General features: G+C 47.9%; 1 protein-coding gene across 1 annotated transcript; it reads left to right on the forward strand.

Moving 5' to 3' along the window:
* The first annotated feature begins 44,014 nt into the window (after positions 1-44,014).
* Positions 44,015-56,945, forward strand: LOC131490767 (uncharacterized). Its single transcript, XM_058693232.1, is given in 9 exon segments — positions 44,015-44,078; positions 51,720-52,256; positions 52,314-52,339; positions 52,848-52,962; positions 52,965-54,281; positions 54,284-54,621; positions 54,623-55,161; positions 55,230-56,326; positions 56,359-56,945. Coding segments are annotated over 9 exon segments (4,104 nt in total). The 3' UTR covers positions 56,430-56,945.
* The last annotated feature ends 15,144 nt before the right edge of the window (positions 56,946-72,089 follow it).

The raw sequence follows: 72,089 nt of genomic DNA on the forward strand, positions 1-72,089 counted from the left end.
CGCAGAGTTGAGCGTATGTGGCCCTTTCCACCCTTTCTGCCCTGCCTCGTGTTTCAAGCCCTTCTGGGTTCGTGGCATCACAGACTAGTGACACGCTGGTGTCACCACCCTGGTGTGGTCGCAGACTGGAGTAGATGGCGCTTCCCTCCGAGTTCCTCGCACACCTTCACAAACGGGACCAACTTGGTGAAACGAGAAGTTTAGTGGAAACCATGGATTCCGCACCGTGTTGCTTGAGAGAGTTGAGTACGTGGCACTTTCCCCATCGGCCCCGCGTCCGTTTTCAATCGCCTGTACCATCGTGAAACCAGATTTCAGTCAAAAGAGAGTTTCTCCACGATATTTGTTTCTCCACACGGTCGCGCGAATTATGTCCCTTTCCCCACAGTTTTCCGCAGGAGTTTCCACACACTTGTAACGTAGTGAAACCTGATGTTCCTTGAAGGATGGCTTCAACACCCTGTTGTTCCACAGAGTTCGGGCACAGGCCACTTTCCGTGTAGGCCCTGCGTAGGTTTCAGGCCACGTCTAGCTTTGGGAAACGAGATATTAGGGGAAAGGTGCTCTCCACGAAGTGGTTCATGCAGTTGGCACAGAGGAACTCTCGTTGTGGGCCCTACCTTTGTCTTCCAACTAGTCTCACTTAGGGAAAAGAGATGCAGTCCCCTGAGAGATGTTTTCCCCACAGTGTTGTACCACAGAGTTGAGTGATCCGTGCCACTTCCTCACCCCTACCCCCACCCCCATAGGCCCTGGGCGTTTTCGAACACTTTTATTTTAATTTAGCGAAAGCACAGGGTCGTTGGAAGAGGGCTTCACCGCCATGTGGTTTCAGAGAATCGAGGTATAGCCCTTCCCACACACGTCCCCGCATGGTTGAGGTTTTCAGACGCTCCTCACCTCGTGATACAAGCTGTTCTTGGAAAAGTGGCTTCCGCCAAGTGCAGTTTGACAAAGGGTACGGCACTACCGGCACAGGCCCTGCATAGTGTTGCCAACACTTGCGATTTACCCCACACGACGTGTCTGCGGAATGATGGGTTCCCCGCAGTGTCGCACCACAGAATGGAGTCTATGGCGCTCAGCGTGTAAGCCCCGCATAGGGTTTCCAAATTGTCTCACTTAGCGAGATCAGACGCTCCTGGAAAGAATTTTCTCACGACCGTGTGGTTTCAGAGAGTTGAGTTGATGGCACTTGCCTCATCTCCTTCTCCTAGGTTTTCTAACCCTTGTAACAGCGAAAGCAGAATGTGCGTTGAAAGAGGGCTCCACCACAGTGCAAGCAGGTGTTGTTTCCCAGCTTTGAGGATTGGACACTGTCCACAGAGGCCCCGCCTAGCTTTTCCAACATTTCCCACTTCGTGATACGAGACGGTAGTTGAAAAGGGGTTTGTTTCTGCAAAGTGCAGTTCGACAGAGCCTATGGCCCTATCGGCACAGGCCCTCCAGAGTTTTGCACAGAGTCTCACTTAGTGAGATGACAGGTTTGTTGGAGGATGGTTTCCCCACAGGGTTCTTTCCCAGGCCGGAGTATGTGGCACTATGTGCCTAGGCGCCGCATTTGTATTCAAACCCTTCGAAGTTAGCGAACCGTGACGCTGGTTGCGAGATGCTCTCTCCCGCGTGTTCTCTCACTGGGTCGAGCACGTGTCACTTTCCAGATGGTTCCTGCCTAGGTGTGCATACCATGCGAGATGGGGGCGGAAAGGTGGTTTCTGCGGAGTGCAGTTGGACAGAGTCTATTATGTATGGCACGGTCAACATTGGACCCATAGCGATTTTTCAAAGCCTTCTAACGCAATGAAATGAGGCGAGTCTCGAAAGATGGTTCCCCGCTGTGGTTTCGCAGAGGGGAGCATTCGGCACTTACCGTGTAGGCCCTGCCCACGTTTGAAAACATTTCGCAGCGAAACTTTGCTAGACTTAGTTGGGAAGACTGTGAGACCCCAGTGCTGTTTCCAGAGGCGAGGGTATGGCACTTGCCGCATAAGCCCGCCATCCGTTTTCGACACAGCAGTCTCAGTGAGACAAGATGCTAGTGGAAAGATGGCTTGCCCAGGGCGTTTGGTGCGGTGGAGTGCATGGCACCTTGGGTGTAGGTCGGCACGGGTTTTCCAACTTGTGGCTTACCGCAACTCGGTGTTAGTTCCTAAGCTGATTCCTGCACACTTTCGTTTCTCGGGGTTGAGTGCATGGCCGTGGCGTCGTGGGCCCCGCATGGGTTTTCAAACGCTACGTAATCTTACTGACACGAGGTGCCCGTTGAAAGATGGTTTCGCCGTCTTGTTCTTTGCCAAGAGGTGAGCGTACGGCACTTTGGGAGGGGGCATAGTCCTCGCACGGCTGTTCCAACACCTCTCACCTGGGGGAACCAGACGTTAGCCGGGAAGATGGTTTCTCCACAGTGATCTCTCAGAGTCGGGTATGTGCCACTTTGTCCCCAGGGTTGCCGGCATTGGGTTTCAGACGCTTCAAAGTGAGTGAAACAAGACGTTACTCGAAAGACGGTGATCCCACCGTGTTGTTCCTCGGAGGTGAGTATAGGGCACCTTCTGCTTAGGCCCCGCAAGGATGTTCCAGCCCTCCTAAATTAGTGGAAACTCAGGGTAGTTGAACGACGGTTTCACCACTCTGCCGTTTCGCAGAGTTGAGTAGCTGGCCCGCTCCGCACATACACCCTGCAGATTAGAGTCTTCAAACGTATTCGGCAGAACGAAACCAGACGGTACTTGAACCAGACGGCCTCCCCACAGTGCTGTGTCACAGACTTCATTATGGGGCATGTTTCCCTCTAGGCCTCGCCATAGGTTTTCAGACACTTTTAACTTACACGACGTGACTGTGGAAAGACGGCTTCCCGACCGCGTCCGTTGTGTTGGGTACATGGCGCTTTCCATGTAGACCCTGCATTTCCTTTCCAGCATTTCTGACTCCCGGAAACAATGTCTGAGATGAAAGAGGGTCCCTCTCCCCCTTCCTCCTCCACCCTCTCCCCCGTCCCCCCTCCCATACACACACACAGTGTCGTCTCACAGTGTTGATTGGCTGACTCTACGGCACTTTCCTCAGGGGCCCCCGCGTGGGTTTCAGACACGTGGCAGCCAAACCAGCTGTGAGTCGAAGGATGTGTAAGCAACCGTGTTGTTTCCAAGAGTTGAGTACATGGCCCTTTCCGTGCAGCTGCCCCCACAGGTGCTCAAACACTTGTAACTGTGAAATGAGATGTTAGATGAAAGACCGTCGCACTCCAAGGGTTGTCTCGCAGAGCTGAGTCCAAGGCCCTTTCGGCATAGGGCCCGCATTCGTTTGCAGACACTTCTAACCTAATGAAGCAAGTCGGTCGTTGAAAGGTAGTTCCCCGTGTCTCACAGAGTTGAGTATACGGCCCTTGCCGTGGAGCACCCGCAGGCACCTCAAACACTCGTAACTTAGTGAACCAAGGTGCGAGTGGAAGAAGGATGGTCACCCCGCAGCATCGATCCGCAGAGTTGAGCGTATGTGGCCCTTTCCACCCTTTCTGCCCTGCCTCGTGTTTCAAGCCCTTCTGGGTTCGTGGCATCACAGACTAGTGACACGCTGGTGTCACCACCCTGGTGTGGTCGCAGACTGGAGTAGATGGCGCTTCCCTCCGAGTTCCTCGCACACCTTCACAAACGGGACCAACTTGGTGAAACGAGAAGTTTAGTGGAAACCATGGATTCCGCACCGTGTTGCTTGAGAGAGTTGAGTACGTGGCACTTTCCCCATCGGCCCCGCGTCCGTTTTCAATCGCCTGTACCATCGTGAAACCATATTTCAGTCAAAAGAGAGTTTCTCCACGATATTTGTTTCTCCACACGGTCGCGCGAATTATGTCCCTTTCCCCACAGTTTTCCGCAGGAGTTTCCACACACTTGTAACGTAGTGAAACCTGATGTTCCTTGAAGGATGGCTTCAACACCCTGTTGTTCCACAGAGTTCGGGCACAGGCCACTTTCCGTGTAGGCCCTGCGTAGGTTTCAGGCCACGTCTAGCTTTGGGAAACGAGATATTAGGGGAAAGGTGCTCTCCACGAAGTGGTTCATGCAGTTGGCACAGAGGAACTCTCGTTGTGGGCCCTACCTTTGTCTTCCAACTAGTCTCACTTAGGGAAAAGAGATGCAGTCCCCTGAGAGATGTTTTCCCCACAGTGTTGTACCACAGAGTTGAGTGATCCGTGCCACTTCCTCACCCCTACCCCCACCCACATAGGCCCTGGGCGTTTTCGAACACTTTTAATTTAATTTAGCGAAAGCACAGGGTCGTTGGAAGAGGGCTTCACCGCCATGTGGTTTCAGAGAATCGAGGTATAGCCCTTCCCACACACGTCCCCGCATGGTTGAGGTTTTCAGACGCTCCTCACCTCGTGATACAAGCTGTTCTTGGAAAAGTGGCTTCCGCCAAGTGCAGTTTGACAAAGGGTACGGCACTACCGGCACAGGCCCTGCATAGTGTTGCCAACACTTGCGACTTACCCCACACGACGTGTCTGCGGAATGATGGGTTCCCCGCAGTGTCGCACCACAGAATGGAGTCTATGGCGCTCAGCGTGTAAGCCCCGCATAGGGATTCCAAATTGTCTCACTTAGGGAGACCAGACGCTCCTGGAAAGAATTTTCTCATGACCGTGTGGTTTCAGAGAGTTGAGTTGATGGCACTTGCCTCATCTCCTTCTCCTAGGTTTTCTAACCCTTGTAACAGCGAAAGCAGAATGTGCGTTGAAAGAGGGCTCCACCACAGTGCAAGCAGGTGTTGTTTCCCAGCTTTGAGGATTGGACACTGTCCACAGAGGCCCCGCCTAGCTTTTCCAACATTTCCCACTTCGTGATACGAGACGGTAGTTGAAAAGGGGTTTGTTTCTGCAAAGTGCAGTTCGACAGAGCCTATGGCCCTATCGGCACAGGCCCTCCAGAGTTTTGCACAGAGTCTCACTTAGTGAGATGACAGGTTTGTTGGAGGATGGTTTCCCCACAGGGTTCTTTCCCAGGCCGGAGTCTGTGGCACTATGTGCCTAGGCGCCGCGTTCGTATTCAAACCCTTCGAAGTTAGCGAACCGTGACGCTGGTTGCGAGATGCTCTCTCCCGAGTCTTCTCTCACTGGGTCGAGCACGTGTCACTTTCCAGATGGTTCCTGCCTAGGTGTGCATACCATGCGAGATGGGGGCGGAAAGGTGGTTTCTGCGGAGTGCAGTTGGACAGAGTCTATTATGTATGGCACGGTCAACATTGGACCCATAGCGATTTTTCAAAGCCTTCTAACGCAACGAAATGAGGCGAGTCTCGAAAGATGGTTCCCCGCTGTGGTTTCGCAGAGGGGAGCATTCGGCACTTACCGTGTAGGCCCTGCCCACGTTTGAAAACAGTTCGCAGCGAAACCTTGCTAGACTTAGTTGGGAAGACTGTGAGACCCCAGTGCTGTTTCCAGAGGCGAGGGTATGGCACTTGCCGCATAAGCCCGCCATCCGTTTTCGACACAGCAGTCTCAGTGAGACAAGATGCTAGTGGAAAGATGGCTTGCCCAGGGCGTTTGGTGCGGTGGAGTGCATGGCACCTTGGGTGTAGGTCGGCACGGGTTTTCCAACTTGTGGCTTACCGCAACTCGGTGTTAGTTCCTAAGCTGATTCCTGCACACTTTCGTTTCTCGGGGTTGAGTGCATGGCCGTGGCGTCGTGGGCCCCGCATGGGTTTTCAAACGCTACGTAATCTTACTGACACAAGATGCCCGTTGAAAGATGGTTTCGCCGTCTTGTTCTTTGCCAAGAGGTGAGCGTACGGCAGTTTGGGGGGGGCATAGTCCTAGCACGGCTGTTCCAACACCTCTCACCTAGGGGAACCAGACGTTAGCCGGGAAGATGGTTTCTCCACAGTGATCTCTCAGAGTCGGATATGTGCCACTTTGTCCCCAGGGTTGCCGGCATTGGGTTTCAGACGCTTCAAAGTGAGTGAAACAAGACGTTACTGGAAAGACGGTGATCCCACCGTCTTGTTCCTCGGAGGTGAGTATAGGGCACCTTCTGCTTAGGCCCCGCAAGGATGTTCCAGCCCTCCTAAATTAGTGGAAACTCAGGGTAGTTGAACGACGGTTTCACCACTCTGCCGTTTCGCAGAGTTGAGTAGCTGGCCCGCTCCGCACATACACCCTGCAGATTAGAGTCTTCAAACGTATTCGGCAGAACGAAACCAGACGGTACTTGAACCAGACGGCCTCCCCACAGTGCTGTGTCACAGACTTCAGTATGGGGCATGTTTCCCTCTAGGCCTCGCCATAGGTTTTCAGACACTTTTAACTTACACGACGTGACTGTGGAAAGACGGCTTCCCGACCGCGTCCGTTGTGTTGGGTACATGGCGCTTTCCATGTAGACCCTGCATTTCCTTTCCAGCATTTCTGACTCCCGGAAACAATGTCTGAGTTGAAAGAGGGTCCCTCTCCCCATTCTTCCTCCACCCTCTCCCCCGTCCCCCCTCCCATACACACACACAGTGTCGTCTCACAGTGTTGATTGGCTGACTCTACGGCACTTTCCTCAGGGGCCCCCGCGTGGGTTTCAGACACGTGGCAGCCAAACCAGCTGTGAGTCGAAGGATGTGTAAGCAACCGTGTTGTTTCCAAGAGTTGAGTACATGGCCCTTTCCGTGCAGCTGCCCCCACAGGTGCTCAAACACTTGTAACTGTGAAATGAGATGTTAGATGAAAGTCCGTCGCACTCCAAGGGTTGTCTCGCAGAGCTGAGTCCAAGGCCCTTTCGGCATAGGGCCCGCATTCGTTTGCAGACACTTCTAACCTAATGAAGCAAGTCGGTCGTTGAAAGGTAGTTCCCCGTGTCTCACAGAGTTGCGTATACGGCCCTTGCCGTGGAGCACCCGCAGGCACCTCAAACACTCGTAACTTAGTGAACCAAGGTGCGAGTGGAAGAAGGATGGTCACCCCGCAGCATCGATCCGCAGAGTTGAGCGTATGTGGCCCTTTCCACCCTTTCTGCCCTGCCTCGTGTTTCAAGCCCTTCTGGGTTCGTGGCATCACAGACTAGTGACACGCTGGTGTCACCACCCTGGTGTGGTCGCAGACTGGAGTAGATGGCGCTTCCCTCCGAGTTCCTCGCACACCTTCACAAACGGGACCAACTTGGTGAAACGAGAAGTTTAGTGGAAACCATGGATTCCGCACCGTGTTGCTTGAGAGAGTTGAGTACGTGGCACTTTCCCCATCGGCCCCGCGTCCGTTTTCAATCGCCTGTACCATCGTGAAACCAGATTTCAGTCAAAAGAGAGTTTCTCCACGATATTTGTTTCTCCACACGGTCGCGCGAATTATGTCCCTTTCCCCACAGTTTTCCGCAGGAGTTTCCACACACTTGTAACGTAGTGAAACCTGATGTTCCTTGAAGGATGGCTTCAACACCCTGTTGTTCCACAGAGTTCGGGCACAGGCCACTTTCCGTGTAGGCCCTGCGTACGTTTCAGGCCACGTCTAGCTTTGGGAAACGAGATGTTAGGGGAAAGGTGCTCTCCACGAAGTGGTTCATGCAGTTGGCACAGAGGAACTCTCGTTGTGGGCCCTACCTTTGTCTTCCAACTAGTCTCACTTAGGGAAAAGAGATGCAGTCCCCTGAGAGATGTTTTCCCCACAGTGTTGTACCACAGAATTGAGTGATCCGTGCCACTTCCTCACCCCTACCCCCACCCCCATAGGCCCTGGGATTTTTCGAACACTTTTATTTTAATTTAGCGAAAGCACAGGGTCGTTGGAAGAGGGCTTCACCGCCATGTGGTTTCAGAGAATCGAGGTATGGCCCTTCCCACACACGTCCCCGCATGGTTGAGGTTTTCAGACGCTCCTCACCTCGTGATACAAGCTGTTCTTGGAAAAGTGGCTTCCGCCAAGTGCAGTTTGACAAAGGGTACGGCACTACCGGCACAGGCCCTGCATAGTGTTGCCAACACTTGCGACTTACCCCACACGACGTGTCTGCGGAATGATGGGTTCCCCGCAGTGTCGCACCACAGAATGGAGTCTATGGCGCTCAGCGTGTAAGCCCCGCATAGGGATTCCAAATTGTCTCACTTAGCGAGACCAGACGCTCCTGGAAAGAATTTTCTCATGACCGTGTGGTTTCAGAGAGTTGAGTTGATGGCACTTGCCTCATCTCCTTCTCCTAGGTTTTCTAACCCTTGTAACAGCGAAAGCAGAATGTGCGTTGAAAGAGGGCTCCACCACAGTGCAAGCAGGTGTTGTTTCCCAGCTTTGAGGATTGGACACTGTCCACAGAGGCCCCGCCTAGCTTTTCCAACATTTCCCACTTCGTGATACGAGACGGTAGTTGAAAAGGGGTTTGTTTCTGCAAAGTGCAGTTCGACAGAGCCTATGGCCCTATCGGCACAGGCCCTCCAGAGTTTTGCACAGAGTCTCACTTAGTGAGATGACAGGTTTTTTGGAGGATGGTTTCCCCACAGGGTTCTTTCCCAGGCCGGAGTATGTGGCACTATGTGCCTAGGCGCCGCGTTTGTATTCAAACCCTTCGAAGTTAGCGAACCGTGATGCTGGTTGCGAGATGCTCTCTCCCGAGTCTTCTCTCACTGGGTCGAGCACGTGTCACTTTCCAGATGGTTCCTGCCTAGGTGTGCATACCATGCGAGATGGGGGCGGAAAGGTGGTTTCTGCGGAGTGCAGTTGGACAGAGTCTATTATGTATGGCACGGTCAACATTGGACCCATAGCGATTTTTCAAAGCCTTCTAACGCAACGAAATGAGGCGAGTCTCGAAGATGGTTCCCCGCTGTGGTTTCGCAGAGGGGAGCATTCGGCACTTACCGTGTAGGCCCTGCCCACGTTTGAAAACATTTCGCAGCGAAACCTTGCTAGACTTAGTTGGGAAGACTGTGAGACCCCAGTGCTGTTTCCAGAGGCCAGGGTATGGCACTTGCCGCATAAGCCCGCCATCCGTTTTCGACACAGCAGTCTCAGTGAGACAAGATGCTAGTGGAAAGATGGCTTGCCCAGGGCGTTTCGTGCGGTGGAGTGCATGGCACCTTGGGTGTAGGTCGGCACGGGTTTTCCAACTTGTGGCTTACCGCAACTCGGTGTTAGTTCCTAAGCTGATTCCTGCACACTTTCGTTTCTCGGGTTGAGTGCATGGCCGTGGCGTCGTGGGCCCCGCATGGGTTTTCAAACGCTACGTAATCTTACTGACACGAGGTGCCCGTTGAAAGATGGTTTCGCCGTCTTGTTCTTTGCCAAGAGGTGAGCGTACGGCACTTTGGGGGGGGCATAGTCCTCGCACGGCTGTTCCAACACCTCTCACCTGGGGGAACCAGACGGTAGCCGGGATGATGGTTTCTCCACAGTGATCTCTCAGAGTCGGGTATGTGCCACTTTGTCCCCAGGGTTGCCGGCATTGGGTTTCAGACGCTTCAAAGTGAGTGAAACAAGACGTTACTCGAAAGACGGTGATCCCACCGTGTTGTTCCTCGGAGGTGAGTATAGGGCACCTTCTGCTTAGGCCTCGCAAGGATGTTCCAGCACTCCTAAATTAGTGGAAACTCAGGGTAGTTGAACGACGGTTTCACCACTCTGCCGTTTCGCAGAGTTGAGTGGCTGGCCCGCTCCGCACATACGCCCTGCAGAGTAGAGTCTTCAAACGTATTCGGCAGAACGAAACCAGACGGTACTTGAACCAGACGGCCTCCCCACAGTGCTGTGTCACAGACTTCAGTATGGGGCATGTTTCCCTCTAGGCCTCGCCATAGGTTTTCAGACACTTTTAACTTACACGACGTGACTGTGGAAAGACGGCTTCCCGACCGCGTCCGTTGTGTTGGGTACATGGCGCTTTCCATGTAGACCCTGCATTTCCTTTCCAGCATTTCTGACCGCCGGAAACAATGTCTGAGTTGAAAGAGGGTCCCTCTCCCCCTTCCTCCTCCACCCTTTCCCCCCGTCCCCCCTCCCATACACACACACAGTGTCTTCTCACAGAGTTGATTGGCTGACTCTACGGCACTTTCCTCAGGGGCCCCCGCGTGGGTTTCAGACACGTGTCAGCCAAACCAGCTGTGAGTCGAAGGATGTGTAAGCAACCGTGTTGTTTCCAAGAGTTGAGTACATGGCCCTTTCCGTGCAGCTGCCCCCACAGGTGCTCAAAAACTTGTAACTGTGAAATGAGATGTTAGATGAAAGACCGTCGCACTCCAAGGGTTGTCTCGCAGAGCTGAGTCCAAGGCTCTTCCGGCATAGGGCCCACATTCGTTTGCAGACACTTCTAAACTAATGAAGCAAGTCGGTCGTTGAAAGGTAGTTCCCCGGTGTCTCACAGAGTTGAGAATACGGCCCTTGCCGTGGAGCACCCGCAGGCACCTCAAACACTCGTAACTTAGTGAACCAAGGTGCGAGTGGAAGAAGGATGGTCACCCCGCAGCGTCGATCCGCAGAGTTGAGCGTATGTGGCCCTTTCCACCCTTTCCGCCCTGCCTGGTGTTTCAAGCCCTTCTGGGTTCGTTGCGTGACAGACTAGTGACACGCTGGTGTCACCACCCTGTTGTGGTCGCAGACTGGAGTAGATGGCGCTTCCCTCCGAGTTCCTCGCACACCTTCACAAACGGGACCAACTTGGTGAAACGAGAAGTTTAGTGGAAACCATGGATTCCGCACCGTGTTGCTTGAGAGAGTTGAGTACGTGGCACTTTCCCCATCGGCCCCGCGTCCGTTTTCAATCGCCTGTACCATCGTGAAACCAGATTTCAGTCAAAAGAGAGTTTCTCCACGATATTTGTTTCTCCACACGGTCGCGCGTATTATGTCCCTTTCCCCACAGTTTTCCGCAGGTGTTTCCACACACTTGTAACGTAGTGAAACCTGATGTTCCTTGAAGGATGGCTTCACCACCCTGTTGTTCCACAGAGCTCAGGCACAGGCCACTTTCCGTGTAGGCCCTGCGTAGGTTTCAGGCCACGTCTAGCTTTGGGAAACGAGATGTTAGGGGAAAGGTGCTCTCCACGAAGTGGTTCATGCAGTTGGCACAGAGGAACTCTCGTTGTGGGCCCTACCTTTGTCTTCCAACTAGTCTCACTTAGGGAAAAGAGATGCAGTCCCCTGAGAGATGTTTTCCCCACAGTGTATACCACAGAGTTGAGTCATCCGTGCCACTTCCTAACCCCTACCCCCACCCCCATAGGCCCTGGGAGTTTTCGAACACTTTTAATTTAATTTAGCGAAATCACAGGGTCGTTGGAAGAGGGCTTCACCGCCATGTGGTTTCAGAGATTCCAGGTATGGCCCTTTCCACACACGCCCCCGCATGGTTGAGGTTTTCAGACGCTCCTCACCTCGTGATACAAGCTGTTCTTGGAAAAGTGGCTTCCGCCAAGTGCAGTTTGACAAAGGGTACGGCACTAGCGGCACAGGCCCTGCATAGTGTTGCCAACACTTGCGACTTACCCCACACGACGTGTCTGCGGAATGATGGGTTCCCCGCTGTGTCGCACCACAGAATGGAGTCTATGGCGCTCAGCGTGTAAGCCCCGCATAGGGTTTCCAAATTGTCTCACTTAGCGAGACCAGACGCTCCAGGAAAGAATTTTCTCACGACCGTGTGGTTTCAGAGAGTTGAGTTGATGGCACTTGCCTCATCTCCTTCTCCTAGGTTTTCTAACCCTTGTAACAGCGAAAGCAGAATGTGCGTTGAAAGACGGCTCCACCACAGTGCAAGCAGGTGTTGTTTCCCAGCTTTGTGGATTGGACACTGTCCACAGAGGCCCCGCCTAGCTTTCCCAACATTTCCCACTTCGTGATACGAGACGGTAGTTGAAAAGGGGTTTGTTTCTGCAAAGTGCAGTTCGACAGAGCCTATGGCCCTATCGGCACAGGCCCTCCAGAGTTTTGCACAGAGTCTCACTTAGTGAGATGACAGGTGTGTTGGAGGATGGTTTCCCCACAGAGTTCTTTCCCAGGCCGGAGTCTGTGGCACTATGTGCCTAGGCGCCGCGTTCGTATTCAAACCCTTCGAAGTGAGCGAACCGTGACGCTGGTTGCGAGATGCTCTCTCCCGCGTGTTCTCTCACTGGGTCGAGCACGTGTCACTTTCCAGATGGTTCCTGCCTAGGTGTGCATACCATGCGAGATGGGGGCGGAAAGGTGGTTTCTGCGGAGTGCAGTTGGACAGAGTCTATTATGTATGGCACGGTCAACATTGGACCCATAGCGATTTTTCAAAGCCTTCTAACGCAACGAAATGAGGCGAGTCTCGAAAGATGGTTCCCCGCTGTGGTTTCGCAGAGGGGAGCATTCGGCACTTACCGTGTAGGCCCTGCCCACGTTTGAAAACAGTTCGCAGCGAAACCTTGCTAGACTTAGTTGGGAAGACTGTGAGACCCCAGTGCTGTTTCCAGAGGCCAGGGTATGGCACTTGCCGCATAAGCCCGCCATCCGTTTTTGACACAGCAGTCTCAGTGAGACAAGATGCTAGTGGAAAGATGGCTTGCCCAGGGCGTTTGGTGCGGTGGAGTGCATGGCACCTTGGGTGTAGGTCGGCACGGGTTTTCCAACTTGTGGCTTACCGCAACTCGGTGTTAGTTCCTAAGCTGATTCCTGCACACTTTCGTTTCTCGGGTTGAGTGCATGGCCGTGGCGTCGTGGGCCCCGCATGGGTTTTCAAACGCTACGTAATCTTACTGACACGAGGTGCCCGTTGAAAGATGGTTTCGCCGTCTTGTTCTTTGCCAAGAGGTGAGCGTACGGCACTTTGGGGGGGGCATAGTCCTCGCACGGCTGTTCCAACACCTCTCACCTGGGGGAACCAGACGGTAGCCGGGAAGATGGTTTCTCCACAGTGATCTCTCAGAGTCGGGTATGTGCCACTTTGTCCCCAGGGTTGCAGGCATTGGGTTTCAGACGCTTCAAAGTGAGTGAAACAAGACGTTACTGGAAAGACGGTGATCCCACCGTCTTGTTCCTCGGAGGTGAGTATAGGGCACCTTCTCCTTAGGCCCCGCAAGGATGTTCCAGCCCTCCTAAATAAGTGGAAACTCAGGGTAGTTGAACGACGGTTTCACCACTCTGCCGTTTCGCAGAGTTGAATAGCTGGCCCGCTCTGCACATACGCCCTGCAGAGTAGAGTCTTCAAACGTATTCGGCAGAACGAAACCAGACGGTACTTGAACCAGACGGCCTCCCCACAGTGCTGTGTCACAGACTTCAGTATGGGGCATGTTTCCCTCTAGGCCTCGCCATAGGTTTTCAGACACTTTTAACTTACACGACGTGACTGTGGAAAGACGGCTTCCCGACCGCGTCCGTTGTGTTGGGTACATGGCGCTTTCCATGTAGACCCTGCATTTCCTTTCCAGCATTTCTGACTTCCGGAAACAATGTCTGAGTTGAAAGAGGGTCCCTCTCCCCCTTCGTCCTCCACCCTCTCCCCCCGTCCCCCCTCCCATACACACACACAGTGTCGTCTCACAGAGTTGATTGGCTGACTCTACGGCACTTTCCTCAGGGGCCCCCGCGTGGGTTTCAGACACGTGTCAGCCAAACCAGCTGTGAGTCGAAGGATGTGTAAGCAACCGTGTTGTTTCCAAGAGTTGAGTACATGGCCCTTTCCGTGCAGCTGCCCCCACAGGTGCTCAAACACTTGTAACTGTGAAATGAAATGTTAGATGAAAGACCGTCGCACTCCAAGGGTTGTCTCGTAGAGCTGAGTCCAAGGCTCTTCCGGCATAGGGCCCGCATTCGTTTGCAGACACTTCTAACCTAATGAAGCAAGTCGGTCGTTGAAAGGTAGTTCCCCGGTGTCTCACAGAGTTGAGTATACGGCCCTTGCCGTGGAGCACCCGCAGGCACCTCAAACACTCGTAACTTAGTGAACCAAGGTGCGAGTGGAAGAAGGATGGTCACCCCGCAGCGTCGATCCGCAGAGTTGAGCGTATGTGGCCCTTTCCACCCTTTCCGCCCTGCCTGGTGTTTCAAGACCTTCTGGGTTCGTGGCGTCACAGACTAGTGACACGCTGGTGTCACCACCCTGGTGTGGTCGCAGACTGGAGTAGATGGCGCTTCCCTCCGAGTTCCTCGCACACCTTCACAAACGGGACCAACTTGGTGAAACGAGAAGTTTAGTGGAAACCATGGATTCCGCACCGTGTTGCTTGAGAGAGTTGAGTACGTGGCACTTTCCCCATCGGCCCCGCGTCCGTTTTCAATCGCCTGTACCATCGTGATACCAGATTTCAGTCAAAAGAGAGTTTCTCCACGATATTTGTTTCTCCACACGGTCGCGCGTATTATGTCCCTTTCCCCACAGTTTTCCGCAGGTGTTTCCACACACTTGTAACGTAGTGAAACCTGATGTTCCTTGAAGGATGGCTTCAACACCCTGTTGTTCCACAGAGTTCGGGCACAGGCCACTTTGCGTGTGGGCCCTGCGTAGGTTTCAGGCCACGTCTAGCTTTGGGAAACGAGATGTTAGGGGAAAGGTGCTCTCCACGAAGTGCTTCATGCAGTTGGCACAGAGGAACTCTCGTTGTGGGCCCTACCTTTGTCTTCCAACTAGTCTCACTTAGGGAAAAGAGATGCAGTCCCCTGAGAGATGTTTTGCCCACAGTGTTGTACCACAGAGTTGAGTGATCCGTGCCACTTCCTCACCCCTAACCCCACCCCCATAGGCCCTGGGCGTTTTCGAACACTTTTAATTTAATTTAGCGAAAGCACAGGGTCGTTGGAAGAGGGCTTCACCACCATGCGGTTTCAGAGATTCGAGATATGGCCCTTCCCACACACGCCCCCGCATGGTTGAGGTTTTCAGACGCTCCTCACCTCGTGATACAAGCTGTTCTTGGAAAAGTGGCTTCCGCCAAGTGCAGTTTGACAAAGGGTACGGCACTACCGGCACAGGCCCTGCATAGTGTTGCCAACACTTGCGACTTACCCCACACGACGTGTCTGCGGAATGATGGGTTCCCCGCAGTGTCGCACCACAGAATGGAGTCTATGGCGCTCAGCGTGTAAGCCCCGCATAGGGTTTCCAAATTGTCTCACTTAGCGAGACCAGACGCTCCAGGAAAGAATTTTCTCACGACCGTGTGGTTTCAGAGAGTTGAGTTGATGGCACTTGCCTCATCTCCTTCTCCTAGGTTTTCTAACCCTTGTAACAGCGAAAGCAGAATGTGCGTTGAAAGACGGCTCCACCACAGTGCAAACAGGTGTTGTTTCCCAGCTTTGAGGATTGGACACTGTCCACAGAGGCCCCGCCTAGCTTTTCCAACATTTCCCACTTCGTGATACGAGACGGTAGTTGAAAAGGGGTTTGTTTCTGCAAAGTGCAGTTCGACAGAGCCTATGGCCCTATCGGCACAGGCCCTCCAGAGTTTTTCACAGAGTCTAACTTAGTGAGATGACAGGTTTGTTGGAGGATGGTTTCCCCACAGGGTTCTTTCCCAGGCCGAGTCTGTGGCACTATGTGCCTAGGCGCCGCGTTCGTATTCAAACCCTTCGAAGTGAGCGAACCGTGACGCTGGTTGCGAGATGCTCTCTCCCGCGTGTTCTCTCACTGGGTCGAGCACGTGTCACTTTCCAGATGGTTCCTGCCTAGGTGTGCATACCATGCGAGATGGGAGCGGAAAGGTGGTTTCTGCGGAGTGCAGTTGGACAGAGTCTATTATGTATGGCACGGTCAACATTGGACCCATAGCGATTTTTCAAAGCCTTCTAACGCAACGAAATGAGGCGAGTCTCGAAAGATGGTTCCCCGCTGTGGTTTCGCAGAGGGGAGCATTCGGCACTTACCGTGTAGGCCCTGCCCACGTTTGAAAACAGTTCGCAGCGAAACCTTGCTAGACTTAGTTGGGAAGACTGTGAGACCCCAGTGCTGTTTCCAGAGGCCAGGGTATGGCACTTGCCGCATAAGCCCGCCATCCGTTTTCGACACAGCAGTCTCAGTGAGACAAGATGCTAGTGGAAAGATGGCTTGCCCAGGGCGTTTGGTGCGGTGGAGTGCATGGCACCTTGGGTGTAGGTCGGCACGGGTTTTCCAACTTGTGGCTTACCGCAACTCGGTGTTAGTTCCTAAGCTGATTCCTGCACACTTTCGTTTCTCGGGTTGAGTGCATGGCCGTGGCGTCGTGGGCCCCGCATGGGTTTTCAAACGCTACGTAATCTTACTGACACGAGGTGCCCGTTGAAAGATGGTTTCGCCGTCTTGTTCTTTGCCAAGAGGTGAGCGTACGGCACTTTTGGGGGGGGCATAGTCCTCGCACGGCTGTTCCAACACCTCTCACCTGGGGGAACCAGACGGTAGCCGGGAAGATGGTTTCTCCACAGTGATCTCTCAGAGTCGGGTATGTGCCACTTTGTCCCCAGGGTTGCAGGCATTGGGTTTCAGACGCTTCAAAGTGAGTGAAACAAGACGTTACTGGAAAGACGGTGATCCCACCGTCTTGTTCCTCGGAGGTGAGTATAGGGCACCTTCTCCTTGGGCCCCGCAAGGATGTTCCAGCCCTCCTAAATAAGTGGAAACTCAGGGTAGTTGAACGACGGTTTCACCACTCTGCCGTTTCGCAGAGTTGAATAGCTGGCCCGCTCTGCACATACGCCCTGCAGAGTAGAGTCTTCAAACGTATTCGGCAGAACGAAACCAGACGGTACTTGAACCAGACGGCCTCCCCACAGTGCTGTGTCACAGACTTCAGTATGGGGCATGTTTCCCTCTAGGCCTCGCCATAGGTTTTCAGACACTTTTAACTTACACGACGTGACTGTGGAAAGACGGCTTCCCGACCGCGTCCGTTGTGTTGGGTACATGGCGCTTTCCATGTAGACCCTGCATTTCCTTTCCAGCATTTCTGACTTCCGGAAACAATGTCTGAGTTGAAAGAGGGTCCCTCTCCCCCTTCGTCCTCCACCCTCTCCCCCCGTCCCCCCTCCCATACACACACACAGTGTCGTCTCACAGAGTTGATTGGCTGACTCTACGGCACTTTCCTCAGGGGCCCCCGCGTGGGTTTCAGACACGTGTCAGCCAAACCAGCTGTGAGTCGAAGGATGTGTAAGCAACCGTGTTGTTTCCAAGAGTTGAGTACATGGCCCTTTCCGTGCAGCTGCCCCCACAGGTGCTCAAACACTTGTAACTGTGAAATGAGATGTTAGATGAAAGACCGTCGCACTCCAAGGGTTGTCTCGCAGAGCTGAGTCCAAGGCTCTTCCGGCATAGGGCCCGCATTCGTTTGCAGACACTTCTAACCTAATGAAGCAAGTCGGTCGTTGAAAGGTAGTTCCCCGGTGTCTCACAGAGTTGAGTATACGGCCCTTGCCGTGGAGCACCCGCAGGCACCTCAAACACTCGTAACTTAGTGAACCAAGGTGCGAGTGGAAGAAGGATGGTCACCCCGCAGCGTCGATCCGCAGAGTTGAGCGTATGTGGCCCTTTCCACCCTTTCCGCCCTGCCTGGTGTTTCAAGACCTTCTGGGTTCGTGGCGTCACAGACTAGTGACACGCTGGTGTCACCACCCTGGTGTGGTCGCAGACTGGAGTAGATGGCGCTTCCCTCCGAGTTCCTCGCACACCTTCACAAACGGGACCAACTTGGTGAAACGAGAAGTTTAGTGGAAACCATGGATTCCGCACCGTGTTGCTTGAGAGAGTTGAGTACGTGGCACTTTCCCCATCGGCCCCGCGTCCGTTTTCAATCGCCTGTACCATCGTGATACCAGATTTCAGTCAAAAGAGAGTTTCTCCACGATATTTGTTTCTCCACACGGTCGCGCGTATTATGTCCCTTTCCCCACAGTTTTCCGCAGGTGTTTCCACACACTTGTAACGTAGTGAAACCTGATGTTCCTTGAAGGATGGCTTCAACACCCTGTTGTTCCACAGAGTTCGGGCACAGGCCACTTTGCGTGTGGGCCCTGCGTAGGTTTCAGGCCACGTCTAGCTTTGGGAAACGAGATGTTAGGGGAAAGGTGCTCTCCACGAAGTGCTTCATGCAGTTGGCACAGAGGAACTCTCGTTGTGGGCCCTACCTTTGTCTTCCAACTAGTCTCACTTAGGGAAAAGAGATGCAGTCCCCTGAGAGATGTTTTCCCCACAGTGTTGTACCACAGAGTTGAGTGATCCGTGCCACTTCCTCACCCCTAACCCCACCCCCATAGGCCCTGGGCGTTTTCGAACACTTTTAATTTAATTTAGCGAAAGCACAGGGTCGTTGGAAGAGGGCTTCACCACCATGCGGTTTCAGAGATTCGAGGTATGGCCCTTCCCACACACGCCCCCGCATGGTTGAGGTTTTCAGACGCTCCTCACCTCGTGATACAAGCTGTTCTTGGAAAAGTGGCTTCCGCCAAGTGCAGTTTGACAAAGGGTACGGCACTACCGGCACAGGCCCTGCATAGTGTTGCCAACACTTGCGACTTACCCCACACGACGTGTCTGCGGAATGATGGGTTCCCCGCAGTGTCGCACCACAGAATGGAGTCTATGGCGCTCAGCGTGTAAGCCCCGCATAGGGTTTCCAAATTGTCTCACTTAGCGAGACCAGACGCTCCAGGAAAGAATTTTCTCACGACCGTGTGCTTTCAGAGAGTTGAGTTGATGGCACTTGCCTCATCTCCTTCTCCTAGGTTTTCTAACCCTTGTAACAGCGAAAGCAGAATGTGCGTTGAAAGAGGGCTCCACCACAGTGCAAGCAGGTGTTGTTTCCCAGCTTTGAGGATTGGACACTGTCCACAGAGGCCCCGCCTAGCTTTTCCAACATTTCCCACTTCGTGATACGAGACGGTAGTTGAAAAGGGGTTTGTTTCTGCAAAGTGCAGTTCGACAGAGCCTATGGCCCTATCGGCACAGGCCCTCCAGAGTTTTTCACAGAGTCTAACTTAGTGAGATGACAGGTTTGTTGGAGGATGGTTTCCCCACAGGGTTCTTTCCCAGGCCGAGTCTGTGGCACTATGTGCCTAGGCGCCGCGTTCGTATTCAAACCCTTCGAAGTTAGCGAACCGTGACGCTGGTTGCGAGATGCTCTCTCCCGAGTCTTCTCTCACTGGGTCGAGCACGTGTCACTTTCCAGATGGTTCCTGCCTAGGTGTGCATACCATGCGAGATGGGGGCGGAAAGGTGGTTTCTGCGGAGTGCAGTTGGACAGAGTCTATTATGTATGGCACGGTCAACATTGGACCCATAGCGATTTTTCAAAGCCTTCTAACGCAACGAAATGAGGCGAGTCTCGAAAGATGGTTCCCCGCTGTGGTTTCGCAGAGGGGAGCATTCGGCACTTACCGTGTAGGCCCTGCCCACGTTTGAAAACAGTTCGCAGCGAAACCTTGCTAGACTTAGTTGGGAAGACTGTGAGACCCCAGTGCTGTTTCCAGAGGCCAGGGTATGGCACTTGCCGCATAAGCCCGCCATCCGTTTTTGACACAGCAGTCTCAGTGAGACAAGATGCTAGTGGAAAGATGGCTTGCCCAGGGCGTTTGGTGCGGTGGAGTGCATGGCACCTTGGGTGTAGGTCGGCACGGGTTTTCCAACTTGTGGCTTACCGCAACTCGGTGTTAGTTCCTAAGCTGATTCCTGCACACTTTCGTTTCTCGGGTTGAGTGCATGGCCGTGGCGTCGTGGGCCCCGCATGGGTTTTCAAACGCTACGTAATCTTACTGACACGAGGTGCCCGTTGAAAGATGGTTTCGCCGTCTTGTTCTTTGCCAAGAGGTGAGCGTACGGCACTTTGGGGGGGGCATAGTCCTCGCACGGCTGTTCCAACACCTCTCACCTGGGGGAACCAGACGGTAGCCGGGAAGATGGTTTCTCCACAGTGATCTCTCAGAGTCGGGTATGTGCCACTTTGTCCCCAGGGTTGCCGGCATTGGGTTTCAGACGCTTCAAAGTGAGTGAAACAAGACGTTACTGGAAAGACGGTGATCCCACCGTCTTGTTCCTCGGAGGTGAGTATAGGGCACCTTCTGCTTAGGCCCCGCAAGGATGTTCCAGCCCTCCTAAATTAGTGGAAACTCAGGGTAGTTGAACGACGGTTTCACCATTCTGCCGTTTCGCAGAGTTGAGTAGCTGGCCCGCTCCGCACATACACCCTGCAGATTAGAGTCTTCAAACGTATTCGGCAGAACGAAACCAGACGGTACTTGAACCAGACGGCCTCCCCACAGTGCTGTGTCACAGACTTCAGTATGGGGCATGTTTCCCTCTAGGCCTCGCCATAGGTTTTCAGACACTTTTAACTTACACGACGTGACTGTGGAAAGACGGCTTCCCGACCGCGTCCGTTGTGTTGGGTACATGGCGCTTTCCATGTAGACCCTGCATTTCCTTTCCAGCATTTCTGACTTCCGGAAACAATGTCTGAGTTGAAAGAGGGTCCCTCTCCCCCTTCGTCCTCCACCCTCTCCCCCCGTCCCCCCTCCCATACACACACACAGTGTCGTCTCACAGAGTTGATTGGCTGACTCTACGGCACTTTCCTCAGGGGCCCCCGCGTGGGTTTCAGACACGTGTCAGCCAAACCAGCTGTGAGTCGAAGGATGTGTAAGCAACCGTGTTGTTTCCAAGAGTTGAGTACATGGCCCTTTCCGTGCAGCTGCCCCCACAGGTGCTCAAACACTTGTAACTGTGAAATGAGATGTTAGATGAAAGACCGTCGCACTCCAAGGGTTGTCTCGCAGAGCTGAGTCCAAGGCTCTTCCGGCATAGGGCCCGCATTCGTTTGCAGACACTTCTAACCTAATGAAGCAAGTCGGTCGTTGAAAGGTAGTTCCCCGGTGTCTCACAGAGTTGAGTATACGGCCCTTGCCGTGGAGCACCCGCAGGCACCTCAAACACTCGTAACTTAGTGAACCAAGGTGCGAGTGGAAGAAGGATGGTCACCCCGCAGCGTCGATCCGCAGAGTTGAGCGTATGTGGCCCTTTCCACCCTTTCCGCCCTGCCTGGTGTTTCAAGACCTTCTGGGTTCGTGGCGTCACAGACTAGTGACACGCTGGTGTCACCACCCTGGTGTGGTCGCAGACTGGAGTAGATGGCGCTTCCCTCCGAGTTCCTCGCACACCTTCACAAACGGGACCAACTTGGTGAAACGAGAAGTTTAGTGGAAACCATGGATTCCGCACCGTGTTGCTTGAGAGAGTTGAGTACGTGGCACTTTCCCCATCGGCCCCGCGTCCGTTTTCAATCGCCTGTACCATCGTGATACCAGATTTCAGTCAAAAGAGAGTTTCTCCACGATATTTGTTTCTCCACACGGTCGCGCGTATTATGTCCCTTTCCCCACAGTTTTCCGCAGGTGTTTCCACACACTTGTAACGTAGTGAAACCTGATGTTCCTTGAAGGATGGCTTCAACACCCTGTTGTTCCACAGAGTTCGGGCACAGGCCACTTTGCGTGTGGGCCCTGCGTAGGTTTCAGGCCACGTCTAGCTTTGGGAAACGAGATGTTAGGGGAAAGGTGCTCTCCACGAAGTGCTTCATGCAGTTGGCACAGAGGAACTCTCGTTGTGGGCCCTACCTTTGTCTTCCAACTAGTCTCACTTAGGGAAAAGAGATGCAGTCCCCTGAGAGATGTTTTCCCCACAGTGTTGTACCACAGAGTTGAGTGATCCGTGCCACTTCCTCACCCCTAACCCCACCCCCATAGGCCCTGGGCGTTTTCGAACACTTTTAATTTAATTTAGCGAAAGCACAGGGTCGTTGGAAGAGGGCTTCACCACCATGCGGTTTCAGAGATTCGAGGTATGGCCCTTCCCACACACGCCCCCGCATGGTTGAGGTTTTCAGACGCTCCTCACCTCGTGATACAAGCTGTTCTTGGAAAAGTGGCTTCCGCCAAGTGCAGTTTGACAAAGGGTACGGCACTACCGGCACAGGCCCTGCATAGTGTTGCCAACACTTGCGACTTACCCCACACGACGTGTCTGCGGAATGATGGGTTCCCCGCAGTGTCGCACCACAGAATGGAGTCTATGGCGCTCAGCGTGTAAGCCCCGCATAGGGTTTCCAAATTGTCTCACTTAGCGAGACCAGACGCTCCAGGAAAGAATTTTCTCACGACCGTGTGCTTTCAGAGAGTTGAGTTGATGGCACTTGCCTCATCTCCTTCTCCTAGGTTTTCTAACCCTTGTAACAGCGAAAGCAGAATGTGCGTTGAAAGACGGCTCCACCACAGTGCAAGCAGGTGTTGTTTCCCAGCTTTGAGGATTGGACACTGTCCACAGAGGCCCCGCCTAGCTTTTCCAACATTTCCCACTTCGTGATACGAGACGGTAGTTGAAAAGGGGTTTGTTTCTGCAAAGTGCAGTTCGACAGAGCCTATGGCCCTATCGGCACAGGCCCTCCAGAGTTTTTCACAGAGTCTAACTTAGTGAGATGACAGGTTTGTTGGAGGATGGTTTCCCCACAGGGTTCTTTCCCAGGCCGAGTCTGTGGCACTATGTGCCTAGGCGCCGCGTTCGTATTCAAACCCTTCGAAGTGAGCGAACCGTGACGCTGGTTGCGAGATGCTCTCTCCCGCATGTTCTCTCACTGGGTCGAGCACGTGTCACTTTCCAGATGGTTCCTGCCTAGGTGTGCATACCATGCGAGATGGGGGCGGAAAGGTGGTTTCTGCGGAGTGCAGTTGGACAGAGTCTATTATGTATGGCACGGTCAACATTGGACCCATAGCGATTTTTCAAAGCCTTCTAACGCAACGAAATGAGGCGAGTCTCGAAAGATGGTTCCCCGCTGTGGTTTCGCAGAGGGGAGCATTCGGCACTTACCGTGTAGGCCCTGCCCACGTTTGAAAACAGTTCGCAGCGAAACCTTGCTAGACTTAGTTGGGAAGACTGTGAGACCCCAGTGCTGTTTCCAGAGGCCAGGGTATGGCACTTGCCGCATAAGCCCGCCATCCGTTTTCGACACAGCAGTCTCAGTGAGACAAGATGCTAGTGGAAAGATGGCTTGCCCAGGGCGTTTGGTGCGGTGGAGTGCATGGCACCTTGGGTGTAGGTCGGCACGGGTTTTCCAACTTGTGGCTTACCGCAACTCGGTGTTAGTTCCTAAGCTGATTCCTGCACACTTTCGTTTCTCGGGTTGAGTGCATGGCCGTGGCGTCGTGGGCCCCGCATGGGTTTTCAAACGCTACGTAATCTTACTGACACGAGGTGCCCGTTGAAAGATGGTTTCGCCGTCTTGTTCTTTGCCAAGAGGTGAGCGTACGGCACTTTGGGGGGGGCATAGTCCTCGCACGGCTGTTCCAACACCTCTCACCTGGGGGAACCAGACGGTAGCCGGGAAGATGGTTTCTCCACAGTGATCTCTCAGAGTCGGGTATGTGCCACTTTGTCCCCAGGGTTGCAGGCATTGGGTTTCAGACGCTTCAAAGTGAGTGAAACAAGACGTTACTGGAAAGACGGTGATCCCACCGTCTTGTTCCTCGGAGGTGAGTATAGGGCACCTTCTCCTTAGGCCCCGCAAGGATGTTCCAGCCCTCCTAAATAAGTGGAAACTCAGGGTAGTTGAACGACGGTTTCACCACTCTGCCGTTTCGCAGAGTTGAATAGCTGGCCCGCTCTGCACATACGCCCTGCAGAGTAGAGTCTTCAAACGTATTCGGCAGAACGAAACCAGACGGTACTTGAACCAGACGGCCTCCCCACAGTGCTGTGTCACAGACTTCAGTATGGGGCATGTTTCCCTCTAGGCCTCGCCATAGGTTTTCAGACACTTTTAACTTACACGACGTGACTGTGGAAAGACGGCTTCCCGACCGCGTCCGTTGTGTTGGGTACATGGCGCTTTCCATGTAGACCCTGCATTTCCTTTCCAGCATTTCTGACTTCCGGAAACAATGTCTGAGTTGAAAGAGGGTCCCTCTCCCCCTTCGTCCTCCACCCTCTCCCCCCGTCCCCCCTCCCATACACACACACAGTGTCGTCTCACAGAGTTGATTGGCTGACTCTACGGCACTTTCCTCAGGGGCCCCCGCGTGGGTTTCAGACACGTGTCAGCCAAACCAGCTGTGAGTCGAAGGATGTGTAAGCAACCGTGTTGTTTCCAAGAGTTGAGTACATGGCCCTTTCCGTGCAGCTGCCCCCACAGGTGCTCAAACACTTGTAACTGTGAAATGAGATGTTAGATGAAAGACCGTCGCACTCCAAGGGTTGTCTCGCAGAGCTGAGTCCAAGGCTCTTCCGGCATAGGGCCCGCATTCGTTTGCAGACACTTCTAACCTAATGAAGCAAGTCGGTCGTTGAAAGGTAGTTCCCCGGTGTCTCACAGAGTTGAGTATACGGCCCTTGCCGTGGAGCACCCGCAGGCACCTCAAACACTCGTAACTTAGTGAACCAAGGTGCGAGTGGAAGAAGGATGGTCACCCCGCAGCGTCGATCCGCAGAGTTGAGCGTATGTGGCCCTTTCCACCCTTTCCGCCCTGCCTGGTGTTTCAAGACCTTCTGGGTTCGTGGCGTCACAGACTAGTGACACGCTGGTGTCACCACCCTGGTGTGGTCGCAGACTGGAGTAGATGGCGCTTCCCTCCGAGTTCCTCGCACACCTTCACAAACGGGACCAACTTGGTGAAACGAGAAGTTTAGTGGAAACCATGGATTCCGCACCGTGTTGCTTGAGAGAGTTGAGTACGTGGCACTTTCCCCCTCGGCCCCGCGTCCGTTTTCAATCGCCTGTACCATCGTGAAACCAGATTTCAGTCAAAAGAGAGTTTCTCCACGATATTTGTTTCTCCACACGGTCGCGCGTATTATGTCCCTTTCCCCACAGTTTTCCGCAGGTGTTTCCACACACTTGTAACGTAGTGAAACCTGATGTTCCTTGAAGGATGGCTTCAACACCCTGTTGTTCCACAGAGTTCGGGCACAGGCCACTTTGCGTGTGGGCCCTGCGTAGGTTTCAGGCCACGTCTAGCTTTGGGAAACGAGATGTTAGGGGAAAGGTGCTCTCCACGAAGTGGTTCATGCAGTTGGCACAGAGGAACTCTCGTTGTGGGCCCTACCTTTGTCTTCCAACTAGTCTCACTTAGGGAAAAGAGATGCAGTCCCCTGAGAGATGTTTTCCCCACAGTGTTGTACCACAGAGTTGAGTGATCCGTGCCACTTCCTCACCCCTAACCCCACCCCCATAGGCCCTGGGCGTTTTCGAACACTTTTAATTTAATTTAGCGAAAGCACAGGGTCGTTGGAAGAGGGCTTCACCACCATGCGGTTTCAGAGATTCGAGGTATGGCCCTTCCCACACACGCCCCCGCATGGTTGAGGTTTTCAGACGCTCCTCACCTCGTGATACAAGCTGTTCTTGGAAAAGTGGCTTCCGCCAAGTGCAGTTTGACAAAGGGTACGGCACTACCGGCACAGGCCCTGCATAGTGTTGCCAACACTTGCGACTTACCCCACACGACGTGTCTGCGGAATGATGGGTTCCCCGCAGTGTCGCACCACAGAATGGAGTCTATGGCGCTCAGCGTGTAAGCCCCGCATAGGGTTTCCAAATTGTCTCACTTAGCGAGACCAGACGCTCCAGGAAAGAATTTTCTCACGACCGTGTGGTTTCAGAGAGTTGAGTTGATGGCACTTGCCTCATCTCCTTCTCCTAGGTTTTCTTTTTTTTTCTTTTTTTTTTTTTTAATTTTTTTTCAACGTTTTTTATTTATTTTTGGGACAGAGAGAGACAGAGCATGAACAGGGGAGGGGCAGAGAGAGAGGGAGACACAGAATCGGAAACAGGCTCCAGGCTCCGTGCCATCAGTCCAGACCCTGACGCGGGGCTCGAACTCACGGACCGCGAGATCCTGACCTGGCTGAAGTCGGACGCTTAACCGACTGCGCCACCCAGGCGCCCCTCTCCTAGGTTTTCAAACTCTTGTAACAGCGAAAGCAGAATGTGCGTTGAAAGACGGCTCCACCACAGTGCAAGCAGGTGTTGTTTCCCAGCTTTGAGGATTGGACACTGTCCACAGAGGCCCCGCCTAGCTTTTCCAACATTTCCCACTTCGTGATACGAGACGGTAGTTGAAAAGGGGTTTGTTTCTGCAAAGTGCAGTTCGACAGAGCCTATGGCCCTATCGGCACAGGCCCTCCAGAGTTTTTCACAGAGTCTCACTTAGTGAGATGACAGGTTTGTTGGAGGATGGTTTCCCCACAGGGTTCTTTCCCAGGCCGGAGTCTGTGGCACTATATGCCTAGGCGCCGCGTTCGTATTCAAACCCTTCGAAGTGAGCGAACCGTGACGCTGGTTGCGAGATGCTCTCTCCCGCGTGTTCTCTCACTGGGTCGAGCACGTGTCACTTTCCAGATGGTTCCTGGCTAGGTGTGCATACCATGCGAGATGGGGGCGGAAAGGTGGTTTCTGCGGAGTGCAGTTGGACAGAGTCTATTATGTATGGCACGGTCAACATTGGACCCATAGCGATTTTTCAAAGCCTTCTAACGCAACGAAATGAGGCGAGTCTCGAAAGATGGTTCCCCGCTGTGGTTTCGCAGAGGGGAGCATTCGGCACTTACCGTGTAGGCCCTGCCCACGTTTGAAAACAGTTCGCAGCGAAACCTTGCTAGACTTAGTTGGGAAGACTGTGAGACCCCAGTGCTGTTTCCAGAGGCCAGGGTATGGCACTTGCCGCATAAGCCCGCCATCCGTTTTCGACACAGCAGTCTCAGTGAGACAAATGCTAGTGGAAAGATGGCTTGCCCAGGGCGTTTGGTGCGGTGGAGTGCATGGCACCTTGGGTGTAGGTCGGCACGGGTTTTCCAACTTGTGGCTTACCGCAACTCGGTGTTAGTTCCTAAGCTGATTCCTGCACACTTTCGTTTCTCGGGGTTGAGTGCATGGCCGTGGCGTCGTGGGCCCCGCATGGGTTTTCAAACGCTACGTAATCTTACTGACACGAGGTGCCCGTTGAAAGATGATTTCGCCGTCTTGTTCTTTGCCAAGAGGTGAGCGTACGGCACTTTGGGGGGGGGGCATAGTCCTCGCACGGCTGTTCCAACACCTCTCACCTGGGGGAACCAGACGTTAGCCGGGAAGATGGTTTCTCCACAGTGATCTCTCAGAGTCGGGTATGTGCCACTTTGTCCCCAGGGTTGCCGGCATTGGGTTTCAGACGCTTCAAAGTGAGTGAAACAAGACGTTACTCGAAAGACGGTGATCCCACCGTGTTGTTCCTCGGAGGTGAATATAGGGCACCTTCTGCTTAGGCCTCGCAAGGATGTTCCAGCACTCCTAAATTAGTGGAAACTCAGGGTAGTTGAACGACGGTTTCACCACTCTGCCGTTTCGCAGAGTTGAGTGGCTGGCCCGCTCCTCACATACGCCCTGCAGAGTAGAGTCTTCAAACGTATTCGGCAGAACGAAACCAGACGGTACTTGAACCAGACGGCCTCCCCACAGTGCTGTGTCACAGACTTCAGTATGGGGCATGTTTCCCTCTAGGCCTCGCCATAGGTTTTCAGACACTTTTAACTTACACGACGTGACTGTGGAAAGACGGCTTCCCGACCGCGTCCGTTGTGTTGGGTACATGGCGCTTTCCATGTAGACCCTGCATTTCCTTTCCAGCATTTCTGACTTCCGGAAACAATGTCTGAGTTGAAAGAGGGTCCCTCTCCCCCTTCGTCCTCCACCCTCTCCCCCCGTCCCCCCTCCCATACACACACACAGTGTCGTCTCAAAGAGTTGATTGGCTGACTCTACGGCACTTTCCTCAGGGGCCCCCGCGTGGGTTTCAGACACGTGTCAGCCAAACCAGCTGTGAGTCGAAGGATGTGTAAGCAACCGTGTTGTTTCCAAGAGTTGAGTACATGGCCCTTTCCGGGCAGCTGCCCCCACAGGTGCTCAAAAACTTGTAACTGTGAAATGAGATGTTAGATGAAAGACCGTCGCACTCCAAGGGTTGTCTCGCAGAGCTGAGTCCAAGGCCCTTTCGGCATAGGGCCCGCATTCGTTTGCAGACACTTCTAACCTAATGAAGCAAGTCGGTCGTTGAAAGGTAGTTCCCCGGTGTCTCACAGAGTTGAGTATACGGCCCTTGCCGTGGAGCACCCGCAGGCACCTCAAACACTCGTAACTTAGTGAACCAAGGTGCGAGTGGAAGAAGGATGGTCACCCCGCAGCATCGATCCGCAGAGTTGAGCGTATGTGGCCCTGTCCACCCTTTCTGCCCTGCCAGGTGTTTCAAGCCCTTCTGGGTTCGTGGCATCACAGACTAGTGACACGCTGGTGTCACCACCCTGGTGTGGTCGCAGACTGGAGTAGATGGCGCTTCCCTCCGAGTTCCTCGCACACCTTCACAAACGGGACCAACTTGGTGAAACGAGAAGTTTAGTGGAAACCATGGATTCCGCACCGTGTTGCTTGAGAGAGTTGAGTACGTGGCACTTTCCCCATCGGCCCCGCGTCCGTTTTCAATCGCCTGTACCATCGTGATACCAGATTTCAGTCAAAAGAGAGTTTCTCCACGATATTTGTTTCTCCACACGGTCGCGCGTATTATGTCCCTTTCCCCACAGTTTTCCGCAGGTGTTTCCACACACTTGTAACGTAGTGAAACCTGATGTTCCTTGAAGGATGGCTTCACCACCCTGTTGTTCCACAGAGCTCAGGCACAGGCCACTTTCCGTGTAGGCCCTGCGTAGGTTTCAGGCCACGTCTAGCTTTGGGAAACGAGATGTTAGGGGAAAGGTGCTCTCCACGAAGTGGTTCATGCAGTTGGCACAGAGGAACTCTCGTTGTGGGCCCTACCTTTGTCTTCCAACTAGTCTCACTTAGGGAAAAGAGATGCAGTCCCCTGAGAGATGTTTTCCCCACAGTGTGTACCACAGAATTGAGTGATCCGTGCCACTTCCTCACCCCTACCCCCACCCCCATAGGCCCTGGGAGTTTTCGAACACTTTTAATTTAATTTAGCGAAAGCACAGGGTCGTTGGAAGAGGGCTTCACCGCCATGTGGTTTCAGAGATTCGAGGTATGGCCCTTCCCACACACGCCCCCGCATGGTTGAGGTTTTCAGACGCTCCTCACCTCGTGATACAAGCTGTTCTTGGAAAAGTGGCTTCCGCCAAGTGCAGTTTGACAAAGGGTACGGCACTACCGGCACAGGCCCTGCATAGTGTTGCCAACACTTGCGACTTACCCCACACGACGTGTCTGCGGAATGACGGGTTCCCCGCAGTGTCGCACCACAGAATGGAGTCTATGGCGCTCAGCGTGTAAGCCCCGCATAGGGTTTCCAAATTGTCTCACTTAGCGAGACCAGACGCTCCTGGAAAGAATTTTCTCACGACCGTGTGGTTTCAGAGAGTTGAGTTGATGGCACTTGCCTCATCTTCTTCTCCTAGGTTTTCAAACACTTGTAACAGCGAAAGCAGAATGTGTGTTGAAAGACGGCTCCACCACAGTGCAAGCAGGGGTTGTTTCTCAGCTTTGAGGATTGGACACTGTCCACAGAGGCCCCGCCTAGCTTTTCCAACATTTCCCACTTCGTGATACGAGACGGTAGTTGAAAAGGGGTTTGTTTCTGCAAAGTGCAGTTCGACAGAGCCTATGGCCCTATCGGCACAGGCCCTCTAGAGTTTTGCACAGAGTCTCACTTAGTGAGATGACAGGTTTGTTGGAGGATGGTTTCCCCACAGGGTTCTTTCCCAGGCCGAGTCTGTGGCACTATGTGCCTAGGCGCCGCGTTCGTATTCAAACCCTTCGAAGTGAGCGAACCGTGACGCTGGTTGCGAGATGCTCTCTCCCGCGTGTTCTCTCACTGGGTCGAGCACGTGTCACTTTCCAGATGGTTCCTGCCTAAGTGTGCATAACATGCAAGATGGGGGCGGAAAGGTGGTTTCTGCTGAGTGCAGTTGGACAGAGTCTATTATGTATGGCACGGTCAACATTGGACCCATAGCGATTTTTCAAAGCCTTCTAACGCAACGAAATGAGGCGAGTCTCGAAAGATGGTTCCCCGTTGTGGTTTCGCAGAGGGGAGCATTCGGCACTTACCGTGTAGGCCCTGCCCACGTTTGAAAACAGTTCGCAGCGAAACCTTGCTAGACTTAGTTGGGAAGACTGTGAGACCCCAGTGCTGTTTCCAGAGGCCAGGGTATGGCACTTGCCGCATAAGCCCGCCATCCGTTTTCGACACAGCAGTCTCAGTGAGACAAATGCTAGTGGAAAGATGGCTTGCCCAGGGCGTTTGGTGCGGTGGAGTGCATGGCACCTTGGGTGTAGGTCGGCACGGGTTTTCCAACTTGTGGCTTACCGCAACTCGGTGTTAGTTCCTAAGCTGATTCCTGCACACTTTCGTTTCTCGGGGTTGAGTGCATGGCCGTGGCGTCGTGGGCCCCGCATGGGTTTTCAAACGCTACGTAATCTTACTGACACGAGGTGCCCGTTGAAAGATGGTTTCGCCGTCTTGTTCTTTGCCAAGAGGTGAGCGTACGGCACTTTGGGGGGGGGGGGCATAGTCCTCGCACGGCTGTTCCAACACCTCTCACCTGGGGGAACCAGACGTTAGCCGGGAAGATGGTTTCTCCACAGTGATCTCTCAGAGTCGGATATGTGCCACTTTGTCCCCAGGGTTGCCGGCATTGGGTTTCAGACGCTTCAAAGTGAGTGAAACAAGACGTTACTGGAAAGACGGTGATCCCACCGTCTTGTTCCTCGGAGGTGAGTATAGGGCACCTTCTGCTTAGGCCCCGCAAGGATGTTCCAGCCCTCCTAAATTAGTGGAAACTCAGGGTAGTTGAACGACGGTTTCACCACTCTGCCGTTTCGCAGAGTTGAGTAGCTGGCCCGCTCCGCACATACGCCCTGCAGAGTAGAGTCTTCAAACGTATTCGGCAGAACGAAACCAGACGGTACTTGAACCAGACGGCCTCCCCACAGTGCTGTGTCACAGACTTCAGTATGGGGCATGTTTCCCTCTAGGCCTCGCCATAGGTTTTCAGATACTTTTAACTTACAAGACGTGACTGTGGAAAGACGGCTTCCCGACTGCGTCCGTTGTGTTGGGTACATGGCGCTTTCCATGTAGACCCTGCATTTCCTTTCCAGCATTTCTGACTTCCGGAAACAATGTCTGAGTTGAAAGAGGTTCCCTCTCCCCCTTCGTCCTCCACGCTCTCCCCCTGTCCCCCCTCCCATACACACACACAGTGTCGTCTCACAGAGTTGATTGACTGTACGGCACTTTCCTCAGGGGCCCCCGCATGGTTTTCAGACACGTGTCAGCCAAACCAGCTGTGAGTCGAAGGATGTGTAAGCAACCGTGTTGTTTCCAAGAGTTGAGTACATGGCCCTTTCCGTGCAGCTGCCCCCACAGTGCTCAAACACTTGTAACTGTGAAATGAGATGTTAGATGAAAGACCGTTGCACTCCAAAGGTTATGTCGCAGAGCTGAGTCCAAGGCCCTTTCTGCATAGGGCCCGCATTCGTTTGCAGACACCTCTAACCTAATGAAGCAAGTCGGTCGTTGAAAGGTACTTTCAACAAACATCTGCTTTCAAAATGAAAGGGATTGAAATCCTTTATATATTACTGGAAACCATATACTTAATTCTGAAAAAGATAAAACAGTACCGAGAAACCATCTTTCAACCAACTCCTTGTTTCACTATTTTAACCTATCTTGGGATCTATAAGGAAAGTGCCTTGTATTCGACTCTGTAAAAAAAATGTGGAGGAATCCAATCCCTTAATTCACTAACAGTGTTTGAAACTATGCGTGGAACTATGAGGACAGTGAGTTGTCTTCAACTCTGTGAAAAAGATTAGTGGAAAAACAACCTTTCAAATAAAGTCTTAGTTCGCAAAGTTAGTTATGTTGAAAATCTAGGCCTCAATGCAAAATTAGAGTGCTGTATGCCCTTCTCTTTGAATTAAAACCTTTAGAGACCCCTCTTTGAAATGACGTTTCCAAGTTAGAAATGTTGGAAAGCATTTATAGGGAACTCTAAGCACAGGGTTAGAATCTTAACTCTGTGGAAAAACACAGTGGGGAAACGGTTTGTCAACCATCTTCTTGTTTCACTGGGTGAGACTTGTAGGAAACTACCATAGAGTCGGCTTTGTGAAATAGTGTGGGGAAACCACCTTTCAACTAACCTCTTTCCCTAGGTTAGGTGTTTGATAACTTGCACTGAGAACTAGAAGGAAAGGACATTACTCTGAGAAAGAACAGTGACGAAAACGTCTTGCAACCAACCACTTGTTTCAGTACATTAGAAATCTTTGACTCATGCGGAGAAGTAAGTGTAAGGAAAGTGCCATGACCTCCTCGCTGTGAATCCACACTGTGGAGAAAGCTTCTTTCTACTACCTGCTTCCTTCACAGTGTCAGAAGTGTTTGAAAACATATGCGGGGAGATATGTGGAAATTGCCATCTACTTAGCTCTGTGCAACAGCACTATGCGGAAACCGTCTTTCAAATAACTTCTTGTGAATGTACTGCATTTCGAAAGTCAATGTGACATATTAGACGAAAATTGTCGTATATGCACTCTGTGGAACAAACGGGGATGGGGGAACCCATCATTCAACAAACATCACGTTTCAGTAAGTTGATCTCCAAGAAAATGACTCTGGTGATCAGGTCTTTCAACCACCTTCTCATTGAATCAACTTCTTCACTACACATGTTTGAAAAAGCCTGTGTGTGGAATTATAGGAAAGTCCATGTACTCAGTTCTGTGAGGTAATGTGGGGAAAACATCTTTCAAACAACTTTTTATTTCAAGCACTTTGAAGTCTTTGAAAACCTATGCAGAAAATATTGGGCAATGGCACTGACTCACTGCTATGAAATATTGTGGGGCAACACCTGTCTACTCATTTCTTGTTTCACGAAGTACAAATGTCTGAAAACCTATGCCGGAAACTATGAGGGAAGTGTATATACTCAACTCTGTGAAAACACCGTGAAGAAAAATTTTCAAACTAAAATTTTGTTTCACTGCTGCAGAAGCGTTTGAAAATGTACGTGGTGAGCTCGAAGACAAGTGCCATAGATTCAACAATGTGGAGAAACCATTGTTAAACTAACGTCGTGTTTCCTTGAGAGAGGTTTTTGCAAACTTATGCGGGGAACATTCAGGAAAGTTCCATACACTCACCTCTCTGAAAAAACACTGGATAAACCACTTTTCAGCTAACATCATCTTGTTTCACTGAGTTGGAAGTGGCTAAACATCTAGGACTATATGTATAATGGCAGCGCCAGACCCTGAACTCCTTGAAGGAAAACCATGGAGAAAACATATTTCAACTAAGGTCTGGTTTCAAACTGAGTGGAGGTGGAAACGCTTTGCAGGGAACTAGAAGGAAAGGATGTTTAATTCTGAAAACGCGCTATGGCAAAACCATCTTTCAACCAACCTCTTGTTTCACTAAGGTAGACATGTTGGAAAACCCTATCCTGGCAACTATAAAGAAAGTGCCATCCACTCAATTCAATGAAATAACTTTGTGGAGGGGCCATCCTTCAACTAGTTCCTTGTTTCACTAACAAGTGTTTGAAAAACTGGGCAGAGAACTATGAGGACAAGTGACTTGACCTTGACTCTGTGGAAAAAAATGCAACAGGGATACCACCTTTCGACTAATGTCTTGTTTCACTAAGCTAGCAGTGTTTGAAAAAGGAAGCAGCAACTCTAAGGCAAGTGCCATCTACCCAACCCTGTTTTATGAACAACACTGTGGAGAAACCATTTTTACACAAACATTGTGTTTCGTTGGGTGAGAGGTGTTTGAAAACCTAAGCAGGCAACATTCAGGAAAGTTCCCTATGCTCATTTCTGTGAGGAAAACAAAAACATACTTTGGAACACACATTTGTCAATTAACTTCTTTTCCCTAGGTCTGACGTGGTTGAAAAACTATGTGGGAAAATGATAACGAAAGTGCCATAGACTCAACTCTGAAACAACCCGGTCGGGAAAGCCTCTTTCACCGAACATCTTTCACTAAGTCAGAAGTGTTTGAAGTTCTAGGCCTAAATGTATAATGAGAGTGCTATATGCTCAACTCTTTGAAATAAAACCGTGTGTCCACTAACGTCTTGTTTCAGGGTTAGAAGTTTCCCAAAACCTTTACAGGAACCAATAAGGAAAGGGGCATATATTCTGTGAAAAACCACTGTGGGGAAACTTTCAACCAACTTCTTGTTTCCCTTAGTTAGATGTGTTTGAAAACCTGTGCGAGGCATTATAAGAAAAGTGCCATGTGTTCAGTTCTGTGAAATGATCGTGTGGAGAAAAGCTTACTTCAAATAACTTCTTGTTTCAGTAAGAAGACTTTCCAACCTATGCAGAAAATATGGGGGACTGGTGTAGACTCACCACTGAGAAATATTGTGGAGGAACCATCTTTCCACTGCTTGCTTTTTTCACTATGTAACAAGTGTTGGAAAACCTATGCAGGTAACTATGAGGAAAGTGCCATGTACCTAACTCTGTACCTAACTCTAATCCTTGCTCTCTTGTAGAAACAAGGTTCTTTCCATGATCGGTTCAGAGTCAGTGTCTCACGGACCTATCCTCTGCCTTCCACCTGGGACTCTGACCCAGTCCTTGAGACTGTGGGAGGGATTTTGCCACTGGGCTCCGTCTTCATTAATTCATCGGGTTCCAGAAGTATGTGGTCATTCAGAGACCCAGGCCAATGGAAGTGTCCCAGCAGAGAATGTTTGTGTGTCGGTTGGGCGAGACACTCAGACACAGGAGTGACCTTCTCCTGGGCCCAGGGCACACGAAGTAGGACACCTTCTTTGCAAGTGGAACCCAATTCCCACTGGGTACGTCAAGCTTTGGCCCTCCTCGTGCCCATTTCCTTCACCTTGCTGCATTTCTGACAGGTTCTTTTTTCCTCCCTTAGGAGCTAGGGAGCTATCAGAAACTCAGGTAGCTCACCTGGGTAGTCATCAAACTCTCACTCTGCTCCAGTGCTCAGTGAGAGCTCTCAGGCTCTGAGCTAACAAAGGAAAGCTGGCCTTTATTCCCTGGAAGATTGATGATTGGCCTGCTGTGGTACAGAAGGGGAAGGGGAACCAGCTTGTCTCACTGTCCTGGATGAGTGTATTGCCTTCATTCTGAGAAGCAGTTTGCACATGAGCAGTCGGGACAAGGAGAGGGTCAGCACAAGGGAAGCCTTTTCCAGGAACAGGGAATGATTTCCTTGTTCCAAACTCGTGTGTAAGAACCAGCAGAACCGAATACCTAGAGCTCAAACCTGGGGTCGACATCAACAGAACGTGTGGGAGGGAGAGATATTGCCAGAAATCTCTGTCTCCTAAAATGCAGAATGCAGGAGTCCCAGCCAAATTCCTGCAGAGGGCTCCCTTTGCCTCAGCCCACAGACATTTCTTATTCTGGATACAACCAGCTTGATAGGAGACTGTGCTGGGTACTTATTCTCAAACATCTCCACTTCTCATGTGTGAGGAACAACTCTGGCCATCTGTGTCTCCATGTCCACTCATTACCCTGTTTTTGCATAAGGTTCTGAATGGAATGTATTCAGAGCCATTAACTTAGAGTGCCTTTCCCTTCTTTCAGCTTGTGAGTCTGGTGGTATCCCTGGGATGGTGAGATAGGTATTGCAATGGGCCAATCTCAGTTTGGTTTCAGAATGATGTGACCATCGCCAAACCTAGGGTGTGTGAAGATGCTGAGGCCGAATACTTGTGGGTAGGCTCAGCCACAGGTTAGGGGACATTCCTGCCTCATGTGTAGGAAGAGGTTATGGGAGATAGATTATGTCCTTCTTCGATTTGACCCATACCCATTTGAATTCAGAGCTTTGACTGGCTTGGAAGTCATAACTAACCCATTGCTGCTTCTCTAACTGGGTCTCAATTCACACACCAACACCTTGGGGATGTCCCGTACACAACCAATGTCCATGGATTGGAGGTGAGTTTCCAGGCAGGTCCTGTGCCAATGCAGACCTCTAAGATTCTGATAGCTGAGAGGAGAGCTAGCACTCCTGTCCCTGAGCCTTCAGTGATTAGCAGGCTACAGTCATCGTGGGAATGGGTAGCCACATTGACTCCCACCCCTCATAGATGGAGACACCCTCACTTGGAAGAACAGGCAATCTGTGCATGCCCACTTTGCTGCATGACCTGATCAGCACACAAAATGCCTTTTGAAAACAGTGCACTAAGGCCTCATTCCCGCCTCTTGATCATCACATGGAAACACCTTCTTCATACCACGGGGTCACTGCTGTCCCTATCTACTGACACGATGGGCAGAAACACACCAAATTCCCTCTATTTCTTATGGGAGAATGAGGGTCTCTTGCTCACAGGGCTCCAAGGGGCGTCCGTTGGTGTCGACCTGTAGCCGAAGCCCACAAAAGATTTCTCTGACTCCTGACCACGCCTGCTTCCTCCTTTACTGTGCTGATCAGTGTTTTCTCAGCATCATGCAGTTCTCATCCTGAATGAAGATCTCTGACCCGAGGAGAATCAAGGTTCATGAGAGTGCTTTATTCTCCATCAAGGTTCGTCTTGGGGTCTGTACAATTCTGTTTGTCAGAATAATAGCTCAGGCTTGCAAAGGCCCACTGTGGACCAACCCTTATGTCTGTGGGACAGGTTGAGCCAAAGGGGCCCTGGCATTTTGGTTTCAGGACCTCATGGACATGCAGAGCCCTAAGCAATTTGCAGGGGTCCAGCTGAGAACTGTTTGGGTGGAGGCTGGGCCAGCAGTATGAGCGGGGAGCTGGCCTCCTGCTGGACCTAGGAAAAATGAAGTTCAACCTGTCCTTTTCACATTGATCACATTCACACTGGGTGGACATATCGACACATTTCCTTTGGTCCTGGCTTCAGCCGGTCCCTTTTGCTTCCTGTCATTTTGACTCAGGCTTTGCTCAACGTTAGGAGCCCTGGGGCTGGCACTCATGCACAGGGCACCAAGGGATGGGCTTTGGATGCCCACTCAGTCCCTGGCTCAGGGACAGCCATGAGCATGGGCTATCTGAAAGAGAATAGCCCTCCAATCCCTGTGCTTGGTGGTTGGTTGTTTGTAGCAGGGCTGGGGGATGGGGTGGGAAAGGGAGCCAGTTTGCCTCATTGCTCTGCCTGGTGGAGGGGCCTTCCTTCTGAGTAGCAAACTGTTCACACGTGCAGGAGGCGCCAGAAGCTGGTCAGCCCAGAAAGAGCCCTTTATTGGAAGATGGCCCCAATGCCCCTTTCCACACTTTGCAACAACAGCTGGGGCACCTCATGGCTACAGCACTGTCACTGCTCACTCCGTTCAGTGCTGGGAAACCAAGAAAAGCAGACAAAGTCCCAGGGTTCTTTAAGTCCTTCTGAAGGAAGAAGGCAGGCCTGTTGCTCACAGGGCTCCCAGATGCAGACTCTAGAGGCCTCGTTTGCCTAAGTGTTCAGGTGTTTCTTCTTGTTCCCATAGCCAGTTTGCCAGGAGCAGGTGCTGGGCACCTCTTGCTCCATATAAATTCCCTTCCTATCTCTGGAGAGCTCTGGCCCTCCTTGCCATGATCACATGTCTTTGCTCATTTTTAGAAACAGGGTTCTTCCCACAATCCCTACAGAGTCAGTGTTTCAGAGTCCTATCCTCTGCCTTCCACCAGGGAGCCTGACCCAGTTCTTGTGAATGCGGGTGAGATTTTCCCACAGGGCTCCTTCTTCATTACCTCATTGGGTTTCAGAAGTATGTGGCTCTCGATAGGCCCAGGGACTTCTCGTTGCCCAAAAGAGCAATGTTTGTGTGAAGCCTGGGCCAGAGATTTGGGCAGGGAGATGGCCTCCTTTTGGCCAAGGGCCAGTGAAGGAAGACACCTTTCCAAGTAGGTCCCAATTGCCACTGGAAATGTCAAATTTTGCCCCCCTTCCTTGGGCCCATTTCCTTCCCCTTGCTTTCTTTCTGACTTTTTTCCCCCTTAGGAGCCACAGAGCCATCACTCAGCCGGCACCCCCTGGGTAGGCATCAAACTCCTGTGTTCAGGGAGAGCTCTCAGGCTCTGATCTAGCAAAGGAAAGATGGCCTTTAGTCCCTGGGTGCTTGTTGCTTGGCTTGCTGTGGTATGGGAGGTGAAGGGGAGCCATCTCTCCTCCCTGAGCTGGATGATTGAGTGGCCTTCATTCGGGGAAGCACACAGTTGGCATGTGGGCCATATGGACCAGTCTGTGGTCAGTAGAGGAGGATCCTTGTCCATGAATAAGGAACAAAGTCCTTGTTCCAGACTCCTGAGCAAGAGCCAGTAGAACCCAGTAGCGACACCTCAAATACTGTTGGCTCCATCAACTGCTACAAAAAGTTGGAGGGACAGACATAGCCAGACATCTCTGGCTCCAAAAGAATGAATGGGTGTTTGTTGCTGACAGGGCTTTCAGGTGTGCCATTTCAGAAGGCTCCCTTTGCATAATCCCACGGACATTTCTATTTCCAGATACAAGCAGCTTTCTAGGAGACTTGTGCTGGGTACTTCATTCTCGACATTCTCCCAATCTCAAGAGTGATGAAGAACTCTGAGAGTCTATGTCTCCATTTCCACAACTTAGCCTTTTTTGTCCAAAGAGTTTCTGTGTAGACTTTATGCAGAGCCAGTGACTTCGAGTACAATCCTTTTCTCTCAGCTTGCCTGTTTGGCTTTGTCCTTTGGATGGTGATTTAGGTTTTACCCTGGGTCCTCCTCAAGATCGTTTTAGAATTTGTGGCCAACCCCACACCTAGAATGTGTAAAGATACCCAGAGAGAACACTTGAGGGTAGTTGAAGCCAGCGGTTAGGGGAGGATCCTGCCTGCTGTGTGGGAGAATATGAAGGGATGATAGAGATATCTCCCTCTTCGAATTGCCCCATGCCCAGTTGAATGCAGAACGTGGTCTCAACTTCCTATCCCGTTGGTGCTTTGCTCCCTTGGTCACAGTCACCCACCACAACCATGGGGCTGCCATGTCCACAACCAAATCCCAAGGATTGGAGGCATATTTCCAGTCATTTCCAGAGTCAAAAGAGGCCTCTGAGAGTCTGATATCCCAGAGGTCAGCTGACCTTCTGTCCCCTAGCTCCGGTTTCTTAGCAGGGTATTATAGCAAGAGTAAATAACTGCTATTCGTTGGCAACAAGGTTCTCCCTGGAATCTTGTCAGAGCCAGTGTCTCAGAGTCATGTCCTTTCTTATGAAGTGAGGAGTCTGGTACAATGCTAGTGAGTGGGCAGGTGGTTTGGCCACAGGGACCGTGGGAATTGGGTTTCAGAATCTGTGGGCATCACCAGGCTGAGGGTATCTCCAGGTGCCCAGTGGAGAATGCTTGTGTGTAGGCCGGCCAGAGGTTTGAGAAAGGGAGCCGGCCTCTTGTCTGGTTTGAGATTTCATTCAGAAAGATCTCTCTTTCCTAGATGGGTGCCATTCTCTTTGGAGATGCCAACTTGGGAACTGCTCTTACTCATTCCCATGCCACTGCTGCTTTTCTATCTAGGTCTCCGTTCACATTCCAGGAGCATGGGGCTGTCACTTACACAGCCGTGGCTGTATGAATGGTGCCAGTTTCCCAGTCAGTTCCTGAGGAAATCAAAGGCTCTCTGGGTCTCATATCCCAGAGGAAACCTTCCCCTTCTATCGCGGTGCACATGGTGTTGCTTAGCTGGCTAAGGTATGCACGGGCATGGGTAGCCAATTGGCCTCCCTCCCCTCACTAATGGAGACCCCTTTGTTTGGAAGAACAGAAGGTTTTCATGTAGGCAGGAAGCTCCCAGATCTTGTCAGCCCAGAAAGTACCTTTGGATGGAATACTGCACCAAGTCCCACTTCCAAATATTTGCCCATCAGCCAGGAGCACATCCCTGCTACAGCTCTATCACTGCTGCCCTTATGGACTGATGGCAAAGGCAGGACACACACCCAGAGCCACGTCTTTCCCTATGATGCTGAAGGAAGAATCTGGGCAGGCTTCTTGCAGACAGGGCTCTCAGCTGGAACTTACACGTGGCACCGGTTGCCAAAGCCCACAGGTGTTTCTCATCCCTGAGTCATCAGTCAGTGAGCTCATGAAGATGCTGCTAGTCATTCTTATCCCTGATGCACAACTCTGGCCCTCCCTCTATCCATTTTTCACCCCTTTGCTCTAGTTTCACTCTGAACCCTCCCTGGGCTCCATTCCAGGTGAGTGGCTTAGAGTCATACCCTGGGCCCTCTACTGGGAATTCTGGTCCATTCCCTGGGACCGTGGCATGTGTTTGGCCAGAGGGCCCCTGGCTCTTCAGCAGGGATAGTCTTCCCTGTATCATGGTTTCTCCTCTACATGAGTCTCTCAGTACTCGGATTTCTGGCCAAGGAAGGAGGCCTGTCTTTTTGTGTTTGTGTGTGTTTGGACACAGGGACACAACCTCAGAGCCTCTCAGGCTTTCAAGTGTATTGAAAAGACAAGAATAACTCTAAAGTGGAAAGTTTGTTACACTATCTGAATGACGCTCAGGGGCAAGATCTATTTATTTTAAACCAATGCAGCCATAAAGATATGTGAACAGGCAAGGCAACCCTGCTCTAGTATCTCCCTCTGCATTTCTTCCAGGCATATGGCACACTGGCCAGCATCTTGACTCAGTTCATCCTCATTATAGGTTATTGCTGGCTTTGTTCAACACATCACATCATGCGTATCCCTCTCCTGTGAGGGCACATTAATCCTCCAAAAGTGGGATGGGAGAAGTGAACTAGTAAGGAAGCTGCCCTCCTGGGTTCCACCCTATCGGCCACTCCCTGCCTTCTGCCACTATCCTTGGGACTCTCGTAAACCTCGTCCTGCCGGCCAGAAATGTCGCCATTGCTACTGTTGAGCATGCTGAAGGAGGACAGAGCTGCACAGAACAATGCCATGTTTGCCACCCCATGAGCACACAGTGGCTTTGCTGGGCTGCTTAGGCAGCTATGGCACTGCCTTATGGACAGGGCTGTTCACGCCTTAGCCCCTGACCCACAAGCTTCCTTGTGGCCGTGCCCTGCACACAGCACTGATGCCTGTGATCCTGATGACCCCTCTGCCCCAGCTGGAAGGTAAATCCAAGTCGGGTGAGTGCAAGTGCTGCCATTAGCAGTGGCTCGGCTGCCTTTCTTGGTGCCCACCTGCCATATGCACAGACTTGTGCGAAAATCTATCCCTGGGCACCAGCTGAGTGAATGACAGCCCCATGGCTCCTAAGTTTAACCAGGGACATAGTTAGACATATAGCCAAGTAAAGGGAATGGTCTTACAGAGCCAAAGGTCAATATCTCCAAAGGCAACGGGATCAACCTGGAAAGGGGCTATGCAACTTCTTTCCCCCTCAGCCAAGAAAAGAGGCCAGCTCCCTTCCCAGCCCTCTGGCCCAGCCGAAGTGCCAACCCTCTCTTCTGGACACTTCCACCACCCTAGGCCTCTGAATGCTTGCGTGGTTTTGACACCAACCTACCAGGGGCCCTGTGGCCAAACTTACTGCACAGTCACAAGCTCTCAACTAGGATCCCCAGTGGAATGCCAAGGATATTCTGCCAAAAGACTACATGCAATGGATCCCTTTCTAGCTTGGAAATAGAGCAAAAGGGTGAAAATGGATCCACAGAGGGCCAGAGTTCTTTGTTAGGGATGACAATGGGATGATGTGGAGAATAAAGTGACAAGTGCCATGTTCTAGCAAGCTGGCTGTCTCAGGAAGAAGCAAAACCTGTGGGCTTTGGTGAAGGGAACCCACCACAGGCTACAGCTGGGAGCCCTGTCAGCAAGCGGTCTGCATTCTTCATACCTTACCAAAGGTAAAGGCTTTGCGTGTGTTCTTTGCCCTTTCCTACTAGGAGATGGGTGGCAGGGATTCAGCTGTGGCTCATGGTCAAATGGTTAGAACCGAGCCTGGTGCAGTATTCCTTTCAAAGTCCCTTTGTGCCCTGACCAGGACCTGGAGCCTGGTGTGCATGCATGAATCATCTCCTCTGCAGGATGAAGGCACCTCTGTCAGACAGGAAAGGGAGGCCAGCGGGCTACCCATCCCCGCAATTACTCCAGCTGGCTAAGCACCAAGCCCCCAGCGACAGAGGGACCTGCTGTCCTCTGTGATACCTGGCACTACACTGAGAGCTGTCCATTGGCTCAGGAACTGACTGGGCACTCCACACCAGTGTTTGCACCTGGGCTGTGTACCTGACACAAACCTATGGATCCTAGAATTTTCTAGTTTAAACAGAGGACATTCTTCTGATGCTCTTCCTCCTAATGGCTCCCAGATAGCACCAATTTGTTGAACAAAGAGCAATAAAATGCACATAAGCACCTGGAGGACTAAAGTTCTTCCTTAAAGAACAGAATGGGCTAAAGTTAGAATTAACTGCCTACTGCTATCTCCTGGCAGGCTGGTTATCTGGGCTGTAAGAAACACTTGGGGGCTGGTGTCAAAGGAAATCTACAAGGCTACACCTGAGAGTGACATTATGCCAGAGCTGTGGATTCTTCCTTCAGAAACAGAGGGAAAAGTGGTTTGGGTGGTTTTTCCTTGCTTCCCATCAGGAAATAGATGCAGCATTGATTCAGAGGCAAGGGCTTCCTGCTCCCAGCTGATGATCAAGTGTTTGCAATGTCGACCCGATGCAGTAGTTCTTGAAAGGTCCCTTTTTGTGCTGACCAGGTTCTAAGGCCTAGTGTGCATATGGCAGCCATCTGTGTCTCAAAATGAAGGCATCTCTGCACTTGACTGCACTTACCACAACTGGCCAAGTAACAAGCACTCAGGGACAAGAAGGCCATCCTTCCTCTGATAGAAAGTACCCTTTGCTCTCACAGAGCACAGGACCAGAGCGGAAGTTGAGCACCAATCTTTGGGCTCTGCCTGTGTGACGTGAGTGAAAGTCCAATCGTCCCTGAATGTGACCCAAGATTGCAAAAATAGCAAATTGGTGGGAATGGCTATAAGGGAAGCCAAGGCTCTACATGAGAGATGGGAATGGGACAATGCTGCTGGGTGTCTCTACCTTTTCTCTAGCTGCATGTGTAAGGCCAATCCCTCCTAAAACTCTGGGACCACCTACACGCATCCATTCATGCACAGCTTGATATGCCCTAGGCCTCTCATTGTGCACAGAGTTCTAATGGGAAATTACAAGAGGTCCCGTTGCCAGTCTATTCAGGGTTCCCGGGACTCAGCCAAAGCCCACAGTTTAAAGTGGAGGATATTGCTCTGAGACATGGACTCTGAATGGACTCTAGCGAGATCCTGCTTCGAAAAAAAAAAAAGAGCAAAAAGATGGAAATAAATACACAGAGGGCCAAAGTGCATCCTTACAAGATGAAGAGAGTGGGATGAAGCTGAGAAGGAAGTGCCTAGCACAATCTCCCGAGAAGACAACTGTTGTCTGTAGTAGGAAACACCTGTGGGCTGGGGCAAAGGGAACCATCCATTGCCTACACCCGGGTGCCCAATTGGCACGAGGCCTGCACTTTGCTTTCAGTAAGAGAAGGAATGTTTCTGACCTGGGATCCTTTGTATGAACTACCTCTCAGGGCATAGAAAGTGCCCTAATTCAGTGATTCAGTGGTTGCAGGCCCGGGCTCCCGTTTTGCTCTAGATTTTGTAACCAAATCATGGGGCAGCATTCCCTGACAGGGCTTTTTAGGGCTGAATAGTCTTGCGGTCAACTGTGCATGCCTGATCCGTCTGCCTTAGAGAAAGCGGATATTTCAATCAGCCAGGGGAGGGAGGCAAGCTGACTACCCATCACAGAGATTGCCAGGGCCAGTCAAGCAAGAAGCACTCATGCACAGGAGAATCATTATTCTCTGGGAAAAATAACTGATTGCTCTCACATAGCACAGGCCCAGAGTGGGAGCTGATCAGAAATCATGGATGTTGGCTGGGTGGCTGACAGACCAATTCCTCCTGGTTGTGACCCATGATGTCATCATAAAAACAGAAAACGGATTCGAAGGGCTGTATGGAAGGCAAAGGCTCTCCATGGCAGAGGAGATAAGGATAAAGCTGGGAATGAAATGTCTCACATCGTTTCTCCTCAACCAGCAGTGAAGCCAGTTCCCTCCCAAACCATGGCATTGCCTACACATGGACACTCTGCTGGGCACCCTCAAGTGCCCTGTACCTCCCATTGTCCACATAGTTCTGAAAGGTGAATAACGAGGGGTTCTGTGTCCCAACCTATGCCCGAGACACAAGGATCTGGCCAGATCCCCCAACTTAAAGGGAAGGCTAGCTCTCAGAGACACTGGCTCTGAATGGCAACCAGGGAGGAACTACGTTGACAAAAGTGGGGGGGGTGGTGGTGGTAAAAGTATTGAAATGGAACGGCGGAAAGCCAAAGTGCATGATTATAGATGAGAATGGGACAGGGATTCCAATGAAGTGTCAGCACAATTTCCTTGCAAGGTACTAAGAAGTAAGAAACACCTGTGGCCAGACACAGACTAAACCTCTAACGGGTAACTTCCTGACAGCCCAGTCCACAAGAGGTCTGCGTATTTCCTTCCAAAGGACAGGGAAGAGGTCTGCATATTTCCTTCTGGCCTTGGCTCTTTTTCCTGCCCTTCCCATCAGGGGATAGGGGCAGCAGAGATTCAGGGGTACTTGCTCCATGCTCCAGGCTGCTGCTCAAGTGTTTGGAAACTCGGTTCCTGTAGCCCAATAGTTTTGAATGGCCACTTTCTGCATTGACTACATCCTGGAACATACCTCGTATGCATGGATTATGTTCTCTTCAGCATAATAAGCCAAATACTAAATGCTCTCTCACAGTAGGGCAATCTTTCCTTGGGTTGTTAGGCATTACGCTTGGTTAGCACAGAAGCAGAGAACTCACCACTAGTCCCTGGGAGCTCACTGTGTGATTGACAGCCTCACTGCTCCACCCAGCCTGCAAACCAAGTCCTAGTTTGCAAATAACACCTCTCGGAGCCATATGTGTGCCATTCATCCAGCACTCCGGGCTACCCAAGGACAAAGGAAAGGACAGAAAACAAGGGGTTAAACTGGCAGAGCCGCCATCCATTTACAAGTATTTTAGTAAATTACAAGAAAAAGGCAGGGGCCTTATCTCCAGAAACCTCTGGACTCCGTTGCCTGGAGCCCCAACATCAGCCTGCCCTCCATAGTGATATGAGGCACAAATAAACATTAAAGAAAGAGAAAAAGGATGGAAATAGATACACCGAGGGACAATGTTCCTTCTGAGAGATGAAAAGGGGATAAATATGAGGGTGAAATGACTAGTACAATCCCCTGGAAAGCTGATGGTCTCAGGAATAACAAACACATAGATAAGAAACACATATGGGCTGGGGCAAAGGGAAACCTCCATCGTCTACAGGGGGAGCCCAAAGGCAAGATGCCTGTATTCTTACTTCACAAAGAGAGCCAAAGCTTCTGGGGTTCACTCTTTTCCCTTCCCATTGTATCAGAGGGTAGAGGCAGCAGTGGTTCAAAAGGTAGCAGGTTTGTGCTCCAGGCTAATGCCCAAGTGTTTGGACCTGGGCTGTGGTGCAGTGGTTCCTGAATGTTCTCTTTCTGTGCTAAGCAGGTCCTCAAGAATACTGCACCTGGGTGAAGCAACTGCTCTTCAGGCTGAAAGCATCTTTAACGGCCAGGGAGGGAAACAAGTTGGCTAACCATCATTGCTTGTATCAGCCAGCCAAACACCAAGTACTGACAGGAAGGCAATCTTTCCTTTGAGATATCAGAAACTGATTGCTCTTGGTTAACACAGACCAGAGTCAGTGCTCATTAGGAAGGGCTGGACACTCACTATGTGGAGGACAGCCTCATTGCCCTTGCTTGGGACCCAAGACATCCTTATCAATACAGCCAGGGAATTGGAATGGCTATGCACAGGGCCAAAGTTTTTCATTTCAGCAGAGAATGCGATCAAGCTGAGAACGAAATGTCTAGCTCCATGGTCCTCTTATGCCACAAGACGGAGGATAGCTCCGTCCCAATATCGGTGACCCTGACTACACATGGGCATTCCTGCTGGGTGGGCACTTTGAAATGCCCAGGGCTTACATTTGTCAACATAGTACTGAAAGGCAATTTTTGAGGGACTTTTGGCCCAACGTAGCCCGGAGTGACAAGAATATGGTCCGACACCCACATTAAAAGTAGGAAAAAATGGCTCTGAGACACTGTCCCTGAATGGACAACAGGGAGAACTTTGTTGCAAAAGACAAACAGGATGGAGAGGGATACGAGAAGATACAAAGTTGTTTCTTAACAGAAGACAATGAGATAGAGAAAAAAAAATGAAGTGACTAGCACAATCTCGTGGCAAGGTGGTTGCCTCAGGAGAATGAACAATGTGTGGGCTAGGACCAAGGGAAACCTCCTGCACTCTTCCTTCAGAAAGAGACGGAAAATTTCTGGCATTGGCTTTTTCCCCCTGTCCTTTGAAGCCAGTAATGACTCATAGGTAGCAGATACTGGCTTGTGGCTTACCCTCAGGTAATTGGAAAGTGGCTCTGGTGCACTATACCTTGAATGGGCTGATTCCTGCACATAGCAAGTCCTGCACATAGCAAGTCCCATACTGCAAATGGGGGAACTGTCTGCTCTTCAGAATGAAGGCATCTGTAGCAGCCAGTGGGTGGAGTTCTGCTGTCGACCTGATGAAGTTTGGGGGTGATGGTGGGGGTGGTCCAGAGCCGATGACCGAGAAAGATTTCTTGAAGACATCTTTGGTGCACAAAAGGTGGTTTTATTAAATCATGGGGACAGGACCCATGTGCAGGAAGAGCTGCACTGGGGTCCTGATGGGGAACTCATCATTATATACCATCAGGTTTGCAGGGGGTCAGGGATGGAGTAAGTCACTAAGGAATGTTGGAAGCAAGGTTTTCAGGACCATGAGGGGCTAGCTGTTGCTAGGGACACACAATTTATTACCGTTTACTAAAACCTCAGTCATGAGATCCATTAGAGGTATATTGGGTGGGGGGGGGGGGGCATCAGCTTGGAGTATGATTGCCAGCATATATCTTGGGTCAGTTGCAATACAAGAAGTTGACTTACATGGTCCTTGAGGTTGGGATAATGTTAAGCTAAGGTTCTCTTTTGCCCCTAGCAAAGTGTCATCATCAAGGCAGCTGAACAGCTAGAGGGAGGTCACTCTGCCCATTCCAGGGACTTGTCAATGGGCTATAGGCAGTAAGGGAATTTAATGTTTCATTTGCCTTAGTTTCCCACATCACCATGGCGAGGGCTGAAGCCCCTTTTCTTTGATCTGAGGTAGTCAAGAGTGTCCAAGGAATAACAGATCCCACCTGGGGTGGGTTTGGGGGGATAGCTTGGGCTTTACCCCTCAGCCTGCCTCATGCTCCCTCATCATATCCCCCCTGAACAAGGTCAACCCTTACGTCTTTAAGGTTGATGAAGATGGAAGGTTTCATCTTTTGTATCTTCTTTCTGCTGACTAGGGGCATAGAGTTGTCCCTACCTAATTTGGTCAATATTGGTCTGTTGGGGAACATATAGAGGAGATACAAAAGGTGGTGGCAGCTGAATCCAAGGTGCACCTTCTTGAGTAGCAAGGCTCATCTGTTGGCTTGATGTGATTGTAGTGATGGAGTCTTGGCACCAGGCAGAGAGGCATGGGAGAAAGCAGCAAAACATACTTAGAATAACAAGAGAGAAGCCCCAAGAAAAGTCCTTGGGTGGTTGACAAAAATCCTCTAGTCCAGGAGTTTAGCCAATCACTAAAGGAAAGAGAGGGATTGTTTAAAGCACCAATTTCAGTGTTCACGTCAGTTAGAAATCCAGGAATATTTTTGCAGTAATCTGTAATGTATACGCAGCATTTTGTTAGAGCAAATTACAAACTCAGTGTCTGCCAGTGAGGTTTTTAGATGGCAGGCTTGAAGCTTCCTCAGATGGGAGTGGCAACTGACAGCAAGAATCACAATGGTCTTTCCAGTTTGGAATTCAAATGTCTGGTGATCATCTGAATGGCCCATCATAAGAAGGAACTGTTCGCATAAACTGGGAAAGGAAAGTGAAAAAGAACGGTACAACCATCATAAGAGAGGTTTGAGGTCTTGCACAGGTTCCCGGGAATAAGAAAGCACATGAGTTTGCTCACTTCCTGTAAACGGGGAACAGGTTTTATTTCCATACAGGAGCCCATGAAGAATGCCCCTCTAGCTTACTGCAGTGGGAGTACATACCATGACCCAGTAGGAGTTCTTTTATTTTGGAGTTAAGTGCCCTGTTGCATGAGACTTTCCATGCTTGGAATAGACCAGGTCTTTGGGGTTTATATGGGGTGGGTTTCTGGTAACTGTCAGATCAGGTTTTGGGAGGACATGGCCTGCATAGTTAGAGATTTGTGAATTAACCCAGCCTCAAGTAAATAATAAAGCACTATTGTCTTTATCGATTGATAGGTCTACAGAGAGAAAAGTCCTTGCCTACAGTTTTTGGGGGAATCCATCCCATTTTCCAGTTGTTTCAATAATATACACACGGGGTCGAATTACTATCCCCACAGAATAACCTGTGCTATTGTGACAGGATCTCTCAAGTTTACCTCAAGTGGTCTAGTTTAAGCAAACATTTGAAGACAACTCGGATTTAACACCCATAAATGTGCATTATTTTTTCTAAATCCCTCATTTCCAGAGATAGCCAAATCAAGACTAATTCATTTGTAAAACAAGTCCAGTCTTGCCAAATTTGGCCTACGTATTTACATAAGCTCAGCATGAATAGTCATTGATCATAAGGATCTTTTAAAGTTTGCTTTCCTGGAACCCTTTATAAAGAATCTCCAGACTGAACTTTTGGAGCCTCTCAAGGCCAGAAGCCAAGCCGAGTACTTCCTGTCAGACAGGCCTGCAATACCTGTGGAATTGGATGAATTCCTTTTCACGAGGTCCCCAAGATATCCTGAGTTTCCTGCACCAGCCGGGAAGTGACATTCTCTTTACTCACCTGGTGAGGCTGCTGGGAACTCTAAGCAAGGTATCCAGCCAAAATTTCCAAGGGGCTTTATTGGCTCCACGTTTCATAAAGTCAACATCAGTTCCTTAAAGCTGTAGGGTCATTTCTGAGTCTATGCATGTCTCTCAAATAGGACCTTCCAGCAAAGCCTTAGTAAACTAGCAGTATTTCCAATGGTGCCCTGTTACAAGGAGAAGATTCTTATTGCACTTATGCAAATCACTGTAATAGCCAAGAAAGAAAAGAATACTCAATGCGAGTGTTTGAATTTCAGATGGTTTAGGTAGAGAGAGAAGTTCAATGCCTCAGTTTACAAGCGAATATTTGATGACATCTCTGTATATAATAGATATCTGAAGAGAACGTTTCCTTAGTCTGGAAGAGCAAACATCAGAGAACCAGCAATATTTCCAACAAGAGACACTAAACGATAATCTTCCTCAATTCATTTAGTCCCATGTTCCTAATTCTTGCTCCGTTTGAATGCAGCTTTTTTAGTTCTCGAAATTCTTACCCATTTTAGTATTAATCTGAAAGATTTCAAATGCCTGGCTTTGTCCTAGAAGTCCTTGTCTTGTATATCTCCCAGAAGATGAAATATGTCTTGTGAGAGAATAAGAACAATTATAAATCGTAAAATCTCAGAAATGGACATTGTTAACGACCTGATGAGAGTTCATTCATTATGATGCAATTGACAAGGGAATTCGGTTATTTCTGTGGCACATAACACTTTGATAATCAGAATATCGAGGAAGGACCTTACAGCAGCACAAATTAAACTTTAGGAATTCCATGTATCTTTGAGCAGTGACAGCATTTACCCAAGCAATAGAACCTAAGGTTTACCATTATTTGGCAATGCTTCTCCAACTAACTTAGCATACCACATAAAAAGGCCTAATTGCTCAAACAGTCATTTACAATGGAAATCTTGGGGAAGTTTGTTCAAACCTTAGAAACTGAGAGAGCGCATTCCAAATAGGATTACAGAGCATTACAAATCTTACACTTTAAATTACTTATTTAACCAAGATGGCAATTAGAGATTCCAGAGGCAAATATGTAGCATCATATACTTGTTAGCAAAACCTAGCTCCTTTACCATTGAGAAGTTTTAACTTGAAGTAATCAAAGACTTGATAATCATGAAAGCTAAAGCTCTGGTTTTCCTGGGAGACCAAAGAAGAATGAAGGGGAAAACAAAACACTCTGTTTCCATTTTCTTATCAAGAGCAGATCAACAATCCAAGAAAATTTTGTCTTTCCAAAAGAGAGAAAAGCAGAATTTTAATCTTCTCCCAGTGTAGTTTTAAAATCCATCCATGGCAACCTTAGTCCTTCCTTACCACACATAAAATTCCTTTCCAAGGATTTGCCTTCATGACCCTTCTACAACTTTCCTTTGCCTTCAGATTTTGTCCCAAGCCATTTCTCTTCAAACAACCTGTCTGATGTAGCACAAAATTACTTTCTTCTACCCCCAACGAAAAACGTATTGAGAGACTAAGAGAAAAATTACGAGGTGTACTCACAACTGCAAAGAAAAGACCCCCCCCCCCGCCATTCCCGGAAGCAGCCAGGGCATGCCCAGTTGTGGTCTGACCTAAAGGCGGGAACCAATCAAGTTCTGCTTGAGTGGTTTGAAAAAAAGGCGGGAACCAATCAAGTTCTGCTGAGTGTTCAAATTTAAATGTCAACCAATAACAGCTCTGTAACCGCAAAAAATCCCTAACTTGTTTGTGCCTGTCTATAAAAGAAGCTGTAAGATCCTCGCTCGGGGCCTCTTAGCGTCACCGGCAACAAGTGCGCGGAGGACCGGGTTCGAACCTGCAATAAACGACCCTTGCCTCTTGGCCTTGACTCTGGACTCTGGTGGTTTGTTTTCGGGGGGTCTCTCGAATTGGGGCATATCATTTGGGGGCTCGTCCGGGATCCCCAAAACCCACCAGACCCCAAGTCAACGGGTCGTCCCTGAGACCGATCGGTAAGTGAGCCAGCTCTGTCCGTTTCTGTTTGTTCGTTTCTGGCTCTGTCCATTTCTGTTTGTTCGTTTCTGGCTCTCCCGCACGGGATCTGTATCGGTGACTGACACAGCCCTAGCGGACGCGCTATAGGGCAGTCAGTGGGATCCAGTAGGAGACGTCCACTGGCACCCATCTGGGGCACCTTCGGAATTTTTCTGTTCAGGTGGCAGACACCCGAAACGCGCTAGCGATCTAAGTGTTGTGTTCTCTGTTCTATAACCTTTAAGAGTTAAAACTCCTCTTTCACAGGTGACCTGGCCTGGCCCAGCCAGAAATCCTCATAACTTTACTGTTTCTCTTTTTAATCCTTTCCTCCACCTCCAGGATACAGATGGGCCAATCTCAAAGCACTCCTCTTTCTCTCCTCATTGCTAACTTCAGGGATGTTAGAACCAGAGGACAGAATTTGAGTTTAGACATCCGGTGGGGAAAATTAATAACCCTCTGCCGCTCTGAATGGCCAACCTTCGGCGTTGGATGGCCAACCGAAGGAACTTTCTGCCTGCCTATAATTGCTAAGGTGAAATCAAAGATATTTCTACCGGGTCACAAGGGACACCCAGATCAGATTCCCTACATTCTTGTATGGCGGAATTTAGTGGAAAATCCACCCCCTTGGTTGGCCCCCTTCCTATCCTCAGGAACGTGTAAGGTCCTTGCCATGCGGCCTGCAGATCCCCTAAAATCAAGGACACCAGCCACGCCCTTGTATCCCATATTGCCCCATAGTCAGGACCTACTACCCCTAGACGCTCCACCCTATCATCCCCCTCCCCTCGTACCCCAGGCTCTGCCCGCAGAAGCCGCCCCACCAGTCACCCCGCTAGTTGCCCACCCAGGGGAACCGGGAGGATGGGAAGCGGCAGCCACACGGGGCCCCATTGAAAACGAAACCAACCTCAAGGGACCAGCTGGCCAAACCCGCGGGCGCACCCAGCGTGAGCCAAACCCTCGCCTCCCTGACTCCACTGTGGCCCTATCCCTGCGGGAAATAGGACCCCCTGATGAAACAGGCAACCCCCAACTCCAGTATTGGCCCTTTCCCACCAGTGACCTTTACAACTGGAAAACACAGAATGCTCGATTCTATGATAACCCTAAAGACCTAATAGCTCTTTTAGACAGTGTCATGTTCACCCACCAGACCACCTGGGACGACTGTCAGCAGCTCCTCCGCATCCTGTTCACTACAGAGGAGCGAGAGAGGATCCAATTAGAAGCAAGAAAGCTGGTTCCTGGAGACGACGGTCAGCCTACATCTAACCCTGACCTCATTAATGCAGCTTTCCCCCTAACCAGACCTCCACAGGACGAATGGGACTGCAACACGGCAGAAGGTAGGGGAAGGTTACTCATTTATCGTCAGACTCTGATGGCGGGTCTCCGGGCTGCAGCTCGCAAGCCCATCAATTTGGCTAAGGTATATTCGGTCATACAGGGAAAGGCAGAGAGTCCAGCTGCTTACTTAGAGAGATTAATGGAAGCCTTTAGGCAGTTTACCCCCATGGATCCAGAAGTCCCTGAGAACCAGGCTGCTGTCGCTATGTCCTTTGTAAATCAAGCAGCTCCTGACATTAGGAAAAAAACTCCAAAGGCTAGAGGATTTAGAAGGTAAACAGATCCAGGATCTGCTCCGAATAGCACAACGGGTCTACAACAACAGGGACACCCCAGAAGAGAGACAGATCAAGGCCACAGAGAAAATGACTAAAGTCCTGGCCGCTATAGTCCAGAAAGACCAGCCACCCCCAGAAGGCACTCAAACAACACGCCCTCCCAGGCGGCACTTAGATAAAGATCAATGCGTTTATTGTAAAGAAAAGGGCCATTGGATACGAGAATGCCCCAAGAAGAAACAACCCCGCCCCAGCCAAGGACAATGGCAGCCTAAAATAGCCCCCATACTGTTTACCCAAGATACAGAATAGGGAGGATGGGGTTCGGATCCCCTCCCCGAACCTAGGGTAACATTGCAAGTGGAGGGGACCCCGGTCCAGTTCCTAGTTGATACCGGGGCACAGCACTCAGTTCTGGTCAAGCCCCATGAAAAGTATCTGAAAAATCATCCTGGGTACAAGCGGCCACCGGAATAAAGAAGTACCCCTGGACAACTCAGAGGACTGTGGACTTAGGAACTGGGAAGGTAACCCACTCTTTCCTGGTCATTCCCGACAGCCCCTGCCCCCTGTTGGGGAGGGATTTGCTTACCAAAATGGGGGCCCAAATTCATTTCTAACCAGGAGGACCCACAGTGACTGATTTCCACAACCAACCCATATCTGTACTCACTGTTCAACTAGAAGATGAATATAGACTCCATCAGGAACCCACTCCTCTGGATCAGGGCATCGAGCCCTGGCTTCAATGCTTCCCAGACGCGTGGGCAGAAACGGGTGGTATGGGGCTAGCAAAACATCTCCCAGCCCTATGTATAGAGGTCAAGCCCGGGACAGACCCCGTCCGCGTACGCCAATACCCTATGCCCGCAGAAGCCAAAAATGGCATCACACCACATATCCGCCGCCTCCTTGACTTCGGGGTCCTACACACCTGCCACTCAGCATGGAATACCCCCCTGCTGCCCATGTGCAAACCCAACAGCGGGGAATACAGACCAGTGCAGGACCTGAGAGAAGTCAATAAGCGGGTGGTGGACATACATCCAACTGTTCCTAACCCCTATACTCTCCTGAGCGCCCTCAGCCCAGAAAAACAATGGTATACTGTTCTGGATCTAAAAGATGCTTTTTTCAGCCTACCACTAGCGCCTAAAAGTCAAGAGCTATTTGCATTCGAGTGGACAGATCCAGACAGGGGCATAAATGGCCAGCTCACTTGGACCAGACTGCCACAAGGATTCAAGAACTCTCCGACCCTGTTCGACGAGGCTCTACACGAAGATTTAAGTGAGTACAGACAACAACACCCTAATATAACTCTCCTACAGTATGTTGATGATCTCTTAATAGCTGCTGAGACACCCGAAGCCTGCACCCAGGGAACCGAAGGTCTCCTGCGAACTCTGGGAACCGTAGGCTACCGCGCCTCAGCAAAGAAGGCTCAGATCTGCCAATCAGAGGTAACTTACCTGGGCTACTTACTGACAGGGGGGCAAAGCTGGCTAACGGATGCCCAGAAGGAGACTGTCCTTCATATTCCCAGACCGCAGACACCACGACAGGTGAGGGAATTCCTAGGGTCGGCTGGGTTCTGCAGACTATGGATACCAGGGTTTGCTGAATTAGCAAAACCTTTATACCAGGCAACAAAAGATCAACAGCGCTTTAGTTGGACGGAAGAAGCCGAACAGGCCTTCCAACAAATTAAAACTGCTCTGCTATCAGCACCTGCCTTGGGACTTCCGATGTCTCCAAACCCTTCCACCTATATGTAGATGAAAACCGAGGCATAGCTAAGGCGGTGCTAACCCAGCATTTAGGCCCTTGGCGCAGGCCAGTAACCTATCTGTCTAAAAAGCTAGATCCAGTGGCCACCGGATGGCCACCCTGTCTCCGGATGATTGCAGCCACTGCCCTAATGGTAAAGGATGATGATAAGCTGACCATGGGCCAAGAGCTACAAGTCACCACCCTGCATGCCATTGAGGGCATCCTCAAGCAGCCTCCTGACCGATGGCTGAGCAATGCCCGACTCACTCATTACCAGGGACTGCTGTTGAACCCCCTCAGGGTCATCTTCACCCCCCCCAATGGCCCTGAACCCAGCATCACTGCTACCAGACCCAGACATGGGAACCCCACTTCATGACTGTGCCGACATACTGGCTCAAGTTTATGGGGTCCGGGAGGACTTTCAGGATCAGCCATTATCGGACGCAGACGCCATCTGGTTTACCGTCGGAAGCAGCTTCGTTCACCAAGGACAAAGGTATGTGGGGGCAGCCATGACTCCAGAGACCGAGGTGGTGTGGGCAGAAGCTCTACCCCCCGGAACCTTGGCCCAGAAGGCTGAGTTAATAGCCTTAACCCAGGCCCTAAAGTTAGGAAGAGACCTCAAGCTAACCGTGTACACTGATAGCTGATATGCCTTCGCCACCGCTCATGTACATGGGGCGATATACAGAGAACGGGGGCTCCTCACAGCTGAAGGGAAAGACATCAAAAATAAAGAAGAGATTCTATCCCTGCTAGTAGCCTTATGGGAACCCAAAAAGCTAGCAATTGTGCATTGCCCAGGACACCAGAAGACAACCGACCCAGTTTCCCGGGGCAACAAAACATAGCTCAGCCCCCAGTGCAATTGCTGACCCTACAGCTGCCAGACCCTGGACCCCAGGAATTGCCCCCCAGTCCTGAGTATTCAGAAAGCGACATTCAATGGATGAGTAAACTTCCTATGACCCGAATCAAAGATGGCTGGTGGAGAGACTCCAAAAGCAGCATTATACTCCCAGATAAACTAGGATGGAAAGTTCTAGAGTGGATCCATTGCAGCACCCACTTAGGTTCCCGGCGAATGTTGGACTTATTGAGACAGACTGGACTAAAAATCAGAAATGTCTCTGATAAGGTCGATCAAGTAGTCACTAAATGTACAGTGTGCCAACTCAACAATGCGAGTAGCAATCCTCAGACAACAGGGGTAAGACAAAGAGGGAGCAGACCGGGGACCTATTGGGAAGTAGATTTCACTGAGGTAAAACCAGGAAAATATGGATATAAGTATTTGCTAGTTTTTGTAGATACTTTTTCAGGATGGACTGAAGCCTTTCCAACCAAGAAGGAAACGGCACAGATTGTAACCAAAAATATCCTGGAAGAAATCCTGCCCAGGTATGGTTTTCCAGTAATGATAGGGTCAGACAATGGACCTGCACTCGTCTCTAAGGTAAGTCAGGGACTGGCTTCCATATTTGGGGCTGATTGGAAATTACATTGTGCATACCGACCCCAAAGCTCAGGATAGGTAGAGAGAATGAACAGAACATTAAAGGAGACCCTAACCAAATTGACCATGGAGACTGGTGCTAGTTGGGTGGTCCTTCTCCCCTATGCTCTGTTCAGGGTGCGTAATTCCCCATACAAGCTGGGACTCACACCCTATGAAATAATACATGGTAGACCACCCCCCATCATCCCTAACCTAAAAGATAACCTTGTCAAAGCTGAGAACGATAATAGTCTTGAATTCTTGTTCTCCCTACAAGCCTTGCAGAGGGTCCATGAAGTTGTATGGTCCAAAATAAAGGAACTCTATGAGACTGGACCCCCACCTATTCCACATCAATTCCGGCCAGGGGATTGGGTCCTCATCAAACGTCATCGGCAGGGAACTCTGGAGCCCAGGTGGAAAGGACCCTTCCAGGTCATCCTGACAATGCCTACTGCCATCAAAGTAGATGGAATCGCCACCTAGATCCATTTCGCCCATGCCAAACCAGGGACCTGTTCTCAGACCTCATTGGACCTTCAAAGACAGCCTGGACTGTTGATCGGACTAAGGACAATCCTTTAAAATTGACCCTACACCGCCAACGGACTGAGCCGTAACTATGGTACTTGCCCTCCTCTTGATTGTTCTGCAAATTCTGTCTGTAAATCCAAACCCCCACAACCCCTATAATTTGACATGGGAAATTACTAATTTAGAGACTCATGAAGTCTACAACAAAACCCTAGGAACTGCCCCATTAAATACCTGGTGGCCAGATTTATATTTTAATTTAGAAAAAATTAGTCCATTAGAAGAAATGGAAGGAGGTAAATGGAGGCAACTGCAAAGGAGGGTATCAATAGGTAGAAATGGATTTTATGCATATCCGGGATTTAGGACGGGAGTGATGAGGCGCACATGTGGAGGGTTTCAAACCCTTTATTGCGCAGCCTGGATTTGCGTCACCTCCAATGATGGGGAAGGGAAGTGGGAAGTAAAACCCCAATTTATTGAAATGTCCTATGTCCAACCATGTACCCGCACCAGGTATGATAAAAACTGTAACCTTATTCGTGTAATATTTACAGACGAGGGGAAAAAGGACAGGCGGTGGGTCTCAGGACTCACTTGGGGACTCTACTTATATCAATATCCCCTCTTTGGGACTGCCATTCAAATAAAATTAAAAGTCTCCCCTCTTGTACAACTGGTGGGGCCAAATCAGGTATTAGAAAAAAGAAAAAAAAAAGAGACGAGCCTATCCCCAGGCAGATCCCCACTACTCCCTCCAGCAAGACCCCCGTCCTTATCCCAGGAGTAAAAGCACAAGCTGTCCAAGAAAATCAGAACCCAGAAGGCATAGACTCTCTATGGAAATTGCTAACAGTAGCGTATGAGGCCTTAAACCGATCGGACCCTGAGGCAACAAGGGCCTGCTGGCTATGTTATGATATAAAACCCCCCTTCTACGAAGCCATAGGTCTAGCTGCCCCTTTTTCACAGTCAGGAGAAGAGTCGCCAGCAGCTTGCAAGTGGAATCGAAAGGGCCCCGACCTCACACTGCAAGCGGTCACTGGCAATGGGACTTGTATAGGAAAGGTCCCCTCTAGCCATATCCAGCTCTGTGCCCCGACTAATTACTCTCTAGATGAATCTAAATGGATAATTCCAGCTCCTGACAATTGGTGGATTTGTTCTAAGACAGGGCTCACCCCATGTGTTAGCAGAAATGTTTTTAATTCATCAACCGAATATTGTATCATGGTATTAGTATTTCCAAAAGTTATTTACCACCGAGAAAATGTTGTATATGATCTGTGGACAGAAGGGACGGAAGCAAGAGAGTCAATAAGAACAAAACGGGAACCCTTTATGGCCATAACCTTGGCCACCTTATTTGGCCTCGGTGCCATAGGGGCAGGAACAGGGATCTCATCACTAGCCATCCAGCACCGGGGGTTCAATAGCCTAAGGGAAGCCATTGATGAGGATATAGCCAGACTTGAGGACTCAATCTCACACTTCAAAAAATCTCTGACCTCCCTTTCTGAAGTGGTCCTACAGAACAGAAGGGGGCTAGATCTAGTCTTCCTCCAACAGGGAGGTTTATGTGCAGCCTTAAGAGAAGAATGTTGTTTTTATGCTGACCACACCGGAGTAGTCCGAGAGTCCATGGCTAAAGTTAGAGAAGGCATGGCCAGGGGCGCCTGGGTGGCGCAGTCGGTTAAGCGTCCGACTTCAGCCAGGTCACGATCTCGCGGTCCGTGAGTTCGAGCCCCGCGTCGGGCTCTGGGCCGATGGCTCGGAGCCTGGAGCCCGTTTCCGATTCTGTGTCTCCCTCTCTCTCTTCCCCTGCCCCGTTCATGCTCTGTCTCTCTCTGTCCCAAAAATAAATAAAAAACGTTGAAAAAAAAAATTAAAAAAAAAAAAAAAAAAGAGAAGGCATGGCCAAACGGAAGCATGAATGAGAACAACAAGGCTGGTTTGAGTCTTGTTTCAATCAGTCCCCATGGCTAGCCACCCTGCTTTCTGCTCTAGCTGGGCCCCTTATACTCCTCCTTCTCCTCCTCACCTTCAGGCCTTATATTATTAATAAACTAGTTGCCTTTATCAAAGACCAAGTTAACACGATCCAACTGATGGTCCTTAGGACCCAATACCAACCCGTCATTACCGAAACATTTGAGTCAGACACATAAGATCCAAGATTGGCTCTTAAGGCACCAAAGAGAGGGGGGAATGAGAGACTAAGAGAAAAATTACCAGGTGTACTCACAACTGCAAAGAAAAGACCTCCCCCCCCCGCCCCCCCCATTCCCGGAACCAGCCAGGGCGTGCCCAGTTGTGGTCTGACCTAAAGGCGGGAACCAATCAAGTTCTGCTGAGTGTTCAAATTTAAATGTCAACCAGTAACAGCTTTGTAACCGCAAAAAAATCCCTAACTTGTTTGTGCCTGTCTACAAAAGAAGCTGTAAGATCCTCGCTCGGGGCCTCTTAGCGTCACTGGCAACAAGTGCACGGAGGACCGGGTTCGAACCTAAAATAAATGACCCTTGCCGCTTGGCTTTGACTCTGGACTCTGGTGGATTGTTTTTGGGGGGGTCTCTCGAATCGGGGCATATCATATTGTGACATTTTTTACACAAGCCATCCCTAATATAGGGGATTCTAACTTTCTCACTGTTTCTCCCTATACATTCCGGTTACTCTAACTATATATTGGGGCTTCTCCCTCATTCATTTCCTGGAATTATAACTCTGATGATTAGAGCTGATTGTCTCTGGCTAGTCTACCTCAGGATAGAGATTTTAAGGTATATTCCCAAGTAACTGCCAAGACTCCTTTTGTTTCAGGAAACTTCCCTGTCTTCTCTGGCCTGACATGGACTGCTTAATCCCACTAGTGGAAAACAAAATAATACAGTACAAAACAAAAATTGGTATCTGCTCATCTATCTGAGCTGACAAGCTTTAGGACCACTTGAACTCTTTTCTCTGTCCTCTGCACCTTTATCTGCCTTCAGGTCTCTTGGGGGCACCTCACCTTTTCTGCCTTCCCTACCCCCTCCTCCAGTTTCTGCACCACCTGCGGTTCAAACTGCATACCTGGCTCTTCAATGCCTCAGGTAGCATCAGATCCTCCTCCTCACATTGTCAAAAAGCAAAAAAACACCCACTTGGACTTCAGATTTCCTTACCGTCACCATGGGAAAAAATTGACAATGGTAAACTTTAAAGGAGACACAGATAAAATACTATTAAGATAGACCTGTCTTTTAAATTATAAAACGCTATTCTACTAAGGTTTACTAAAGGTCAAATAAGCTCATGTTATCTCTGTTCCAATTTGTTAACAAAAGGATAAACTAAAATAATGGTTAACTTTGCCTCATAGTTTTCACGGGTAATTGTTAAAATAGCTTTCAGGGTCTTTGGTAACGTAAAACTTGAACAATTAGCTTAGATGATAACTTGAATTATGTTCATCAGACATTTAGGCCTCTTCCAAATCAAATGGAATGCTGAAGCATTGCTTACTAAACATAGGTTTATGCTTTTGACTTCTTAGCAAAGAAAAAAAAAACAAAAATAAAAACTAAGACTATTTAAATCCATTAAAAACCATGCTTTATTCTTAATGGATTCTTAGTCTACCACCTAAAAAATTTCTGATGTAACAGGCAATTCACAATTAGTTACTACTTAGTTTTCACTGGAGACTAAGGTTTCTAAAATTCTGCTAAATATAATTAAAGCTAATGGAAATAAATAACTTCATATATAAAAAAGTAAGAGATATGTAAGAAAGATATACAAAATGAAAATACATTTTTATTAATGGTAATAAGTAAATAAATATAATTTTAACAAAAAGTGTAAAACAAAAAGGGTAAAATGACAACACGCCCTTTTTGAGTTGTTTTACATAAGCCTTGGTTGGAATAACACATTCCTTATAATCCACAAAGCCAAACAATTGTAAATGAGCACATAATATGCTCAAAAACATATTAAAAAGGCATGGGTGGAGACACCCCTGGTTGTTTGCATTACAACCTCAGCTCCTTCTTGATCATGCTATGATTTCTCTTAAATGTTTTAAATCTTAATCCCAAGGACTAACTACAGCTGAGTGACACTGTTCAAAATAAGATAAACCCTCTCACCCTATGGTGCTATACAAAACTCCTGAAGGGGACCCACATGGACTGGGCCCACTAAACTTCTCACCTGGGGTGGAGGATATGCTTATGTTCTTACAGATTCTGGATGTCTGTGGATCCCCACTCGGTTAGTGAAGCCATACCATGGCATGGTGGATACCCCCAGGATATCTTCTAGTGAAGCAAGACTTCCAGAGAATGACTCTGAGTGAGCAGCCACTGGCCCCCGTTTTCAAGACGGAAGAAGCCTCTTCATGGACTCCTCATCCTGAAGTCACTATACAAATGCAAGTCCTTGACCCTGATATAACATAGGGAAGCCTTAAATACCTAACCAGGCCAGCGTCCTCTTACAACACAATGGTATTGCATACACCGCTGAGTGTAAATGGCACGTTTCCTTCCCTGTCCATGTATATTTCTTGTACGTCTTTCATAAAACTGTATTATAACGGAAGGGAGGAAGCATCCCTTTCATTATACCCTATTATCTTAATGCAAGCATTTATCTAATAAGTCAAATTAGATAAGCACCTAAGTTTTGCACTGATGCCTGTGACATATAATCTTTGTTGAAAGGCAGATTGAACAGTGACTCAGGCCATTTTTGACATCTCAAATCCATTTAACAAAATGCCATTTACCCCAGCAGTATCCCACAGTCATAACACTCAAGTAGACATCCTTTCTCAGTTCTTTTGCTTAAAGTAGCTTGTTAGCTTCACTAACCCAACTTACAGTCATTTTCTGGACTAGTGGGAATTTCTACTCAGTTATCCCCAGGCTCATGAGTGGCCCAGGTCCACTTAAATAAAAAAGCATGCCTGAAAATAATTTTCCTCCTCTATAATAATGTCCTCATCAGAGGAATCATCACCCCAGGGATCCCATGCCTCAGGGTTCCAACTCTTCCAAGATACAATAGTTTTCACTTCAGTGTGTGGCAGTCTATGTCCATGCATCTTTGCTATCCCATGTGCCATCCTTCCATTGAATCCTTTGGGACATAATGTCCATATTAGAGTAACATACAGGTTATACACATCCCACTCTAAAATCTATGTTTCTCTGGGCTATTTCAATTTTCTCCTTAGTCATAATTTCATTTTCTACTATCTTTCCCTTACCATTTTGGATAAAATAACTAATAATCTCTTGGGGATTTTTGGCATGTTCTTGTACTCATTCACTAGTCTGGAATGTTTAGCCAAGTCTCCCTGACATGGTGATAGCTGCCCAGCTTAGGATTTCATTCATGGACAATGGAATTTCCCCTGGTATGGTCCCTTTCATTTTCAGTATCCTGACAATTGTTAGAAGCTGAAGGAGAATCAGCCTCCAGCCTGAGAAGGCACTTTAATACCAAAAAAATGAAGAAAGTCACTCCATACTATTTACAGTTTTATTCAGGGTAACTTACTGACAGGGACAATCAGGTGGGTGGACAGATGGCCAGGGCACTACACAGCTGTTCTCTGAGCCTGTTCTCCACCTATTCTCCACAGCTATCTGGACCTTAATCTACAGTTTTTATAAAATGAGGGGCATGGTGGTTATGTCCACAGGGTAGTTATCTAAAGTGCCACCACCTATGAACCAGAGGGGAGAACAAAATGGCAGGGGGGGCAAAGATGGATTGCTATTGTTGGCACTCCTATGGAGCAAAAAAGAAAATTATCCTATCAATTGAACAAATCACAAAACACTGTGATCCCGGTAGACTATCTCATTATCCAGGTTCTCGTGTTTTCCATTATAAGTTCAAATCAGGGTTTTATGGTGGCCATAATGTAATTTCATCTTTCCCTGTTGTTATCCACAGAATGTCAGTATCCTATTGTTTCATTATGGAGTTGAAGATCCACTTCAAAAAGTCCTGATCAGTCTTTACATGTTCTTTTTGCTCATGTCATTAGCCAGGTTGGTGGTGGGCATGATGGCTTAGTGCATAGTGTTGATCATTGGTGATTGAGTGATTTCTAGTTATTGTCATCCAGCAAAACTTGCATGGCTCCCTTACCTGCTAGCCAGATGAACCAACCTTCTATTTCCTAATTGGCATTTTGCCATAATCTCCCTCTAACTGCCCTTTTCCCACTCATTTTAAGAGTGCATCTCATTTCATCTCTGAGTAATGAAACTCTCCTAAATCACTAGGGAGTATTTTATCTGTAGTTACCACCATGGGCCAGAAGTAAATGGGTCTGTTTTCCTGGTAGTACAGAAGGGTGAGCAACAACCACAGATTTTAAAACTTTGTGATATCCTTCCTTCTCACCTGTCCTCTATCTCTAGCCATTGATACAACTCAACAGATGTCTCCTGGATGACAGTTAAAAAACACTTGTTTCCTTGCCACTGAACACTTCATCAACTAGATGAAATACTGCTTGCCAGATTCCTATTCCATACCTTGGAAGTATGGAATACTTCCTTTTTACAAAAAGGCACTGTGATCTTTTTCAGCCTTTAAAACTGGGGGTTGAAAATCAAATCTAGCTAACCTATCAGGAGTAGGTGGAGCCAAAGTCTTTCTAATGTGGCCTATTATTGAAACTGAATGGATCAACTTTGCAGAAGTTACAACTTTTCTACCAAGAGAATTCTTTAGTTTGTTAAAGACAGCATTTTTATCTTTGTCAGAGAAATTTAGTGTTCTGAGTCTACCTGTTTTGAGAAATTTTGTGAGTCAAATCAAAGCAGGATCTTGGATTTTTGTGGGGCTTATAAGTTGTTACTACAGATGGGGATCCAAGCCACTAAAATAGATTTTTAAATTGCTAACCAACAAGATATCACTTATAAACTAAAAATTGGGGACATAACAGGAATTTTTTAAAAACACTTCGTAAATGTTTACAGTTAAAACATGTAACATATGAATTCTAATTTTACATTTTTATAATACATATAATTAATCATTTAAGAACCCCATTTACAACATAATTTAACCTATTTTTTCTTTATTACAAAAATTTAACGAAACTCTATTAGCCATTTTTAAACAGAAACATAGACTAATGAGTTTACACAGACACTTCAGGAGTTACTGAGTACCTGCTAGAAAAATATCTTCACAGCTAGAAACTCATGAAATAGGGGTGAGTTGAGGATCAGACAGTTCCTACCAGTTAGTACAACTTTGTATTTACTTTTTTAATTGACATTATTAGTTGCAGGTATACAACATATTGACCCATAATTCTATACATTAATCAATGCTCACCAACCTAAGTGTAGTTATCACACAATGCTATATCAATGGTATTGACTATATTCCCTATGCTGTACTCTCCATCTCTGTGATTTACTATTTATTTTATAACGGGAAGTTTGTATCCCTTAATCCTCTTTATCTATTAACCCATTCCCACATCCACCTTTCCTCTGGCAACAAGTCTATCCTCTGTATTTAAGAGTCAGTTTGTTTGTTTGTTTGCTTTGCTTTGCTTTTTAGATTCCACAAATAAGTGAAATCATCCGGTATTTGTATTTCTCTGATTTATTTCACTTAACATAGTATTTTCTAGGGCCATGCATGTTTTCACAAATGGCAAGATCTCACTCATCTTGCATCTGAGTAATATTCAATTCAAGATATTCAACTCAATTCACACCTTTATCCATTCATCTATCAATGGACACAGGTTGCTTTTATATATTGGTTATTGTAAATAATGCCACAATAGACAGAGGAATGGATATAACTTTTTGAATTAGTGTTTCCATTTTCTTTGGGTAAATATCCAGTAATAAAATTATTGGACCATATGGCATTTCTTTTATTTAACTATATGTTATTATTTTATTTTATTTTATTTTTATTCCAGTATAGTTAACATACAGTGTCATATTAGTTTCAGGTGTACAATATAATGATTCAACAGTTCCATTCATCACACAGTGCTCATCATGCAAGTGCACTACTTAATACCCATCACCTATTTCACCATTTCCCACCACCCATCAGCCCTCTAATAACCATTATATTGTTCTCAATAGTTAAGAGTCTGATTCTTGTCCAGAATCTCTTTTTCTTGTTTTTTTTCCCCCCATATGTGGGGTTTTTGCCCTTGGGGAGTCAATAAACCCTCTTCCATATGTACTCCAGGGAAAGGGACAGTTCTCTCCCAATGTGCCTCAGAGATTGCTACACCATGCTATGCACTCCAGGGCCAGCTCCCTCCACTCCAGTGGCATGCACAGCAGCTCCCATCTGGAGAAAGTCATGCACTTCCAAAACCTGAGCTGGAGCTCCAAATGTTTGCAAAAAAGAACTGGGACACTCAGTACTTCTCGCTCCCCAGTCTGTGGTCCAGAGAGGTTTTCCTCTTATGCTAACTCAATGCTGCACTTTCTTAATGCCCCCTCTCTCTCCCTTTTGTCTCTCAACAGAAAGTGTTCCCTTCCCTCTGCACCTCTGCCATTTTCCTCCCCCAATTCACATTTATAGACCTATCATCTTTCAATTTGTCTCCCTCCAACTGTGTAGATCCTTCTGCCACTCTGAAGATCTATTTCCTGGGTGTTCCAAGTAATATGACCTCAATATAGTTGTGTTTGATGGACAAGAAAAACCCAGGGATCCCATATTTTCCACCATCTTAACTCCTTCTGTGGTTTTTTTTTTTAGTTTTTATATGAATTCCAGTTAGTTCACATACAGTGTAATATTAGTTTCAGGTGTACAATATTGTGATTCAATACTTCCATACAACACCTGGTGCTCATCACAAGTGCACTAAAACAGTAGTGACAAAGAAAATAATGTAAAAGTAGCAACAGAATAGAAAACAACTATATACAAGGGAAACCACATAAGGCTAGGAGTGGATTTTTCAGCAGAAACTTTGCAGGACAAAAGTGGCATGTTATATTCAAAGTGCTGAAAAGGAAAAATATGTATCCAAGATTATTCTATCCAGCAAGGCTATCATTCAGATTAGAAAGAAACATAAAGATTTCCTCAAACAAAGTTAAAGGAGTTCACAACCACTGAACTAGCCCTACAAGAAATATTAAAGGGGATCTTTGAGTAAAATGGAAAGATCATAAGTCAGAGTATGAAAATTATAAAACAAAAGCAGTAAAAATAAACACTTTTATAAAAATCAGTCAAGGGTTGAAAATATGATGCCATATTCCTAAAATGTCGGGGAGACAGGAGTAAAAAATGGATTCAAACTTTAAACATAGACTGCTACGCAGAAAATGTGACATACAAAGTTAATGGTAACCACAAATAAAAAAACAGTAGAAGATGTGCAAAGTATAAACAGAAAGGAATAGAAGTATAACACTAAAGAAAGCCAGCAAACGATGGAAGACAGTAAGAGAAAAAGGATTGGAGAAAAACTACAAAAGTGATGACAAAACAAGTTTAAAAAAAGGCAATAAATAAATACCTATCAATACTTTGAATGAAAATGTACTAAATGTTCCAATCAAAAGCCACAGGGTATAGGATGCATAACTGGCTCAGTCAGTAAAGCATGCAACTCTTGAACTCAGGGCTGTGATTTCAAACCCAATATTGGGCCTAGAGGTTACTTCAAGCAAACAAAAAAAGACATAGGGTGACAGAGTGAATGAAAAAAAATACCATATATGTGCTGCCTACAAGACCCATTTCAGACCAAAAGACTCCTGCAGATTGAGAGTGACAAAATGGAGAAATACTTATTATGCAAATGATTGCCAAAAGAAAGCCCAGGTGGCATACTTATATAGACAAAATAGACTTTAGAATGAAGGTTATAAAAGAGACAAAGAAGGACACTATGTAATAATAAAGGGGACAATGCAATAAGAAGATATATTAATCGAAAACATTTATGCAACCGACATAGGAGTATCCAAATACATAAAGCAATTAATAACAAACATAAAGGAACTGAGTGATAGAAATACAATAATAGTAGTAGACTTTACCACCCCATTTACATCAATTAACTGATCATCTAAACAGATAATCAACAAGTTCACAGTTCTTTTGAATGACACACTCAATCAGTTGGACTTCACAAACATATTCAAAACATTCCATTGCAAAAGAGCAAAATACACATTTTTTTTCAAGTATACATGGACATTTTCGAGAATACATCACATATTTGGCCACAAAGCAAATTCAAATTTAAAAAGATTGAAGTCATAACATGCAAATTTCTGACCACAATACTATGAAACTAAAAATCAACCACAAGGAAAAATATGGAAGAACACAAAAATATGGAGGTTAAATAATATGCTGCTCAAGAATAAAAGGTCAACTAAGAAATCAAAGAAGAAATAAAAAACTATGTGGAAACAAATGAATATGAAAACACAATGATCCAAAAACTTTAGGATGCAGCAAAAGCGGTCCTAAGAGGGAAGTTTATGGCAACTACCTCAAGAAGCAAGAAAAGTCTCAAATAAACCATCTACCCTTACACCTAAAGGAGCTAGAAAAAAGAGCTATAAACAAAACCCAAACCCAGCAGAAGGAAGGAAAAAATAAAGATTAGAGAAGAACCAAGTGATACAGAAACAAACAAATAAACAAAACAATCTAGCAAACAACAGAACAGATCAACAAAAACAGGAGCTGGTTCTTTGAAAAGATGAACAAAATTAGTAAATCCCTAACCAGGCTCATCAGAGAGAGAGAAAGAGAGAGAGAGAGAGAGAACCCACAAATGAAAGAAGAGAAATAACAACCAAAAATCCAAACAATTGAAAGAAAATATTATGAAAAATTATATTCCAATAAATTAAACAACCTAGAAGAAATAAATATATTCCTAGAAATACATAAACTACAAAAACTGGGCAGGAAGAAAGAAAATTTGAACAGACTAATTACTAGTAATAAAATTGCATCACTAATCAAAAAACTCCCAACAAACAAAAGTCCAGGAACAGACATCTACACAGGTGAATTCTACCAAACATTTGAAGAATTAATTCTTCTCAAATTATTCCAAAAAAATAAAAGACAAAGGAAAACTTCCAAATCCATTCTATTAGAACAGTATCAACCTGGTAGCAAAACCTGGTAAAGCTACAACAACAACAACAACAAAAGAACTACAAGCCAATATCTATGATGAAAATAAGAGCACAAAGTCCTCAAAAAAATTAAAAACAGAATTCAACAATACATTAAAAAAAATCATTCACCACAATCAAGTGGGATTTTTTTCCCCAAGATGCAAGGGGATTCATCTTTGCAAAACTATAAATGCAATATGTCACACTAAAAATAGAAAGGAAAAAAACCATACAATCACTTCAATAGATGCAGGAAAAGCATTTGACAAAGTACAACATCCATTCATGATAAAAGCTCTCAACAAAGCATGTCTAGAGAGAACATAATGCAATATAATAAAGGTCTTAACGCAACATAATAAAGGTCTTACATGTCAAACCCACAGAAAACATCATATTCAATGAGAAAAAACTGAGAGCTGTCCCCCTAAGTTCAGGAACAAAACAAGGATGTCCACCTTTACCATTTTTATTCAGCATGCTACTAGAAGTCCTAGCCAGAGCAATCAGACAACAAAAAGAAACAAAAAGCATTCAAATTGGTAAGGAAGTAGTAAAACTTTCACTATTTGCCAATGACATCATACCACATACAGAAAACCTAAAGACTTCACCAAAAATTAACTAGAACTGATGAATGAATTCAGTATAATCACAGGATACAAAATTAATGTATAGAAAAATGTTGCATTTCTATACATTAATAATGAAACAGCAGAAAGAAATTAAGAAAACAGTCCCACTTCCAATTGCACTAAAAACAATAAATTATCTTGTAATCAACTTAACCAGAAAGACTTGTACTCTGAAATTTTTAAAACATTGATGAAAGAAATTCAAGATAACACAAAGAAATGGAAATACATTCCATGGATACAAAGAACAGATATTGTTAAAATGTCTATACTATCCAAAGCAATCTACACATTTAAGGCAATCCCTATCAAATCACAAACAGCATATTTCACAGAACTAGAACGAACAATCAAACATTTGTATGGAACCACAAAAGACCCTGAATAGCCAAATCAATCTTGAAAAAGAAATACAAAAATAGAGATATCACAATTCCAGACCTCAAGTTATATTACAAAGCTATAGTAATCAAAAGAGTATGGTACTGGCACAAAATTAGACACATAGATCAATGGAACTGAATAGAAAACCCAGAAATAACCCTACAATTATATGGTCAATTAATCTTCAACAAAGGAGAAGAAAAATACATGAGAAGAAAGAGACATTTCAAAATGGTGTTGGAAAACTGCACAGGTATATACAGAGGAATGAAACTGGACCACTCTCTTATACCATATACAAAAATAAACTCAAAATGGATTAAAGACCTAAACCATAAAAATTCTAGAAGAAAGCTCAGGCAGTAATGTCTCTGACATCAATCAGAGCAACATTTTTCTAGATATGTCTCCTGAGGTAAGGGAAATAAAAGCAAAAATGAACTATTGTTACTATATCAAAATAAAACGTTTTTGCACAGTGAAGGAAGCAATCATAAAACTAAAAGACAACTGATGGAATGGGAGAAGATATTTGCAATGACATATCTGAAAAGTGTTAGTGTATAAAATATATAAAGGACTTATAAAATTCAACACCCAAAAACCAAATAATCCAATTCAAATTGGGCAGAAGAAATGAACAAACATTTCCCCAAAAAGATATCCAGATGTCAACATTCACATGAAAAGATGGCCAACATCACTTACTATCAAGGAAATGCAAATCAAAACTAGAATGACAGATCACCTCACATCTGTCAGAATGACTAAAATAAAAAAAAAACATAAGAAACAATAAGCAGTGGTATTTGGAGAAAAAAGGAAGCCTTGTGCACTGTTGGTGAGAATGCAAACTAGTAAAGCAACTGTGTAAAACAGTGTGGAGTTTCCTCAAAAAGTTAATAATAGAACTACCTTACTATCCATAAGTCACACTACTGGATATTTACCCAAAGAATACAAGAACACTAATTCAAAGGAATACATGCATCCATATATTCATAGCAGCATTATTTGCAATAGCCAAGTTATGGAAGCATCCCAAGTGTCCATCGATAGGTAAATGGATAAAGAAAACATGGTGTATACACACAATGGAATATTATTCGTCTATAAAAAAGAATAAAATCTTGCCAGTTATAACAGAAGGAGCTACAGAATATAAGGCTAAGTGAAATTTGTCAGAGAAAGAAAATTACCATATGATTTCACTTATATGTGGAATTTAAGAAACAAAACAAACACACAAAGGAAAGAGAGAGAAAGACCAACAAAGAAACAGACTCTTAACTATAGAAAACTAATTGATGCCTACCAGAGGAAAAGTGGGGAGAGGAGGGGAGATTGGGGTATGAAATAGGGAATGGGGATTAAAGAGTACATTTATCATAATGAGCACTAAGTAATGTATAGAATTATTGAATCATTATATTATACACCTGAAACTAATATAACACTGCATGTTAACTATACTGGCATTAAAATTAAAAATTAAAATAAAAGAAACCATACAATTCAGACCAGCAAGGTTTTCAAAAAAATTAGATCTAAAAATGTTATGAATAAATAAATAAATAATTGCTCATTTTACCTCCTGACAGAGGAAGTTCTGGTTTATGGAAGCAGAGAGGATAAGCAACACTCCCCAGAACAAAAACAAATGTTTCAGATGGATAATTAATCACACACTATTGACTAGACAAATACAAGTTTTATAATTCACCTTAATTTACTATAGTTTGATTTTATTTATTTTTTTAATTCCTGGGGCACCTGGGTTGCTCAGTTGGTTGAAAATCTGACTCTTGATCTCAGCTTAGGTCTTAATCTCAGGTTTGTGAATTCAAGTCCCTTGTTGGGCTCCTTGCTAGGTGTGGAGCCTACTTAAAAAAAAAAAATTCCAGTATAGCTATCATACAGTGCTATTTTAGTTTCAGGTGATTCAACAATAACATCCATCCCCTAGTGTTCATCATGACACGTGCACTCTGGATTAATTCCCATCACCTATTGCACCCAACCCCCACTCACCTTTCATCTGGTTAACCATCATTTTGTTCTCTATAGTTATGAGTCTGTTTCTTTGTATCTCTCTCTCTCTTCTATTTCCTTTGTGTGCTTGTTTTGTTTCTTAAATTCCACATGTAAGTGAAATCATATGGTATTTGTCTTTCTCTGACTGAATTAATTTGCTTAGCATCACATTATTCTCTCTAGCTCCATCCATGTCATTCCAAATGGCAAGATTACATTCTTTTTATGACTGAATAATATTCCACTGTATATGTACATCACTCCTTCTTTATCCATTCACCTATCAATGGACACTAGGTCTGCTTCCATAATTTGGGTATTATAAATAATGCTGCTATAAAAATAGGAGTGTATGTATCCCTTTGAATTAGTGTTTTTGTATTTTAGGGGTAAATATCAAGTAGGGCAATTACTAGATCATAGGGTAATTCTATATCTAATTTTTTAAGGAACCTCTATATTGTTCTCTACAGTGGCTGCACCAGTTTGCATTCCCACCAACTGTGCACAAGGCTTCCTTTTTCTCCACATTCTCACCAACACTTGGCTGTTTCTTGTGTTTTTTATTTTAGCCATTCTAACAGATATGAGGTGATATGTCATTCCAGTTTTCATTTGCATTGCCCTGATAATGAGTGATGTTCAGCATCTTTTCATGTATGTGTTGGTCATCTGAATGTCTTTTTTGGAGAAATGTCTGTTCATTTCTTCCACCCATTTTTTAAAATGTTTTATTTATTTTTGAGAAACAGGAAGATAGACACAGTATGAGCAGGGGAGGGGCAGAGAGAGGGAGACACAGAATCTGGAGCAGGCTCCAGGCTCTGAGCTGTCAGCACAGAGCCCGACATGAGGGTGGAACCCACAAATTGCGAGATCATGACCTGACCTGAAGTCGGACGCTTAACTGACTGAACCACCCAGGTGCCCCTCTTCCACCCATTTTTAATTCAATTATTTAGTTTCTGATTGTTGACTTGTATAAGTTCTTTATATATTTTGTACATTAACCCTTTATTTTGTATATGGTGTAGAAAGTGGTCCAGTTTCATTCTTTTGCAAGTAGAGACCAGTTTTTCCAACACCATTTGTTGAAGAGACTGTCCTTTTCTATTGGATATTCTTTCCTGTAATTTTCTATTGTTTTAAAGCATGTATTTTAATTAAAAATGTCAGTAAAAGTTGATTATCTAACGTATAGTAGAAATATCTCTATTTACAAGTCAGGATTTCATCATTTTTAAGTTTATTTTCCTTCATGCTTAAAACTTTTATTGATGATATAAACTGCAACATGGCTTAGATCCAGTTCTCTCAATTTCATGTGTATACATCCAAACATTATTAAATGTTTAAGTTTTAAAAAACATGAAAAAGAAGCTTTCCAATTACAAATTGATCATATGGAAAGAATATACAAGATGTGATTCTGAGACAAGTAGGGGAAATTTCTTTGTACTCTAGTCTCTTGTAATTCCATTTTTGTTTTGTTTTGTTTTATTCCAAATTTTATTTAAAGTCTAGT

The sequence above is a fragment of the Neofelis nebulosa genome, chromosome 12, assembly GCF_028018385.1.
Source record: "Neofelis nebulosa isolate mNeoNeb1 chromosome 12, mNeoNeb1.pri, whole genome shotgun sequence".
Taxonomy (NCBI): Eukaryota; Metazoa; Chordata; class Mammalia; order Carnivora; family Felidae; genus Neofelis; species Neofelis nebulosa.